The following is a 72,089-nucleotide window of genomic DNA, read 5'->3' on the forward strand; positions in this document are numbered from 1 at the left end:
CTTGTCCGCCCCCCACGTCCCCCCGATCGCTGCTGCTGTCGCTGCCTGAGGAGCCGCAGCAGCCGCCGCTTGTCCGCTCCCCCACGTCCCCCCGATCGCTGCTGCTGTCGCTGCCTGAGGAGCCGCAGCAGCCGCCGCTTGTCCGCCCAGCCCCGACTGCCCCCCCCCAATCGCCGCCGCTGCCGCCCCCGCCACCCCCCTTCTCCCGCCATCCCGGTGTCACAACGGGGACTTTGAGCGCGGCTGTGGAGGCAGCAGCTGTTCTGATAGCGAAGCCAAACCGGACCAGGAAACAGGACCGGGAACCAGGAACCGTGGGAGGGAAGTTTTCCCTTGGAGCAAACAAACCCCAGGTGTTCTTCAATGTTTATTGAGAAAGCAGAGTCAGGATGTACCAGTAGTCCGATTAGTGACCTTCTAAGACAAAGTGGGGTCCTGGGATGTCACAATGGGCCCCAGTGACAAAGAGGGTCCCCATGGTGCCACAATGGGCCCTGGGGACAAAGGGAGTCACCAGGATGTCACAATGGGCCCTGGGGACAAGGGGGGTCCCACCCTGTAACAATGGGCCCTGGGGACAAACTGGGGCCCTGGGATGTCACAATGGGCCCTCAGGACAAACGGGGTCCTGGGACGTCACAATGGGTCCTGGGGATAAAGGGGGTCCCCAGGATGTCACAATGGGCACTTGAGACAAAGGTGGGGTCCCCATTGTGTCACAATGCGTCCCCAGTGACAAGAGGGTTCCCCATGGTGTCACAATGGGCCCTGGGGACAATTGGGGGTCCTGGGATGTCACAATGGGCCCTGAGGACAACAGGGGGTCCCCACGGTGTCAAAATGGGCCCTGGTGACATACGGGGCAGCCCAGGATGTCACAATGGGCCCTGGGGACAAAGAGGGGTCCCCAGGATGTTCACAATGGGCCCTGGAGACAGTGGGGGGTCCAGAAATGTCACAATGGGCCCTGGGGACAAAGGGGGGTCCCCAGGATGTCAAAATGGGCTCTGGGGACAGAGGGGGTCCCCACAGTGTCACAATGCACCCTGGGGACAATGGGGGGTCCTGGGACGTCACAATGGGCCCTGGGGACACAGGGGTCCCAAGGATGTGATAATGGGCTCTGGGGACAAGTGGGGTCCCCAGGATGTCACAATGGGCACTGGGGAGAAAGGGGTGGTCCCCATGGTGTCACAATGGGCCCCAGTGACAAGGAGGGTCCCCACGGTTCCACGATGGGCCCTGGGGACAAGGGGGTCCACCAGATGTCACAATGGGCCCTGGGGAAAACAGGGGGTCCCCACGGTGTCACAATGGGCCCTGGGGACAAAGGGAGGTCCTAGGACGTCACAGTGGGCCCTGGGGACAAAGTGGGGTCCCCTGAATGTCACAATGGGACCTGCAGACAAAGGGGGGTCCTGGGATGTCACAATGGGCCCCAGTGACAAAGGGGCTCCCCAGGATGTCACAACAGGCCCTGGGGACAAAGAGGGATCTCCTGAATGTCAAAATGGGCCCTGGGGACAAGGGGGGACCCCAGGATGCAACAACGGGCCCTGGGGACAAAGAGGGGTCCCCTGAATGTCACAAAGGGCCCTGGGAAAAGGGGGTGTCCTGGGATGTCACAATGGACCCTGGGGACAAATAGCAGTTCCCTGAATATCACAATGGGCCCTGGAGACAAGGGGTGTCCTGGGATGTCACAATGGGCCCCAGTGACAAAGGGCGTCCCTATGGTGCCAAAATGGGCCCTGGGGACAAAGGGGGTCCCCAGGAAGTCACAATGGCCCCTGGGGACAAAGGGGGGTCCTGGGATATCACAATGGGCCCTGGGGACAAAGTGGACCCCTGGGATGTCACAATGAGCCCTGGGGACAAGCAGGGTACCCACGGTGTCACAATGGGCCCTGGGGACAAAGGGGGGTCCCGAGGATGTCACAATGGGCCCTGGGAACAATTGGGGGATCCTGGGATGTCACAATGGGCCCTGGGGACAAAGAGGAGTCCCCTAAATGTCACAATGGGCCCTGGAGACAGAGGGGCTCCCCATGGTGCCACAATGAGCCCTGAGGAAAAAGCGGGGTCGCCAGGATGTCACAATGGGCTCTTGGAAAAATGGAGGGTCCTGGGACGTCACAATGGGCCCTGGGGACAAAGGAGGTCCCCAGGATGTCACAATGACCCCTTGGGACAACGGGGCCATTGTGGACATCACAATGGGTCCTGGGAACAAAGTGGGGTCCCCAGGATGGCACAATGGGCCCTGGAGACAAAGGGGTTCCCCACCCTATCACAATGGGCCTTGGGGACAAAGGGGGGTCCCCAGGATGTCACAATAGGCCCTGGGGACAAAGAGGGGTCCCCTGAATGTCACAATGGGCCCTGGGGACAAAGGGGGGTCCCCAGGATGTCACAATAAGCCCTGGAAACAATTGGGGGGTCCTGAGATGTCACAATGGGCCCTGGGGACAAAGGGGGTCCCCAGGATTTCACAATGGGCCCTGGGGACAAAGGGAGTCCCCACCCTATCACAATAGGCCCTGGGGACAAAGGGGGTGCCCAGGATGTCACAATGGGTCCTGGGGACAAAGGGGGTCCTGTGATGTCACAATGGGCCCTGGGGACAAAGGGGGTCCCCATGGTGCCACAATGGACCCTGGGGACAAACGAGGTCCCCAGGATGTCACAATGGGCTCTAGGGACAAAGGGAGTCCCCACCCTGTCACAATAGGCCCTGGGGACAAAGGGGGTGCCCAGGATGTCACAATGGGTCCTGGGGACAAAGGGCATCCCCATGGTGCCACAATGGACCCTAGTGACAAACGAGGTCCCCAGGATGTCACAATGGGCCCTGGGGACAAGGGGGTCCCCAGGATCTCACAATGGACCCTGGGGACAAAGGGGGGGCCTGGGACGTCACAATGGGCCCTGGTGACAATGGGGGTCCCCCGGAAGACACAATGGGCCCTGGGGACAAAGTGAGGTCCTGGGAAGTCACAATGGGCCCCAGTGACAAAGGGGGTCCCAATGGTGCCACAATGGGTCCTGGGGAAAAAGGGCGTCCCCAGGATGTCACAATGGGCTCTGGGGACAAGGGGGGGTCCTGGGACATCACAGTGGGCCCTGGGGAACAAGGGGGTCCCCAGGATGTCACAATGGGCTCTGGGGACAAGGGGGGTCCCCACGGTGTCACAATGGGCCTTGGGTACAAAGTGGGGTCCTGGGATGTCACATTGGGCCACAGTGACAAAAGGGGTCCCCATGGTGTCACAATGGGCCCTGGGGACAAAGGAGGTCCCCACGGTGCCACAACGGGCCAGAGGGACAAGGCGGTCCCCATGATGTCACAATGGGCCCTGGGGACAAGTGGGGTCCTGAGATGTCACAATGAGCCCTGGGGACAAAGGGCGTCCCTATGGTGCCAAAATGGGCCCTGGGGACAAAGGGGGGTCCTGGGATGTCACAATGGGACCTGGGACAACGGGGGGTCCCCAGGATGTTCACAATGGGCCCTGGGGACAATGGGGGTCCCCAGGATGTTCACAATGGGCCCTGGAAACAGTGGGGGGTCCAGAAATGTCACAATGAGCCCTGGGGACAAGCAGGGTACCCACGGTGTCACAATGGGCCCTGGGGACAAAGGGGGTCCTGGGACTTCACAATGGGCCCTGCGGACAAGGGCGGGTCCCCAGGATGTCACAATGGGCCCTGGGGACAATTGGGGGGTCCTGGGATGTGACAATGGGCCCTGGAGTCAAAGGGATGTCCCCATGGTTTCACAATGGGCCCTGGGGACATAGGGGGGTCCTGGGATGTCACAATGGGCACTGGGAATAAAGAGGGGGTCCCCAGGGTGCAACTATGGGCCCTGGGGACAAGAGGGTCCCCAGGATGTCACAATGGGCCCTGAGGACAAGGGCAGGTCCCCATGGTGTCACAATGGGTCCGCAGTGACGAGGAGGGTCCCCATGGTGTCACAATTGGCCCTGGGGACAACGGTGGTCCCTATGGTGTCACAATGGGCCCTTGGCAAAAAGGCTGTCCCCTGAATGTCACAATGGGCCCTGGGGACAATGGGGGTCCCCAGGATGTCACCATGGGCCTTCAGTATAAAGTGGGGTCCTGGGATGTCACAATGGGCCCTGGGGACAAAGGGGGGTCCTGGGACGTGACAATGGGCCCTGCGGATCAAGGATGGTGCCCTGGATATCACAATGGGCTCTGGGGACAATGGGGGGTCCTGGAATGTCACAATGGTCCTTAGGGACAAAGGGGGGGCCCTTGGATGTCACAATGGGGCTGGGGACAAAGGGGGTCCTCAGGATGTCACAATGGGCCCTGGGGACAAGGGGGATACCCACGGTTTCAAAATGGGCCCTGGGAACAAGGGGGTCCCCAGGATCTCAGAGTGGGCCGTGGGGACAAAGAGGGGTCCCCAGGATTTCACAATGGACCCTGGGGACAAAGGGGGGTCCTGGGACGTCACAATGGGCCCTGGGGACAAAGGGTTCCCCAGGATGTCACAATGGGCTCTGGGGACAAAGGAGGTCCCCAGGATGACACAATGGGCCCTGGGGATGACGGGGGGTCCTGGGACGTCACAATGGGCCCTGGGGACAATGGGACGTCCTGATATGTTACAATGAACCCTGGGCACAATTGGGGGGTCCTTAGATGCCACAATGGGCCCTGGGGACAAAGGTGGTCCCCACGGTGTCACAATGGGCTCTGGGGACAAAGGGGAGTCCCCAGTATGTCACAATGGGCCCTGGAGACAATGGGGGGTCCTGGGATGTCACAATGGGCCCTGGGGACAACGGGGGTCCCGACGGTGTCACAATGGGCCCTAGGGACAAAGGCTGTCCCCTGAATGTCACAATGGGCCCTGTGGACAATGGGGGTCCCCAGGATGTCACAATGGGCTCTGGGGACAATGGGGGATCCGGGGACGTCACAATGGGCCCTGGGGACAAAGGGGGTCCCCAGGACGTCACAATGCGCCCCAGTGACAAAGGGGGTCGCAATGGTGCCACAATGGGTCCTGGGGAAAAAGGGGGTCCCCAGGATGTCACAATGGGCTCTGTGGACAAGGGGGGGTCCCCATAGTGTTACAATGGGTCCCCAGTGACAAGGGGGGTCCCCAGGATGTCACAATGGGCCCTGGGGACAAAGGGGGTCCTGGGACTTCACTATGGGCCCTGGGGACAAGGGGGGGTCTCCAAGATGTCACAATGGGTCCTGGGGACAAGGGGGTCCCCTGGATGTCACAATGGGCCCTGGGGACAAAGGGGGTGTTGGGACTTCACTATGGGCCCTGGGGACAAGGGGGTCCCCAGGATGTCACAATGGGCCCTTAGGACAAGGGGGGTCCCCAAGGTGTCACAATGGGCCCTGGGGACAATGGGGAGTCCTGGGACATCACAACAGGCCTGGGGACAAGGGGGATCTCCACCCTGTCACAATGGGCCCTGGGGACAAAGGGGGGTCCTGGGATGTCACAATTGGCCCTGGGGACAAAGGGGGTCCCCATGGTGCCACAATGGGCTCTGGGGACAAAGGGGAGTCCCCAGGATGTCACAATGGGCCCTGAGGACAAGGGGAGGTCCCCATGGTGTCACAATGGGTCCTCAGTGAGAAGGGGGTCCCCCATGGTGTCACAATGGGCCCTGGGGACAAGGGGGATCCCCAGGGTGTCACAATGGACCCTGGGGAGAAGGGTTTAGGGGGTTGTGTTAGGGGGTTGGAGGATTAGGTGGTGCAGGACTTGGGGGTGCAAGGATTTTGTGGGGCCTGATTTGTGGCTGCAGAGTCTGGGGTTGCAGGTTCCAGGGGTGCAGGATTTGAGGGTTCAGGGTTTAGGGCAGTAGGATATTTGGGTGCAGGAGTTTGGGGTGCCGGGTTTGGGGGCCAGGATTTGGGGTTGCAGGATTTAGGGGTGCAGTGGTTTGGAGTGCAGTGTTTTGGGGTGCAGGGTTTGGGGAAGGAGGATATAGGGGTGCAGGGTTTAGGGTGCAGGATCTTGGGGTGCAGGGGTTTGGGGTGGAGGGCTTGGTAGGGCAGGGTTTGCGGGTGGAAATTTTATTGGGTAGGGCTGGGGATGCAGGATTTGGGGGTGAAGGGGTTGTGGGGTGCAGGGTTGTGGGGTGCAGGGTTTGGGAGATCGGTACGTGGGGCTGGAGGATTTGGGGGTGCAGGGTTTGGAGCAGCAGGATCTGGGGGTGCAAGATTGGGGGTAGCAGGGTTTTGGGGAGCAGGGTTTAGGGGTCAGGCTTTAGGGGGACAGGGTTTGGGGGGCAGGGTTGGGAGGGATGATTTTGGGGTGCAGGGTTTAGGGCAGCAGGATCTTGGGGTGAAGGGGTTTGGTGTGAAGGGTTGGGTAGGACAGGATTTGGGGGTGCAGGTTTTTAGGGTGCAACTTGTGGGGGTCAGGATTTGGGGTAGAGGGTTTGGGGGTGCAGGGTTTAGTGGTGCAGGGTTTGGGGGTGCAGGTCTTGGGGAGGCAGAATTAGGGTGCAAGACTTGAGGGTGCAGGGTTTGGGGGTTTGGGACATGGGGCTGGAGGATTTAGGGGTGCAGGATTTGGGGTGCAGTGTGTGGGGGTGCAAGATTTGGGGTGTACGAGCTTTGGGTGTGGGATTTGAAGGACAATGATTTGGGGGTGCAGGGATTGGGGGTGTAGGGTTTTGGGGTTGCTGCGTTTGGAGATTCGGGATGTGGAGGTCAAGGATTTAGGGGTACAAGGGCTGGTTGCAGGATTTGGGGGTACAGGGTTGGTTGCAGGATTTGGGGTGCAGGGTTTGAAGTGCAGGGCTAAAGGGGGCAGGATTTGGAGGTGCAAGATTTGGTGGTCTGGGGTACTGGGGTGCAGGGTTTTGGGGTGCGGGATTTGGGGGTGCAGGTTCCATGTCTTTAGGAACTGGGGGGGGAGGGTTTTTTGGTGCGGACTTTTGAGTGCAAGTTTGAGGGGCCTTGATTTTGGGGTGCATGGTTTGGGGGGCAGGATTCCGGGTGTAAGGTTTTGAGGTGCAGGACTTGGGGGCGCAGGTTTCACACGTTAAGGAACTGGGGCTGCAGAGGTTGGGGGTGCAGCGTTGTGGGCTGCAGGGTTGAAGGGTGCAGGATTTAGGGGTACAGGTTTTGGGGGTGCAGGAGCTGGGGGTGCAGGCTGTAGGGATCAGAATATGGGGGTGCAGGGTTCTGGGGTGCAGGATCTGGGTGAGCAGGCTGTTAGGGTACAGAACCTTGTAGTTCAGCGTTTAGAGGCAGGATTTGGGGGTGCAGGGCTTTGGGGTAGGGGTCTGGGGTGAGGGGTTCAGGTGTTCAGCACCTGGGGGTGCAGGACTTGGGGGTTGGAGGATTTGGGTGTGCAGGAATTTGGGGGTGCAGGGATATGGGGTGCAACTTGTGGGGTGCAGAGTTTTGGGTATAGGATTTTGGGGTGCAGAGTTTTGGGGGGGGGATTGGGGGAGCAGGGTCTCAGGGTGCAAGGTTCAGTGGTGCAGGGTTCTGGGGGTGCAGGGTTTAGCGCCAGAATTGGGGGTGCAGGGTTTGGGATTGCAGGGTGTTGGGGGAAGGATCTGGGGGTACAAGATTGGGGGTAGCAGGGTTTTGGGTAGCAGGGTTTCGGGGTCAGGCTTTAGGGGGACAGGGTTTGGGGGACAGGGCTGGGAGGGATGATTTTGGGGTGCAGGGTTTAGGGCAGCAGGATCTTGGGGTGAAGGGGTTTGGGGTGAAGGGTGGGTAGGACAGGATTTGGGGGTGCAGGATTTTAGGGTGCAACTTGTGGGGGCAGGATTTGGGGTACAGGAGGTTGGGGGTGCAGGGTTTGGGGGTGTAGGATTTAGTGGAGCAGGGACTGGGGGTGAAGGTCTTGTGGAGGCAGAATTGGGGGTGCAGGTCTTGGGGAGGCAGAATTGGGGGTGCAGATTTTGGGTGTTCAGGACCTGGGGGTGCAGGATTTGGGGATGTAGGTTTTGGGGGGTAGATTTTGGGGTGCTGGGTTCGGCACATGGGTCTGGAGGATTTGGGGGTGCAGGGTTAAGGGGTTTAGGATTTTGGGGTGCACAGTTTAGGGTGCACGTTCTGGACATGTATGATTTGAGAGTGCAGGGCTTTGGGGTACAGGATTTGGGGGGCAGGGTTTTGGGGTCAGGATCTGGGGGTGCAGGGTGTTGGGGAGAAGGATTTGGGGGTGCAGCATTTTGAAGGGCAGGGTTTGGAGGAGGGAAGTTTTGGGGGTGAAAGATTTGGTGGTTCAGGTTTTGGGGGTGCAGTGTTAAGAGGGTGGAGGATTAGGGGTGCAGGATTTGGGGGTGCACTGTTTGGGGGTGCAGGGTTTAGAAGTCAGGTCTAAGAGTGCAGGGTTTGGGGTGCAGGGGCTTGGGGGAAAATTTAAGGTTGCAGAGTGTGGGGTGCACAGGACTGGGGCTCAGGATCTGGGGGTGCGGGGTTTCAGGGTTCAAGATTTGGAGGTGTGGAGTTTTGGGGTGCAGGGGATGGGGGTGAAGGATTTGAGGCTGCAGGGTGGTGGGGGGAGGATTTGGGGTGAGAGATTTGGGGTGCAGGATGTGGGGGTGCAGAGTTTTGGGAGGCAAGGATCTGGGGCTGCAGGATTTGGGGGTTCAGTGTTTAGGGCAGCACAACCTCGGGGTGCAGGGGTTTGCAGTGAAAGGTTTGGTAGGGCAGGATTTGGGGTGCAGGATTCTGGGGTGCTGGGTTTGGGGTACAGGATTTGGTGTTGCAGGGATGGGGTTGAAGGGTTTGGGTTTCCAGGCCTTTGAGGTGCAGGATTTGGAGGTGCAAGGTTTGGGAGGGAATTCTTTGGGGTGCAGGGTTTAGGGTTCCAGGAGGTGGGGGAAGGACCTTGGGGTGTAGGGTTTGGGGGGGCAGGGTTTTGGGGGAAGGATTTAGGGGTGCAGGGTTTTGAAGTGCAGCGTTTCAGGGGGGCATGATTTTGGGGGTGCACATGTGGGGGTCCAGGTTTGGGGGATGCAGAGTTTGTGAATGGAGGATTTTGGGGTGCTGGGTTTGGGGCTGCCTAATTTGGGGGTGCAGTGTTTGGGTGTTCAGGACCTGGGGGTGCTGCGTTTGGGAATGCAGGCTTTGGGGGTGCAGGGCTCAGGATTTGGGAGGGCAGGATCAGGGGGTGTAAGATTTCAGGGTTTAGGGGTGCAAAGTATGGTAGGGCTGAATTATAGGGGTGCAAAGTATGGTAGGGCAGGATTTAGGGTGCAGGATTTGGTATTACAGGTTTTGGGGAATCATGGCGTGGGAGGAAGGATTTAGGGGTGCAGGGTTTCAAGATGCAGGATTTGGGGTGCAGTATCTGGGGTTGCAGGTTTGGGGGGTGCAAGTTGTGGGGCGGCAGGATATCGGGTATAGGGTTCTGGGCTGCAGGGTTTGGGGGTGCAGGATTTCAACGTGCAGGGTTCTGGGGTGCAGTATCTGGAGATCCAGGGTTTGGCAGTGCATTGGCTTTGGGGGTTGAAGGATTTGGGGGTGTAGGGTTTAGGGATGCAGGATTTGGGGGTGCAGGATTTGGGGGTGCAGAGTTAGGGGGCAGGATTTTCAGTGCAGGGTTTCAGGGTACAGAACTTGGTGGTGCAGGATCTGGGGGTGCAGATTTTCGATGGGGAATTTGGGGGTGCAGGGTGTTGAGGAAGGATCTGAGGGTACAATATTTGGGCTTTAAGGGTTTAGGGGGGCAGGATCTGGCAGTGCAGAGTGTGGGGACAGGACCTGGGGGTGCAGCGATCGGGGTTACAGGTTTGGGGGTGCAGGGTCGAGGGAATTGTTTGAGGTGCAGGGTTATGAGAGTGCAGGATTTCTGGGTGCAGAGTTTGGGGTGCTGGGTATGGGGCAGCAGCATCTGGGGGTGTAGGTTTTGGGGGTTCATTCATTTGGGGGGAGGATCTGGGGGTGCAGGGTTTAAGGGTTCAGGATTTGGAGGTGTAGGGTTTTGGGGTACAGTGTTCTGGGTTGAGGTTTTGGGGTGAAAGATTTGGGGATGCAGTGTTAAGGGGTGGAGGCTTAGAGGTGCAAGATTTGGGGGTGCAGAGTTTTCGTGTGTCTGATTTGGGGGTGCAGGGTCTGGGGGTGCAAGATCCTGGAATTCAGGATCTCAGGGTTCAGGATTTGGGGGTGCAGGGTATGGGAGGGAAGGATCTGGGGCTTCAGGATTTGGGGGTGCACTGTTTGGGGGTGCAGGGTTTAGAAGTCAGGTCTAAGAGTGCAGGGTTTGGGGTGCAGGGGCTTGGGGGGAAATTTAAGGTTGCAGTGTGGGGTGCACAGGACTGGGGCTCAGGATCTGGGGGTGCGAAGTTTCAGGGTTCAGGATTTGGAGGTGTGGAGTTTTGGGGTGCAGGGGTTGGGAGTGCAGGGTGGTGGGGGTGAGAGATTTGGGGTGCAGGATTTGGGGGTGCAGAGTTTTGGGAGGCAAGGATCCGGGGCTGCAGGATTTGGGGGTTCATTGTTTAGGGCAGCACAATCTTGGGGTGCAGGGTTTTGCAGTGAAAGGTTTGGTAGGCAGGATTTGGGGTACAGGATTCTGGGGTGCTGGGTTTGGGGTACAGGATTTGGTGTTGCAGGGATGGGGTTGAAGGGCTTGGGTTTCCAGGCCTTTGAGGTGCAGGATTTGGAGGTGCAGGGTTTGGGGGCAGGGTTTAGGGGTGGAGGGTATAGGACGGAAGGATTTGGGAATGCAGGGTTTGGGGTGCAGGTTTCGGGGTTCAGGAAGGTAGGGAGGGCAGGATTAGGGGGTGCAAGGTTTCAGTTGTAGGGTTAAGGGGTGCAGACTTTGGTAGGGCCGAATTTGGGGGTGCAGGATTTGGGGTGCAGGGTTTGGGAAGACAGGATCGGGGGTGGGGGATTTGGGGGTGCAGGATTGAGGGGCAGGGTTTTGGTGCAGGGCTTGGGGTCAGGATCTGGGGTGCAGGTTTGGGAAGAGTATTTTGGGGTGCAGGATTTTGGGTGCCGTGTCTGCGGGGCAGGTTTGGGGTGATCACTGCTGATCCGCACACACTCGCTCTCTCTGGTATTCACCTCCACTCCTGCTCCTCCACCTCCCCACTGTTCTCTCCATCTCCTCTCTTCTCGTTCCCACCACACTCTGCACACAGACCCAACCACTGAGAATGTTCCAGAACACGCTGATCCAAACCCCGCTGGGACCTCCGGGCTCCATGGCAATGTGAAAATGGAGTGTGCCACAGAATCCCTTTGGGTGTCAAACACCTTGAAGGTGCTGGAGTCCAAGCACAACCCCCTGGCACTGCCCACGGCCCTCAGGAGCTCCTGTGGAAACCCCTCCAGGGATGGCGGCTCCAGCCCTGCCCTGGGCAGCCCGTTCAGTGCCCGACAGCCCTCGCTGGGAGGAACAGCTCCCAGGCTCCAGCCAGAAGCTCACCCGGTACCGCTGGGGCCGTCTCCTCTCCTCCTGCCGCTCGTTCCCGGGCAGAGTCCCCGAAGCCCGCTCTCCGGGCGCTCTGCGGGCGGCTCCTGGCCCGGCCGCCCCCCGCACTCCCGCTCTGGCTCCGCCCCAAGGCTCAGGCGGGAACGGCCGCTGCGGCCCGGCCGGCCAATCGCAGCTCGCCGCCTCAGCCCCGCCCCCTCAAACCAGCCCTTGGCCCCGCCCCCTCCCCCAGCCCCTCAGGAGGAGCCGCACCCGCTGGTGCTGAGTGCGGAGCTCAGCGCACAAAGAGCTGCACAGGGTGGGAGGGGCAGGGGGATTCGAGCTGGGATGGGCGCTGTTTGCAGACGGAACCAAGTGAGGCACGGGCTCTGCACCTGGAGAAAGGAAAAGGTGCAGTGATCACCCCAAACCTGCCCCGCAAACACGGCACCCAAAATCCTGCACCCCAAAATACTCTTCCCAAACCCGCACCCCAGATCCTGACCCCAAGCCCTGCACCAAAACCCTGCCCCTCAATCCTGCACCCCCAAATCCTCCACCCCGATCCTGTCTTCCCAAACCCTGCACCCCAGATCCTGCACCCCCAAATTCGGCCCTACCAAACTCTGCACCCCTAAACCCTACAACTGAAACCTTGCACCCCCTAATCCTGCCCTCCCTACCTTCCTGAACCCCGAAACCTGCACCCCAAACCCTGCATTCCCAAATCCTTCCGTCCTATACCCTCCACCCCTAAACCCTGCCCCCAAACCCTGCACCCCAAAGAATTCCCTCCCAAACCCTGCACCTCCAAATCCTGCACCTCAAAGGCCTGGAAACCCAAGCCCTTCAACCCCATCCCTGCAACACCAATCCTGTACCCCAAACCCAGCACCCCAGAATCCTGCACCCCAAATCCTGCCTACCAAACCTTTCACTGCAAACCCCTGCAAACAAGATTGTGCTGCCCTAAACACTGAACCCCCAAATCCTGCAGCCCCAGATCCTTGCCTCCCAAAACTCTGCACCCCTAAATCCTGCACCCCAAATCTCTCACCCCCAAATCCTTCCCCCACCACCCTACACCCTCAGATCCTTCACCCCCATCCTCTGCACCCCAAAACTCCACACCTCCAAATTCTGATCCCTGAAACCCCGCACCCCCAAATCCTGTGCCCCAGTCCTATGCACCCCACAGTCTGCACCCCAAACTCTGCACTCTTAGACCTGACTTCTAAACCCTGCACCCCCTAACAGTGCACCCCCAAATCCTGAAGCCCCAGATCCTTCCCTCCCATACCCTGCACCCCCACATCCTGAACCCCCAAATCCTGCACCCCTAAACCTCCACCCTCTTAACACTGCACCCCCAAAACCTGAACCACCAAATCCTTCACCCCCAAAACCTCCCTCCTCCAAACCCTGCCCTTCAAAATGCTGCACCCCCAAATCCTTCTCCCCAACACCCTGCACCCCCAGATCCTGACCCCAAAACCCTGCCCCCCAAATCCTGTACCCCAAAGCCCTGCACTCTCAAATCATACATGCCCAGAACGTGCACCCTAAACTGTGCACCCCAAAATCCTAAACCCCTTAACCCTGCACCCCCAAATCCTCCAGACCCATGTGCCGAACCCAGCACCCCAAAATCTACCCCCCAAAACCTACATCCCCAAATCCTGCACCCCCAGGTCCTGAACACCCAAAATCTGCACCCCCAATTCTGCCTCCCCAAGACCTGCACCCCCAATTCTGCCTCCACAAGACCTTCACCCCCAGTCCCTGCTCCACTAAATCCTACACCCCCAAACCCTGCACCCCCAACCTCCTGTACCCCAAATCCTGCCCCCACAAGTTGCACCCTAAAATCCTGCACCCCCAAATCCTGTCCTACCCACCCTTCACCCCAAACCCCTTCACCCCAAGATCCTGCTGCCCTAAACCCTGCACCCCAAAATCATCCCTCCCAGCCCTGTCCCCCAAACCCTGTCCCCCTAAAGCCTGACCCCGAAACCCTGCTACCCAAAACCCTGCTACCCCCAATCTTGTACCCCCAGATCCTTCCCCCAACACCCTGCAATCCCAAACCCTGCACCCCCAATTCTGGTGCTAAACCCTGCACCCCCAGAACCCTGCACCACTGAACCTTGCACCCCGAAACCCTGCTCCCCCAATCCTCCCCCTCAAAACTCTGCACCCCAAAACCCTATACCCAAAACCTTGCACCCCACAAGTTGCACCCTGAAATCCCTGCACCCCCAAATCCTCCAGCCCCCAAGTCCTGCACCCCTAGGTGCTGAACACCTGAACCCCTCACCCCAGACCCCTCACCCCAAAGCCCTGCACCCCCAAATCCCTGCACCCCCAAATCCTGCCTCTAAACACTGAACTACAAGGTTCTGTACCCCAACAGCCTGCTCACCCAGATCCTGCACCCCAGAACCCTGCACCCCCATATTCTGATCCCTACAGCCTGCACCCCCAGCTCCTGCACCCCCAAAACCTGTACCCCTAAATCCTGCAGCCCACAACGCTGCACCCCCAACCTCTGCAGCCCCAGTTCCTTAACGTGTGAAACCTGCGCCCCCAAGTCCTGCACCTCAAAACCTTACACCCGGAATCCTGCCCCCCAAACCATGCACCCCAAAATCAAGGCCCCTCAAACTTGCACTCAAAAGTCCGCACCAAAAAACCCTCCCCCCCCAGTTCCTAAAGACATGGAACCTGCACCCCCAAATCCCGCACCCCAAAACCCTGCACCCCAGTACCCCAGACCACCAAATCTTGCAACTCCAAATCCTGCCCCCTTTAGCCCTGCACTTCAAACCCTGCACCCCAAATCCTGCAACCAAACCCTGTACCCCAAATCCTGCAGCCAGCCCTTGTACCCCTAAATCCTTGGCCTCCACATCCCGAATCTCCAAACGCAGCAACCCCAAAACCCTACACCCCCAATCCCTGCACCCCCAAATCATTGTCCTTCAAATCCCACACCCAAAGCTCATACACCCCAAATCTTGCACCCCCACACACTGCACCCCAAATCCTGCACCCCTAAATCCTCCAGCCCCATGTCCCAAACCCCCAAACCCTGCACCCTCAAGTCTTGCACCCCCAAACCATTCTCCCCCAAATCCTGCAACCCCAAACCCCACACCTCCTGCACCCCAAAATTCGACACCTCCAAATTCTAAACCCTTAAACCCTGCATCTCGCAAATCCTTCCCCCCAAAACAGTGCCCCCCAAACCCTGCACCCCAGATCCTGCAGCCCCTAACTCTGCACCCCAAACGCTGCACCCTCAGATCCTGCGTCCCCCAACCCTGCACCCCAAATCCTTTACCGCAAAATTCCCCAAACCTGCAAACCCGAATCCTGCACCCCCAGTTCCTAAACATGCGAACCCTGCACCCCCAAACATTCAGCCCAAAGCCCTGCACCCCCAAATCCTGCCGTACACAACCCTTCACCCCAAACCTCTTCAACCCAAGATACTGAAACCCTAAGCCCTGCACCCCAAACCTACATCCCCAAATCCTGCACCCCCAGGTCCTGAACACCCAAAATCTGCACCCCCAAATCCCTGAACTCCAAAAACCTGCACCCCCAATTCTGCCTCCCCAAGACCTGCACCCCCAAACCCTGCACCACTAAACCCTGCACCCCCAAACCCTGTACCCCAAATCATGACCCCCACAAGTTGCACCCTAAAAACCTGCACCCCAAATCCTGTCCTACCCAACCCTTCACGCCAAACCCTTTCACCCCAAGATCCTGCTGACCTAAACCCTGCACCCCAAAATCATCCCTCCCAACCCTGCCCCCCAAACCCTGTCCCCCTAAAGCCTGACCCCTAAACCCTGCTCCCCCAAAACCCTGCTATCCCCAATCTTGCACCCCCAGATCCTGCTGCTCCAAACCCTGCACCCCCAAATCCTCCAGCCCCATGTACCGATCTCCCAAACCCTGCAGCCCAGAACCCTGCACCCCACAACCCCTTCACCCCCAAATCCTGCACCCCCAGCCCTACCCCTAAACTTTCCACCCCCAATCCTGCCCTACCAAGCCCTCCACCCCAAACCCCTGCACCCCAAGATCCTGCACCCTAAACCCTGCACCCCTATATCCTCCTTCCCCAAACCCTGCACCCCAAAACACTGCACTCCAAACCACTGCACCCCTAAACCCTGAACCCCCAAATCCTGCACCCCTGGAACCTGCAACCACAGACTTTGTAGCCCCAAATCAGGCCCCGCAAAATCCTGCTCCCCTGGCCTTGCACCCCCAAATCCTGCACCACCTAATCCTCCAACCCCCTAACACAACCTCCTAACCCCTTGTCCCCAGGGCCCATTGTGACATCCCAGGACCCCCCATTGTCCCCAGGGCTCATTGTGACACCATGGGGGACCCCCTTGTCGCTGGGGACCCATTGTAACACCATGGGGACCTCCCCTTGTCCTCAGGCCCCATTGTGATATCCTGGGGAGCCCCCTTTGTCCCCAGGGCCCATTGTGACATCCCAGGACCCCACATTGTCCCCAGGGCCCATTGTGAGATCCTGGGGACCCCCTCTGTTCCCCGGGCTCATTGTGACTTTCAGGGGACCCCACCTTTGTCCCCAGGGCCGATTGTGAGGTCCTAGGGCCCCTCTGTGTCCCCAGGACCCATTGTGACACTGTAGGGACCCCTCTTTGTCCCCAGGGCCCCTTGTGACATCCTAGCGACGCCCCCTTGTCCCCAGGGCCCATTGTGATGTCCCAGGACCCCCCATAGTCCCCACGGCCCATTGTGACATCCTGGAGATCCCTCCTTGTCCCCAAGACCCATTGTGACGCCCCAGGACCCCCCATTCTCCCCAGGGCCTATCGTTACGTTCCAGGACCCCCCATTTTCCCCAGGGCCCATTGTGACACCTTGGGGATCCCCCTTGTCACTGGGGACCCATTGTGACACCATGGGGACCACCCCTTGTCCTCAGGGCCTATTGTGAACATCCTGGGGAACCTCCATTGTCCCCAGAGCCCACTGTGAGATCCTGGGGACCCCCTTGTCCCCAGGTCCCATTGTGACATCCTGGGGAGCCTCTTTGTCCCCAGGGCCGATTGTGACATCCTGGGGACCCCCTTTGTCCCCAGGGCCCATTGTGATGTCCCAGGACCCCACATTGTCCCCAGGGCCCATTGTGACATCCTGGGGAGCCTCTTTGTCCCCAGGGCCCATTGTGACATCCTGGGGACCCCCTTTGTCCCCAGGGCCCATTGTGATGTCCCAGGACCCCCCATTGTCCCCAGGGCCCATTGTGACATTCTGGGGACCTCCCATTGTCTTCAGTGCCCATTGAGACATCCTGGGGACCCCCTTTGTCACTGGGGACCCATTGTGACATCCCAGGAACCCCATTGTCCCAAGGGCCCATTGTGACATCCAGGGGACCCCCCTTTGTCTCCAGGACGCATTGTGACACCGTGGGGACCTCATTAGTCCCCGGGGACCATTGTGACATCCTAGGGACCTCCCTTTGTCCCCAGGGCCCATTGTGACATTCAGGGGACCCCCCCTTGTCCCCAGGGCCCATTGTAACGTCCCAGGACTCCTCCTTGTCCCCAGGGCCCATTGTGACATCATGGGGACCCCCATTTGTCACTGGGTCTCATTGAGACATCGTGGGGACCAATTTTGTCCCCAGGGCCCATTGTGACGTCCCAGGTCCTCCCGTTGTCCCCAGGGCCCATTGTGACATTCAGGGGACCCCCCTTTGTCACTGGGGCCCATTGTGACATCCCAGGACCGCCCATTGTCCCCAGGGCCCATTGTGACATCCTGGGGACCCCTCTTCGTCCCCAGGACCAATTGTGACGTCCCAGGACCCCCCATTGTCCCCAGAGCCCATTGTGACATCCTGGAGACCCCCTTTGTCTCCAGGGCCCATTGTGATGTCCCAGGACCCCCCATTGTCCCCAGGGTCCATTGTTACATCCTGGGGACCCCCTTGTCCCCAGGACCCATCGTGACACCATGGGGAGCCTCCTTTGTCCTCAGGGCCCATTGTGACATCCTGGGCACCCCCCTTTGTCCCCCGAGACCATTGTAACACCGTGGGGACCCCCCTTGTCCCCATGGCCTATTGTTACGTCCCAGGACCCCCATTGTCCCCAGGGCCCATTGTGACACTTGAGGACCCCCCTTGTCACTGGGGAACCATTGTGACACCATGGGGACCACCCCTTGTCCTCAGGGCCTATTGTGAACATCCTGGGGAACCTCCATTGTCCCCAGAGCCCATTGTGAGATCCTGTGGAGCCCCTTGTCCCCAGGGCCCATTGTGACATCCTGGGGACCCCCTGTATCCCCAGGGCCCATTGTGACGTCTCAGGACCCCACATTGTCCCCAGGGCCCATTGTGGCATCCTGGGGAACCCCTTGTCCACAGGACCCATCGTGGCACCGTGGGGACCTCCCTTGTCACTGGGGACCCATTGTGACACCATGGGGACCTCCCATTGTCCTCAGGGCCCATTGAGACATCCTGGGGACCCCCTTTGTCACTGGGGACCCATTGTGACATCCCAGGAACCCCATTGTGCCAAGGGCCCATTGTGACATCCTGGGGACCCCCCTTTGTCTCCAGGGCGCATTGTGACACCGTGGGGACCTCATTAGTCCCCAGGGCCCATGTGACATTCTAGGACCCCACTTTCTCCGCAGGGCCTATTGTGACAACATGGGGACCCCTCCTTGTCACTGGGGACCCATTGTGACACCATGGGGACCCCCCCTTGTCCTCAGGGTCCATTGTGACATCCCGGGCACCCCCCATTGTCCCCAGGACCCATTGTGACATCCTGGTCACCCCCTTGCTCCCAGGGCCCATCGTGGCACAAAGGGGACCGCGTTTGACCCCAGGGCCCATTGTGGCACCATGGCAACCACTTTTGTCCCCAGGGCCTATTGTGACACCATGGGGACCCCTCCTTGTCACTGGGGACCCATTGTGACACCATGGGGACCCCCCCTTGTCCTCAGGACTCATTTTCACATCCTGGGCACCCCCCATTGTCCCCAGGGCCCATTGTGACATCCTGGGGACCCTCATTGTCCCCAGGGCCCATTGTGACATCGCAGAACCTCCTATTGTCCCCAAGGCCCATTGTGACATCCTGGGGACCCCCATAGTCCCCAGGGCCCATTGTGACATTCCAGGACCCCCCATTGTCCCCAGGGCCCATTGTGACATCCTCAGCACCCCCTTGTCCCCAGGGCCCATTGTGACATTCAGGGGACCCCTCTTTGTCCCCAGGGCCCATTGTGACATCCTGGGGACCCCCCCTTGTCACTGGGGCCCATTGTGACGTCCCAGAACCCCCCATTGTCCCCAGGGCCCATTGTGAACATCCTGGGGACCCCACTTGTCCCCAGTACCCATTGTAACACTATGGGGACCCCCCCTTGTTCCCAGGGCCCATTGTCACACCGTGGGTACCACCCTTGTCCGCAGGGCTCATTGTGACATCCCAGGACCCCCCATTGTCCCCAGGGCCCATTGTGACATTCAGGGGACCCCTCTTTGTCCCCAGGGCCCATTGTGACATCCTGGGGACCCCCTCTTGTCCCCAGGGCCCATTGTGACGTCCCAGGACCCCCCATTGTCCCCAGGACCCATTGTGACATCCTGGGGATCCCTCCTTGTCCCCAGGGCCCATTGTGACGTCCCAGGACCCCCCCATTGTCCCCAGGGCCCATTGTGACATTCAGGGGACCCCCTTTGTCACTGGGGCCCATTGTGACATCCCAGGACCCCACATTGTCCCCAGGGCCCATTGTGACATCCTGGGGACCCCTCTTTGTCCTAAGGACCCAGTGTGACGTCCCAGGACCCCGCATTGTCCCCAGAGCCCATTGTGACATCCTGGAGACCCCCTTTGTCCCCAGGACCCATTGTGACGTCCCAGGACCCCCCATTGTCCCCAGGGTTCATTGTTACATCCTGGGGACCCCCTTGTCCCCAGGACCCATCGTGACACCATGGGGACCCTCCTTGTCACTGGGGACCCATTGTGACACCATGGGGACCCCTCCTTGTCCTCAGGGCCATTTGTGACATCCTGGGCATCTTCCTTTGTCCCCCGGGACCATTGTAACACCGTGGGGACCCCCTTTGTCCCCAGGGCCTATTGTTATGTCCCAGGACCCCCCATTGTCCCCAGGGCCCATTGTGACACCTTGGGGACCCCCTTGTCACTGGGAACCCATTGTGACACCAAGGGGACCACCCCTTGTCCTCAGGGCCTATTGTGAACATCCTGGAGAACCTCCATTGTCCCCAGAGCCCATTGTGAGTTCCTGGGGACCCCCTTGTCCCCAGGTCCCATTATGACATCCTGGGGAGCCTCTTTGTCCCTAGGGCCCATTGTGACATTCTGGGGACCCTCATTGTCCCCAGGGACCATTGTGACATCCTGGGGACCTCCTTGTCCCCAGGACCCATCCTGGCACCGTGGAGACCTCCCTTGTCACTGGGGACCCATTGTGACACCATGGGGACCTCCCATTGTCCTCAGGGCCCATTGAGACATCCTGGGGACCCCCTTTGTCACTGGGGACCCATTGTGACATCCCAGGAACCCCATTGTCCCAAGGGCCCATTGTAACATCCTGGGGACCCCCCTTTGTCTCCAGGACATATTGTGACACCGTGGGGACCTCATTAGTCCCCAGGGCCCATTGTGATATACTAGGGATTCCCTCTTGTCCCCAGGGCCTATTGTGACACCATGTGGACCCCTCCTTGTCACTGGGGACCCATTGTGACACCATGGGCACCCCCCACTGTCCCCAGGGCCCATTGTGACATCCTGGGGACCCTCATTGTCCCCAGGGCCCATTGTGACTTCCCAGAACCTCCTATTGTCCCCAGGGCCCATTGTGACATCCTGGGGACCCCCATTGTCCCCAGGGCCCATTGTGACATTCCAGGACCCCCCATTGTCCCCAGGGCCCATTGTGACATCCACTGCACCCCCTTGTCACCAGGGCCCATTGTGACATTCAGGGGACCCCTCTTTGTCCCCAGGGACCATTGTGACATCCTGGGGATGCCCCCTTGTCACTGGGGCCCATTGTGACGTCCCAGGACCCCGCATTGTCCCCAGAGCCCATTGTGACATCCTGGAGACCCCCTTTGTCTCCAGGGCCCATTGTGACGTCCCAGGACCCCCCATTGTCCCCAGGGTCCATTGTGACATCCTGGGCAACCCCATTGTCCCCAGGGCCCATTGTGACATCTGGGGGACGCCCTTGTCCCCAGGACCCATCGTGGCACCGTGGGGACCCTCCTTGTCACTTGGGCCCATTGTGACACCATGGGGACCCCCCCTTTGTCTCCAGTACCCATTGTGACATCCTGGGCATCCCTCCTTGTCCCCAGGACCTATTGTGACATCCTGGGCAACCCCATTGTCCCCAGGACCCATTGTGACATTCAGGGGACCCCCTTTGTCACTGGGGCCCATAGTGAAATTCCAGGACCCCACATTGTCCCCAGGGCCCATTGTGATACTATGGGGACCCCGCCTTGTGCCCAGAGCCCACTGTGACACTGTGGGTACCACCCTTGTCCGCAGGACTCATTGTGACATCCCAGGACTCCCCATTGTCCCCAGGGCCCATTGTGACATTCTAGGACCCCACTTTGTCCCCAGGGCCTATTGTGACACCATGGGGATCCCTCCTTGTCACTGGGGACGCATTGTGAACACCATGGGGACCCCCCCTTGTCCTCAGGACTCATTCTCACATCCTGGGCACCCCCCATTGTCCCCAGGGCCCATTGTGACATCCTGGGGACCGCCCTTTGTCCCCAGGGCCCATTGTGACATTCCAGGAACCCCCATTGTCCCCAGGGCCCATTGTGACATCCTCGGCACCCCCTTGTCCCCAGGGCCCATTGTGACATCCTGGGGACCCCCCCTTGTCCCCAGGGCCCATTGTGACACCGTGGGGATCCCCTTTGTCCCCAGAGCCCATTGTGACATCCAGGGGACCCCCTTTGTCGCAGGGCCCATTGTGACATCGCAGGACCCCCCTGGTCCCCAGGGACCATTGTGACATCCTGGGGATGCCCCCTTGTCACTGGGGCCCATTGTGACGTCCCAGGACCCCCCATTGTCCCCAGGGCCCATTGTGACATCCTGGGGATCCCTGCTTGGCCCCAGGGCCCATTGTGACTTCTTAGGACCCCCTATTGTCCCCAGGGCCCATTGTGACATTCAGGGGACGCCTCTTTGTACCCAGGGCACATTGTGACATCCTGGGGACCCCCTCTTGTTCCCAGGGCCCATTGTGACATCCTGGGGATCCCTCCTTGTCCCCAGGGCCCATTGTGACGTCCCAGGACCCCCCATTGTCCTCAGGACCCATTGTGACATTCAGGGGACCCGCTTTGTCACTGGGGCCCATTATGACATCCCAGGACCCCACATTGTCCCCAGGGCCCATTGTGACATTCAGGGGTCCCCCCCTTGTCCCCAGGACCCATTGTGATGTCCCAGGACCCCTCATTGTCCCCACGGCCCATTGTGACATCCTGGGTACCCCCCTTTCTCACTGGGGCTCATTGAGACATCGTGGGGACCAACTTTGTCCCCAGGGCCCATTGTGACGTCCCAGGACCTCCCGTTGTCCCCACTGTCCATTGTGACATCCGAGGAGCCCACTTTGTCCCCAGGACCCATTTTGATATTGAGGGGAGCCACGTTTGTCCCCAGGACCCATTGTGATACTATGGGGACCCCACCTTGTGCCCACAGCCCACTGTGACACTGTGGGTACCACCCTTGTCCGAAGGGCTCATTGTGACATCCCAGGACTCCCCATTGTCCCCAGGGCCCATTGTGACATTCTAGGACCCCACTTTGTCCCCAGGGCCTATTGTGACACCATGGGGAACCCTCCTTGTCACTGGGGACGCATTGTGACACCATGGGGACCCCCCCTTGTCCTCAGGACTCATTCTCATATCCTGGGCACCCCCCATTGTCCCCAGGGCCCATTGTGACATCCTGGGGACCGCCCTTTGTCCCCAGGGCCCATTGTGACATTCCAGGACCCCCCAGTTGTCCCCAGGGCCCATTGTGACATCCTCGGCACCCCCTTGTCCCCAGGGCCCATTGTGACATCCTGGGGACCCCCCCTTGTCCCCAGGGCCCATTGTGACGTCCCAGGACCCCCCCTTGTCTCCAAGGCCCATTGTGACATTCAGGGGACCCCTCTTTGTCCCCAGGGCCCATTGTGACATCCTGGGGACCCCCCCTTGTCCCCAGGGCCCATTGTGACACCGTGGGTACCACCCTTGTCCGCAGGGCTCATTGTGACATCCCAGGACTCCCCTTTGTCCCCAGGGCCCATTCTGATACCGTGGGGATCCCCTTTGTCCCCAGAGCCCATTGTGACATCCAGGGGACCCCCTTTGTCGCAGGGCCCATTGTGACATCGCAGGACCCCCCTGGTCCCCAGGGACCATTGTGACATCCTGGGGATGCCCCCTTGTCACTGGGGCCCATTGTGACGTCCCAGGACCCCCCATTGTCCCCAGGGCCCATTGTGACATCCTGGGGATCCCTGCTTGGCCCCAGGGCCCATTGTGACGTCTTAGGACCCCCTATTGTCCCCAGGGCCCATTGTGACATTCAGGGGTCCCCCCCTTGTCCCCAGGACCCATTGTGATGTCCCAGGACCCCTCATTGTCCCCACGGCCCATTGTGACATCCTGGGTACCCCCCTTTCTCACTGGGGCTCATTGAGACATCGTGGGGACCAACTTTGTCCCCAGGGCCCATTGTGACGTCCCAGGACCTCCCGTTGTCCCCACTGTCCATTGTGACATCCGAGGAGCCCACTTTGTCCCCAGGACCCATTTTGATATTGAGGGGAGCCACGTTTGTCCCCAGGACCCATTGTGATACTATGGGGACCCCACCTTGTGCCCACAGCCCACTGTGACACTGTGGGTACCACCCTTGTCCGAAGGGCTCATTGTGACATCCCAGGACTCCCCATTGTCCCCAGGGCCCATTGTGACATTCTAGGACCCCACTTTGTCCCCAGGGCCCATTGTGACATTCAGGGGACGCCTCTTTGTACCCAGGGCACATTGTGACATCCTGGGGACCCCCCCTTGTCCCCAGGGCCCATTGTGACATCCTGGGGATCCCCTCTTGTCCCCAGGGCCCATTGTGACGTCCCAGGACCCCCCATTGTCCTCAGGACCCATTGTGATATTCAGGGGACCCCCTTTGTCACTGGGGCCCATTGTGAGATCCCAGGACCCCCCCTTGTCCCCAGGGCCCATTGTGACGTCCCAGGACCCCCCATTGTTCCCAGGGCCCATTGTGACGTCCTGGGGAGCCCCCTCTGTTCCCAGGGCTCATTGTGACTTTCAGGGTACCCCCTCTTGTCCCCAGGGCTGATTGTGACGTCCTAGGGCCCCTCTGTGTCCCCAGGGCCCATTGTGACACTTTAGAGACCCCTCTTTGTCCCAGGGCCCATTGTGACATCCTGGGGACCCCACCTTGTCCCCAGGGCCCATTGTGACGTCCCAGGACCCCCCATTGTTCCCAGGGCCCATTGTGACGTCCTGGGGAGCCCCCTCTGTTCCCAGGGCTCATTGTTACTTTCGCGGTACCCCCCCTTGTCCCCAGGGCTGATTGTGATGTCCTAGGGCCCCTCTGTGTCCCCAGGGCCCATTGTGACACTTTAGAGACCCCTCTTTCTCCCAGGGCCCATTGTGACATCCTGGGGACCCCCCTTTGTCCCCAGGGCCCATTCTGATACCGTGGGGATCCCCTTTGTCCCCAGAGCCCATTGTGACATCCAGGGGACCCCCTTTGTCCCCAGGGCCCATTGTGACATCGCAGGACCCCCCTGGTCCCCAGGGAACATTGTGACATCCTGGGGATGCCCCCTTGTCATTGGGGCCCATTGTGACGTCCCAGGACCCCCATTGTCCCCAGGGCCCATTGTGACATCCTGGGGATCCCTCCTTTTCCCCAGGGCCCATTGTGACGTCCCAGGACCCCCCATTGTCCCCAGGGCCCATTGTGACATTCAGGGGACCCCCTTCGTCACTGGGGCCCATTGTGACGTCCCAGGATCCCCCATTGTCCCCAGGGCCCATTGTGACATTCAGGGGACCCCCTTTGTCACTGGGGCCCATTGTGACATCCCAGGACCCCACATTGTCCCCAGGGCCCATTGTGACATCCTGGGGACCCCCTTTGTCACTGGGGCCCATTGTGACGTCCCAGGACCCCGCATTGTCCCCAGAGCCCATTGTGACATCCTGGAGACCCCCTTTGTCTCCAGGGCCCATTGTGACGTCCCAGGACCCCCCATTGTCCCCAGGGTCCATTGTTACATCCTGGGGACCCCCTTGTCCCCAGGACCCATCGTGACACCATGGGGACCCTCCTTGTCGCTGGGGACCCATTGTGACACCATGGGGACCCCCCCCTTGTCCTCAGGGCCCATTGTGACACTGTGGGGTACCCCCTTGTCCCCAGGGCCTATTGTCACGTCCCAGGACCCCCCATTGTCCCCAGGGCCCATTGTGACGTCCCAGGACCCCCCATTGTCCTCAGGGCCCATTGTGACCTCCTTGGCACCCCCTTGTCCCTAGGGCCCATTGTGACATTCACGGGACCCCCCTTTGTCCCCAGGGCCCATTCTGAGATGGTGGGGACCCCCTTTGTCTCCAGGGCCCATTGTGACATCCTGGGGACGCCCTTTGTCCCCAGGGCCCATTTTGACACCATCGACACCCCCCTTTGTCCCCAGGGCCCATTGTGACATCCTGGGGACCCTCCTTGTCCCCAGGGCCCATTGTGACATCCAGAAGACCCCCTTTGTCCCCAGGGCCCATTGTGGCACCATGGGGAACCCCTTTGTCACTGGGGGCCATTGTGACATTCCAGGATTCCACTTTGTCCCCAGGGCTCGTTCTGACACCTTGGGGACTCCCATTGTCCCCAGGACCCATTGTGACATCCTGGGCAACCCCATTGTCCCCAGGGCCCATTGTGACATCTGGGGAACGCCCTTGTCCCCAGGACCCATCCTGGCACCGTGGGGACCCTCCTTGCCACTTGGGCCCATTGTGACACCATGGGGACCCCCCCTTTGTCCCCAGTGCCCATTGTGACATCCTGGGGATCCCTCCTTGTCCCCAGGGACCATTGTGACGTCCCAGGACCCCCCATTGTCCCCAGGGCCCATTGTGACATCCTGGGGATCCCTCCTTGTCCCCAGGGCCCATTGTGACGTCCCAGGACCCCCCATTGTCCCCAGGGCCCATTGTGACATTCAGGGGACCCCCTTCGTCACTGGGGCCCATTGTGACGTCCCAGGACCCCCCATTGTCCCCAGGGCCCATTGTGACATTCAGGGGACCCCCTTTGTCACTGGGGCCCATTGTGACGTCCCAGGACCCCGCATTGTCCCCAGAGCCCATTGTGACATCCTGGAGACTCCCTTTGTCTCCAGGGCCCATTGTGACGTCCCAGGACCCCCCATTGTCCCCAGGGTCCATTGTTACATCCTGGGGACCCCTTTGTCCCCAGGACCCATCGTGACACCATGGGGACCCTCCTTGTCGCTGGGGACCCATTGTGACACCATGGGGACCCCCCCTTGTCCTCAGGGCCCATTGTGACACTGTGGGGAACCCCCTTGTCCCCAGGGCCTATTGTCACGTCCCAGGACCCCCCATTGTCCCCAGGGCCCATTGTGACACCTTGAGGACCCCCTTGTCACTGGAGACCCATTGTGACAGCATGGGGACCACCCCTTGTCCTCAGGGCCTATTGTGAACATCCTGGGGAACCTCCATTGTCCCCAGAGCCCATTGTGAGTTCCTGGAGACCCCCTTGTCCCCAGGTCCCATTGTGACATCCTGGGGAGCCTCTTTGTCCCCAGGACCCATCCTGGCACCGTGGAGACCTCCCTTGTCACTGGGGACCTATTGTGACACCATGGGGACCTCCCATTGTCCTCAGGGCCCATTGAGACATCCTGGGGACCCCCCTTTGTCTCCAGGACATATTGTGACACCGTGGGGACCTCATTAGTCCCCAGGGCCCATTGGGACATCCTAGGGATCCCCTCTTGTCCCCAGGGCCCATTGTGACGTCCCAGGACCCCCCATTGTCCCCAGGGCCCATTGTGACGTCCCAGGACCCCCCATTGTCCCCAGGGCCCATTGTGACCTCCTCGGCACCCCCTTGTCCCTAGGGCCCATTGTGGCATTCACGGGACCCCCCTTTGTCCCCAGGGCCCATTCTGATATGGTGGGGACCCCCTTTGTCCCCAGGGCCCATTGTGACATCCTGGGGATGCCCTTTGTCCCCAGGGCCCATTTTGACACCATGGACACCCCCCTTTGTCCCCAGGGCCCATTGTGACGTCCCAGGACCCCCCATTGTCCCCAGGGCCCATTGTGACGTCCTGGGGAGCCCCCTCTGTTCCCAGGGCTCATTGTGACTTTCAGGGTACCCCCCCTTATCCCCAGGGCTGATTGTGACGTCCTAGGTCTCCTCTGTGTCCCCAGGGCCCATTTTGACACTTTAGAGACCCCTCTTTGTCCCCAGGGCCCATTGTGACATCCTGGGGACCCCCCCTTGTCCCCACGGCCCATTGTGACATCCTGGGGACCCCCCCTTGTCCCCAGGACCCATTGTGAAGTCCCAGGACCCCCCATTGTTCCCAGGGCCCATTCTGACGTCCTGGGGAGCCCCCTCTGTTCCCAGGGCTCATTGTGACTTTCAGGGTACCCCCCCTTATCCCCAGGGCTGATTGTGACGTCCTAGGGCCCCTCTGTGTCCCCAGGGCCCATTGTGACACTTTAGAGACCCCTCTTTGTCCCCAGGGCCCATTGTGACATCCTGGGGACCCCCCCTTGTCCCCACGGCCCATTGTGACATCCTGGGGACCCCCCCTTGTCCCCAGGGCCCATTGTGACGTCCCAGGACCCCTCATTGTCCCCAGGGCCCATTGTGACATCCTCGGCACCCCCTTGTCCCCAGGGCCCATTGTGACACCATGGGGACCCCTCTTTGTCCCCAGGGCCCATTGTGACATCCTGGGGACCCCCTTTGTCACTGGGGCCCATTGTGACGTCGCAGGACCCCCCATTGTCCCCAGGGTCCATTGTTACATCCTGGGGACCCCCTTGTCCTCAGGACCCATCGTGACACCATGGGGACCCTCCTTGTCGCTGGGGACCCATTGTGACACCATGGGGACCCCCCCTTGTCCTCAGGGCCCATTGTGACACTGTGGGGAACCCCCTTGTCCCCAGGGCCTATTGTCACGTCCCAGGACCCCCCTTTGTCCCCAGGGCCCATTGTGACACGTTGGGGACCCCCTTGTCACTGGAGACCCATTGTGACAGCATGGGGACCACCCCTTGTCCTCAGGGCCTATTGTGAACATCCTGGGGAACCTCCATTGTCCCCAGAGCCCATTGTGAGTTCCAGGAGACCCCCTTGTCCCCAGGTCCCATTGTGACATCCTGGGGAGCCTCTTTGTCCCCAGGACCCATCCTGGCACCGTGGAGACCTCCCTTGTCACTGGGGACCCATTGTGACACCATGGGGACCTCCCATTGTCCTCAGGGCCCATTGAGACATCCTGGGGATCCCCTTTGTCACTGGGGACCCATTGTGACATCCCAGGAACCCCATTGTCCCAAGGGCCCATTGTGACATCCTGGGGACCCCCCTTTGTCTCCAGGACATATTGTGACACCGTGGGGACCTCATTAGTCCCCAGGGCCCATTGTGACGTCTCAGGACCCCCCATTGTCCCCAGGGCCCATTGTGACGTCCCAGGACCCCCCATTGTCCCCAGGGCCCATTGTGACCTCCTTGGCACCCCCTTGTCCCTAGGGCCCATTGTGACATTCACGGGACCCCCCTTTGTCCCCAGGGCCCATTCTGATATGGTGGGGACCCCCTTTGTCCCCAGGGCCCATTGTGACATCCTGGGGACGCCCTTTGTCCCCAGGGCCCATTTTGACACCATCGACACCCCCCTTTGTCCCCAGGGCCCATTGTGACATCCTGGGGACCCTCCTTGTCCCCAGGGCCCATTGTGACATCCAGAAGACCCCCTTTGTCCCCAGAGCCCATTGTGGCACCATGGGGACCCCCTTTGTCACTGGGGCCCATTGTGACATCCCATGACCCCCCTTTATCCCCAGTGCTATTGTGAAATCCTGGGGACCCCTTTTGTCCCCAGGGCCCATTGTGGCACCATGGGGAACCCCTTGGTCACTGGGGGCCATTGTGACATTCCAGGATTCCACTTTGTCCCCAGGGCTCGTTCTGACACCTTGGGGACTCCCATTGTCCCCAGGACCCATTGTGACATCCTGGGCAACCCCATTGTCCCCAGGGCCCATTGTGACATCTGGGGAACGCCCTTGTCCCCAGGACCCATCCTGGCACCGTGGGGACCCTCCTTGTCACTTGGGCCCATTGTGACACCATGGGGACCCCCCCTTGTCCTCAGGGCCCATTGTGACATCCTGGGCATCCCCCTTTGTCCCCCGGGACCATTGTAATACCGTGCGGACCCCCTTTGTCCCCAGGGCCCATTGTAACACTGTGGGGAATCCCCTTGTCCCCAGGTCCTATTGTCACGTCCCAGGACCCCCCATTGTCCCCAGGGTCCATTGTGACACCTTGGGGACCCCCTTGTCACTGGAGACCCATTGTGACAGCATGGGGACCACCCCTTGTCCTCAGGGCCTATTGTGAACATACTGGGGAACCTCCATTGTCCCCAAAGCCCATTGTGAGTTCCTGGAGACCCCCTTGTCCCCAGGTCCCATTGTGACATCCTGGGGAGCCTCTTTGTCCCCAGGGCCCATTGTGACATCCTGGGGACCTCCTTGTCCCCAGGACCCATCCTGGCACCGTGGAGACCTCCCTTGTCACTGGGGACACATTGTGACACCATGGGGACCTCCCATTGTCCTCAGGGCCCATTGAGACATCCTGGGGACCCCCTTTGTCACTGGGGACCCATTGTGACATCCCAGGAACCCCATTGTCCCAAGGGCCCATTGTGACATCCTGGGGACCCCCCTTGGTCTCCAGGACATATTGTGACACCGTGGGGACCTCATTAGTCCCCAGGGCCCATTGTGACATCCTAGGGATCCCCTCTTGTCCCCAGGGCCCATTGTGATGTCCCAGGACCCCCCATTGTCCCCAGGGCCCATTCTGACCTCCTTGGCACCCCCTTGTCCCTAGGGCCCATTGTGACATTCACGGGACCCCCCTTTGTCCCCAGGGCCCATTCTGATATGGTGGGGACCCCCTTTGTCCCCAGGGCCCATTGTGACATCCTGGGGATGCCCTTTGTCCCCAGGGCCCATTGTGACATCCTGGGCATCCCCCCTTGTCCCCAGGGCCCATTGTGACGTCCCAGGACCCCCCCTTGTCCCCAGGGCCCATTGTGACATTCAGGGGACCCCTCTTTGTCCCCAGGGCCCATTGTGACATCCTGGGGACCCCCCCATGTCCCCAGGGCCCATTGTGACGTCCCAGGACCCGCCATTGTCCCCAGGGCACATTGTGACATCCTGGGGTGCCCTCCTTGTCCCCAGGGCCCATTGTGACGTCCCAGGACCCCCCATTGTCCCCGGGGCCCATTGTGACATTCAGGGGACCCCCTTTGTCACTGGGGCCCTTTGTGACATCCCAGGACCCCACATTGTCCCCAGGACAGATTGTGACATCCTGGGGACCCCACTTGTCCCCAGGACCCATTGTGACATTATGGGGACCCCCCCTTGTGCCCAGTGCCCATTGTGACACTGTGGGTACCACCCTTGTCCGCAGGGCTCATTGTGACATCCCAGGACCCCCTATTGTCCCCAGGGCCCATTCTGACATCCTGGGGACGCCCTTTGTCCCCAGGGCCCATTTTGACACCGTCGACACCCCCCTTTGTCCCCAGAGCCCATTGTGACATCCAGGGGACCCCCTTTGTCCCCAGAGCCCAATGTGGCACCATGAGGACCCTCTTTGTCACTGGGGCCCATTGTGACATCCCAGGACCCCCCCTGGTCCCCAGGGCCCATTGTGACATCCCGGGGACCCCGCTTGTCCTCGTGGTCCATTGTGGCAGCCCAGGACCTTACTTTGTCCCCAGGGCCCATTGCGATATCTGGGGGACCCCCTTGTCCCCAGGGCCCATTGTGACACCATGGAAACCCCCCTTTTCCCCAGTGCCCATCGTGACATCCTCGGGACCCCCTTTGTCCCCAGGGCCCTTTGTGACATCCCAGGACCCCCCATTGTCCCCAGGGCCCATTGTGACATCCTGCGGACCCCCCTTTGTCCCCAGGGCCCATTGTGACATCCTGGGATCCCCCCTTTGTCCCCAGGGCCCATTGAAATGTCCCAGGACCACACTTTGTCCCCAGGGTTCATTGTGACATCCTGGGGACCCCATTTGTCCCCACAGCCCATTGTGGCACCATGGGGACCACGTTTGCACTGGGGCCCATTGTGACATCCCAGGACCCCACTTTGTCCCCAGGGCTTATTGTGACACCATGGGGATCTCCCTTGTCCCCAGGGCCCATTGTGACATCCCATGACGCCCCTTTGTCCCCAGTACTTATTGTGACACCATGGGGATCTCCCTTGTCCCCGGGCCCATTGTGACATCCCATGACCCCCCTTTGTCCCCAGTGCTATTGTGAAATCCTGGGGACCCCTTTTGTCCCCAGGGCCCATTGTGGCACCATGGGGAACCCCTTTGTCACTGGGGGCCATTGTGACATTCCAGGATTCCACTTTGTCCCCAGGACTCGTTCTGACACCTTGGGGACTCCCATTGTCCCCAGGACCCATTGTGACATCCTGGGCAACCCCATTGTCCCCAGGGCCCATTGTGACATCTGGGGGATGCCCTTGTCCCCAGGACCCATCCTGGCACCGTGGGGACCCTCCTTGTCACTTGGGTTCATTGTGACACCATGGGGACCCCCCCTTTGTCCCCAGTGCCCATTGTGACATCCTGCGGACCCCCCTTTGTCCCCAGGGCCCATTGTGACATTCAGGGGACCCACAATTGTCCTCAGGGCCCATTGTGACGTCCCAGGACCCCCCATTGTCCCCAGAGCCCATTGTGACGTCCCAGGACCCACCATTGTCCCCAGGGCCCATTGTGACATCCTGGGGATCCCTCCTTGTCCCCAGGGCCCATTGTGACGTCCCAGGACCCCCCATTGTCCCCAGGGCCCATTGTGACATTCAGGGGCCCCCGTTTGTCACGGGGGCCCATTGTGACATCCCAGGACCCCACATTGTCCCCAGGGCCCATTGTGACTTTCAGGGGACCCCACTTGTCCCCAGGACCCATTGTGACACTATAGGGACCCCCCTTGTGCCCAGTGACCATTGTGACACCGTGGGTACCACCCTTGTCCGCAGGGCCCATTGTGACATCCTGGGGACACCCCCTTGTGCCCAGGGCCCATTGTGACACTGTGGGTACCACCCTTGTCTGCAGGGCTCATTGTGACATCCCAGGACCCCCCATTGTCCCCAGGGCCCATTGTGACATTCAGGGGACCCCCCTTTGTCCCCAGGGCCCATTCTGATACCGTGGGGACCCCCTTTGTCCTCAGGGCCCATTGTGACATGCTGGGGACGCTCTTTGTCCCCAGGGCCCATTGTAACATCCTGGGGACCCTCCTTGTCCCCAGAGCCCATTGTGACATCCAGGGGACCCCCTTTGTCCCCAGGGCCCATTGTGGCACCATAGGGACCCCCTTTGTCACTAGGGCCCATTGTGACATCCCAGGACCCCCCCTAGTCCCCAGGGCCCATTGTGACATCCTGGGGACGCTCTTTGTCCCAAGACTTCATTGTGACATCCTGGGGACCCCCTTTGTCCTCAGGGTCCATTGTGACAGCCCAGGACCTTACATTGTCCCGAGGGCCTATTGTGATATCTGGGGGACCCCCTTGTTCCCAAGGCCCATTGTGACATCCTGGGGACCCACCCTAGTCCCCAGGGCCCATTGTGACATCCCAGGATCCCCCATTGTCCCCAGGGCCCATTGTGACATCCTCGGCACCCCCTTGTCCCCAGGGCCCATTATGACATCCTGCGGACCCCCCCTTGTCCCCAGGGCCCATTGTGACGTCCCAGGACCCGCCATTGTCCCCAGGGCCCATTGTGACATCCTGGGGATCTCTCCTTGTCCCCAGGGCCCATTGTGACGTCCCAGGACCCCCCATTGTCCCCAGGGCCCATTGTGACATTCAGGGGCCCCCGTTTGTCACGGGGGCCCATTGTGACATCCCAGGACCCCACATTGTCCCCAGGGCCCATTGTGACTTTCAGGGGACCCCACTTGTCCCCAGGACCCATTGTGACACTATAGGGACCCCCCTTGTGCCCAGTGACCATTGTGACACCGTGGGTACCACCCTTGTCCGCAGGGCCCATTGTGACATCCTGGGGACACCCCCTTGTGCCCAGGGCCCATTGTGACACTGTGGGTACCACCCTTGTCTGCAGGGCTCATTGTGACATCCCAGGACCCCCCATTGTCCCCAGGGCCCATTGTGACATTCAGGGGACCCCCCTTTGTCCCCAGGGCCCATTCTGATACCGTGGGGACCCCCTTTGTCCTCAGGGCCCATTGTGACATGCTGGGGACGCTCTTTGTCCCCAGGGCCCATTGTAACATCCTGGGGACCCTCCTTGTCCCCAGAGCCCATTGTGACATCCAGGGGACCCCCTTTGTCCCCAGGGCCCATTGTGGCACCATAGGGACCCCCTTTGTCACTAGGGCCCATTGTGACATCCCAGGACCCCCCCTAGTCCCCAGGGCCCATTGTGACATCCTGGGGACGCTCTTTGTCCCAAGACTTCATTGTGACATCCTGGGGACCCCCTTTGTCCTCAGGGTCCATTGTGACAGCCCAGGACCTTACATTGTCCCGAGGGCCTATTGTGATATCTGGGGGACCCCCTTGTTCCCAAGGCCCATTGTGACATCCTGGGGACCCACCCTAGTCCCCAGGGCCCATTGTGACATCCCAGGATCCCCCATTGTCCCCAGGGCCCATTGTGACATCCTCGGCACCCCCTTGTCCCCAGGGCCCATTATGACATCCTGCGGACCCCCCCTTGTCCCCAGGGCCCATTGTGACGTCCCAGGACCCGCCATTGTCCCCAGGGCCCATTGTGACATCCTGGGGATCTCTCCTTGTCCCCAGGGCCCATTGTGACGTCCCAGGACCCCCCATTGTCCCCAGGGCCCATTGTGACATTCAGGGGCCCCCGTTTGTCACGGGGGCCCATTGTGACATCCCAGGACCCCACATTGTCCCCAGGGCCCATTGTGACTTTCAGGGGACCCCACTTGTCCCCAGGACCCATTGTGACACTATAGGGACCCCCCTTATGCCCAGTGACCATTGTGACACCGTGGGTACCACCCTTGTCCGCAGGGCCCATTGTGACATCCTGGAGACACCCCCTTGTGCCCAGGGCCCATTGTGACACCGTGGGTAGCACCCTTGTCTGCAGGGCTCATTGTGACATCCTGGGGATCTCTCCTTGTCCCCAGGGCCCATTGTGACGTCCCAGGACCCCCCATTGTCCCCAGGGCCCATTGTGACATTCAGGGGACCCCCTTTGTCACTGGGGCCCATTGTGACGTCCCAGGACCCCCCATTGTCCCCAGGGTCCATTGTTACATCCTGGGGACCCCCTTGTCCTCAGGACCCATCGTGACACCATGGGGACCCTCCTTGTCGCTGGGGACCCATTGTGACACCATGGGGACCCCCCCTTGTCCTCAGGGCCCATTGTGACACTGTGGGGAACCCCCTTGTCCCCAGGGCCTATTGTCACGTCCCAGGACCCCCCTTTGTCCCCAGGGCCCATTGTGACACGTTGGGGACCCCCTTGTCACTGGAGACCCATTGTGACAGCATGGGGACCACCCCTTGTCCTCAGGGCCTATTGTGAACATCCTGGGGAACCTCCATTGTCCCCAGAGCCCATTGTGAGTTCCAGGAGACCCCCTTGTCCCCAGGTCCCATTGTGACATCCTGGGGAGCCTCTTTGTCCCCAGGACCCATCCTGGCACCGTGGAGACCTCCCTTGTCACTGGGGTCCCATTGTGACACCATGGGGACCTCCCATTGTCCTCAGGGCCTATTGAGACATCCTGGGGATCCCCTTTGTCACTGGGGACCCATTGTGACATCCCAGGAACCCCATTGTCCCAAGGGCCCATTGTGACATCCTGGGGACCCCCCTTTGTCTCCAGGACATATTGTGACACCGTGGGGACCTCATTAGTCCCAGGGCCCATTGTGACGTCTCAGGACCCCCCATTGTCCCCAGGGCCCATTGTGACGTCCCAGGACCCCCCATTGTCCCCAGGGCCCATTGTGACCTCCTTGGCACCCCCTTGTCCCTAGGGCCCATTGTGACATTCACGGGACCCCCCTTTGTCCCCAGGGCCCATTCTGATATGGTGGGGACCCCCTTTGTCCCCAGGGCCCATTGTGACATCCTGGGGACGCCCTTTGTCCCCAGGGCCCATTTTGACACCATCGACACCCCCCTTTGTCCCCAGGGCCCATTGTGACATCCTGGGGACCCTCCTTGTCCCCAGGGCCCATTGTGACATCCAGAAGACCCCCTTTGTCCCCAGAGCCCATTGTGGCACCATGGGGACCCCCTTTGTCACTGGGGCCCATTGTGACATCCCATGACCCCCCTTTATCCCCAGTGCTATTGTGAAATCCTGGGGACCCCTTTTGTCCCCAGGGCCCATTGTGGCACCATGGGGAACCCCTTGGTCACTGGGGGCCATTGTGACATTCCAGGATTCCACTTTGTCCCCAGGGCTCGTTCTGACACCTTGGGGACCCCCATTGTCCCCAGGACCCATTGTGACATCCTGGGCAACCCCATTGTCCCCAGGGCCCATTGTGACATCTGGGGAACGCCCTTGTCCCCAGGACCCATCCTGGCACCGTGGGGACCCTCCTTGCCACTTGGGCCCATTGTGACACCATGGGGACCCCCCCTTGTCCTCAGGGCCCATTGTGACATCCTGGGCATCCCCCTTTGTCCCCCGGGACCATTGTAATACCGTGCGGACCCCCTTTGTCCCCAGGGCCCATTGTAACACTGTGGGGAATCCCCTTGTCCCCAGGTCCTATTGTCACGTCCCAGGACCCCCCATTGTCCCCAGGGTCCATTGTGACACCTTGGGGACCCCCTTGTCACTGGAGACCCATTGTGACAGCATGGGGACCACCCCTTGTCCTCAGGGCCTATTGTGAACATACTGGGGAACCTCCATTGTCCCCAAAGCCCATTGTGAGTTCCTGGAGACCCCCTTGTCCCCAGGTCCCATTGTGACATCCTGGGGAGCCTCTTTGTCCCCAGGGCCCATTGTGACATCCTGGGGACCTCCTTGTCCCCAGGACCCATCCTGGCACCGTGGAGACCTCCCTTGTCACTGGGGACACATTGTGACACCATGGGGACCTCCCATTGTCCTCAGGGCCCATTGAGACATCCTGGGGACCCCCTTTGTCACTGGGGACCCATTGTGACATCCCAGGAACCCCATTGTCCCAAGGGCCCATTGTGACATCCTGGGGACCCCCCTTGGTCTCCAGGACATATTGTGACACCGTGGGGACCTCATTAGTCCCCAGGGCCCATTGTGACATCCTAGGGATCCCCTCTTGTCCCCAGGGCCCATTGTGATGTCCCAGGACCCCCCATTGTCCCCAGGGCCCATTCTGACCTCCTTGGCACCCCCTTGTCCCTAGGGCCCATTGTGACATTCACGGGACCCCCCTTTGTCCCCAGGGCCCATTCTGATATGGTGGGGACCCCTTTTGTCCCCAGGGCCCATTGTGACATCCTGGGGATGCCCTTTGTCCCCAGGGCCCATTGTGACATCCTGGGCATCCCCCCTTGTCCCCAGGGCCCATTGTGACGTCCCAGGACCCCCCCTTGTCCCCAGGGCCCATTGTGACATTCAGGGGACCCCTCTTTGTCCCCAGGGCCCATTGTGACATCCTGGGGACCCCCCCATGTCCCCAGGGCCCATTGTGACGTCCCAGGACCCGCCATTGTCCCCAGGGCACATTGTGACATCCTGGGGTGCCCTCCTTGTCCCCAGGGCCCATTGTGACGTCCCAGGACCCCCCATTGTCCCCGGGGCCCATTGTGACATTCAGGGGACCCCCTTTGTCACTGGGGCCCTTTGTGACATCCCAGGACCCCACATTGTCCCCAGGACAGATTGTGACATCCTGGGGACCCCACTTGTCCCCAGGACCCATTGTGACATTATGGGGACCCCCCCTTGTGCCCAGTGCCCATTGTGACACTGTGGGTACCACCCTTGTCCGCAGGGCTCATTGTGACATCCCAGGACCCCCTATTGTCCCCAGGGCCCATTCTGACATCCTGGGGACGCCCTTTGTCCCCAGGGCCCATTTTGACACCGTCGACACCCCCCTTTGTCCCCAGAGCCCATTGTGACATCCAGGGGACCCCCTTTGTCCCCAGAGCCCAATGTGGCACCATGAGGACCCTCTTTGTCACTGGGGCCCATTGTGACATCCCAGGACCCCCCCTGGTCCCCAGGGCCCATTGTGACATCCCGGGGACCCCGCTTGTCCTCGTGGTCCATTGTGGCAGCCCAGGACCTTACTTTGTCCCCAGGGCCCATTGCGATATCTGGGGGACCCCCTTGTCCCCAGGGCCCATTGTGACACCATGGAAACCCCCCTTTTCCCCAGTGCCCATCGTGACATCCTCGGGACCCCCTTTGTCCCCAGGGCCCTTTGTGACATCCCAGGACCCCCCATTGTCCCCAGGGCCCATTGTGACATCCTGCGGACCCCCCTTTGTCCCCAGGGCCCATTGTGACATCCTGGGATCCCCCCTTTGTCCCCAGGGCCCATTGAAATGTCCCAGGACCACACTTTGTCCCCAGGGTTCATTGTGACATCCTGGGGACCCCATTTGTCCCCACAGCCCATTGTGGCACCATGGGGACCACGTTTGCACTGGGGCCCATTGTGACATCCCAGGACCCCACTTTGTCCCCAGGGCTTATTGTGACACCATGGGGATCTCCCTTGTCCCCAGGGCCCATTGTGACATCCCATGACGCCCCTTTGTCCCCAGTACTTATTGTGACACCATGGGGATCTCCCTTGTCCCCGGGCCCATTGTGACATCCCATGACCCCCCTTTGTCCCCAGTGCTATTGTGAAATCCTGGGGACCCCTTTTGTCCCCAGGGCCCATTGTGGCACCATGGGGAACCCCTTTGTCACTGGGGGCCATTGTGACATTCCAGGATTCCACTTTGTCCCCAGGACTCGTTCTGACACCTTGGGGACTCCCATTGTCCCCAGGGCCCATTGTGACATCCTGGGCAACCCCATTGTCCCCAGGGCCCATTGTGACATCTGGGGGATGCCCTTGTCCCCAGGACCCATCCTGGCACCGTGGGGACCCTCCTTGTCACTTGGGTTCATTGTGACACCATGGGGACCCCCTCTTTGTCCCCAGTGCCCATTGTGACATCCTGCGGACCCCCCTTTGTCCCCAGGGCCCATTGTGACATTCAGGGGACCCACAATTGTCCTCAGGGCCCATTGTGACGTCCCAGGACCCCCCATTGTCCCCAGAGCCCATTGTGACGTCCCAGGACCCACCATTGTCCCCAGGGCCCATTGTGACATCCTGGGGATCCCTCCTTGTCCCCAGGGCCCATTGTGACGTCCCAGGACCCCCCATTGTCCCCAGGGCCCATTGTGACATTCAGGGGCCCCCGTTTGTCACTGGGGCCCATTGTGACATCCCAGGACCCCACATTGTCCCCAGGGCCCATTGTGACTTTCAGGGGACCCCACTTGTCCCCAGGACCCATTGTGACACTATAGGGACCCCCCTTGTGCCCAGTGACCATTGTGACACCGTGGGTACCACCCTTGTCCGCAGGGCCCATTGTGACATCCTGGGGACACCCCCTTGTGCCCAGGGCCCATTGTGACACTGTGGGTACCACCCTTGTCTGCAGGGCTCATTGTGACATCCCAGGACCCCCCATTGTCCCCAGGGCCCATTGTGACATTCAGGGGACCCCCCTTTGTCCCCAGGGCCCATTCTGATACCGTGGGGACCCCCTTTGTCCTCAGGGCCCATTGTGACATGCTGGGGACGCTCTTTGTCCCCAGGGCCCATTGTAACATCCTGGGGACCCTCCTTGTCCCCAGAGCCCATTGTGACATCCAGGGGACCCCCTTTGTCCCCAGGGCCCATTGTGGCACCATAGGGACCCCCTTTGTCACTAGGGCCCATTGTGACATCCCAGGACCCCCCCTAGTCCCCAGGGCCCATTGTGACATCCTGGGGACGCTCTTTGTCCCAAGACTTCATTGTGACATCCTGGGGACCCCCTTTGTCCTCAGGGTCCATTGTGACAGCCCAGGACCTTACATTGTCCCGAGGGCCTATTGTGATATCTGGGGGACCCCCTTGTTCCCAAGGCCCATTGTGACATCCTGGGGACCCACCCTAGTCCCCAGGGCCCATTGTGACATCCCAGGATCCCCCATTGTCCCCAGGGCCCATTGTGACATCCTCGGCACCCCCTTGTCCCCAGGGCCCATTATGACATCCTGCGGACCCCCCCTTGTCCCCAGGGCCCATTGTGACGTCCCAGGACCCGCCATTGTCCCCAGGGCCCATTGTGACATCCTGGGGATCTCTCCTTGTCCCCAGGGCCCATTGTGACGTCCCAGGACCCCCCATTGTCCCCAGGGCCCATTGTGACATTCAGGGGCCCCCGTTTGTCACGGGGGCCCATTGTGACATCCCAGGACCCCACATTGTCCCCAGGGCCCATTGTGACTTTCAGGGGACCCCACTTGTCCCCAGGACCCATTGTGACACTATAGGGACCCCCCTTGTGCCCAGTGACCATTGTGACACCGTGGGTACCACCCTTGTCCGCAGGGCCCATTGTGACATCCTGGGGACACCCCCTTGTGCCCAGGGCCCATTGTGACACTGTGGGTACCACCCTTGTCTGCAGGGCTCATTGTGACATCCCAGGACCCCCCATTGTCCCCAGGGCCCATTGTGACATTCAGGGGACCCCCCTTTGTCCCCAGGGCCCATTCTGATACCGTGGGGACCCCCTTTGTCCTCAGGGCCCATTGTGACATGCTGGGGACGCTCTTTGTCCCCAGGGCCCATTGTAACATCCTGGGGACCCTCCTTGTCCCCAGAGCCCATTGTGACATCCAGGGGACCCCCTTTGTCCCCAGGGCCCATTGTGGCACCATAGGGACCCCCTTTGTCACTAGGGCCCATTGTGACATCCCAGGACCCCCCCTAGTCCCCAGGGCCCATTGTGACATCCTGGGGACGCTCTTTGTCCCAAGACTTCATTGTGACATCCTGGGGACCCCCTTTGTCCTCAGGGTCCATTGTGACAGCCCAGGACCTTACATTGTCCCGAGGGCCTATTGTGATATCTGGGGGACCCCCTTGTTCCCAAGGCCCATTGTGACATCCTGGGGACCCACCCTAGTCCCCAGGGCCCATTGTGACATCCCAGGATCCCCCATTGTCCCCAGGGCCCATTGTGACATCCTCGGCACCCCCTTGTCCCCAGGGCCCATTATGACATCCTGCGGACCCCCCCTTGTCCCCAGGGCCCATTGTGACGTCCCAGGACCCGCCATTGTCCCCAGGGCCCATTGTGACATCCTGGGGATCTCTCCTTGTCCCCAGGGCCCATTGTGACGTCCCAGGACCCCCCATTGTCCCCAGGGCCCATTGTGACATTCAGGGGCCCCCGTTTGTCACGGGGGCCCATTGTGACATCCCAGGACCCCACATTGTCCCCAGGGCCCATTGTGACTTTCAGGGGACCCCACTTGTCCCCAGGACCCATTGTGACACTATAGGGACCCCCCTTATGCCCAGTGACCATTGTGACACCGTGGGTACCACCCTTGTCCGCAGGGCCCATTGTGACATCCTGGAGACACCCCCTTGTGCCCAGGGCCCATTGTGACACCGTGGGTAGCACCCTTGTCTGCAGGGCTCATTGTGACATCCTGGGGATCTCTCCTTGTCCCCAGGGCCCATTGTGACGTCCCAGGACCCCCCATTGTCCCCAGGGCCCATTGTGACATTCAGGGGACCCCCTTTGTCACTGGGGCCCATTGTGACGTCCCAGGACCCCCCATTGTCCCCAGGGTCCATTGTTACATCCTGGGGACCCCCTTGTCCTCAGGACCCATCGTGACACCATGGGGACCCTCCTTGTCGCTGGGGACCCATTGTGACACCATGGGGACCCCCCCTTGTCCTCAGGGCCCATTGTGACACTGTGGGGAACCCCCTTGTCCCCAGGGCCTATTGTCACGTCCCAGGACCCCCCTTTGTCCCCAGGGCCCATTGTGACACGTTGGGGACCCCCTTGTCACTGGAGACCCATTGTGACAGCATGGGGACCACCCCTTGTCCTCAGGGCCTATTGTGAACATCCTGGGGAACCTCCATTGTCCCCAGAGCCCATTGTGAGTTCCAGGAGACCCCCTTGTCCCCAGGTCCCATTGTGACATCCTGGGGAGCCTCTTTGTCCCCAGGACCCATCCTGGCACCGTGGAGACCTCCCTTGTCACTGGGGACCCATTGTGACACCATGGGGACCTCCCATTGTCCTCAGGGCCTATTGAGACATCCTGGGGATCCCCTTTGTCACTGGGGACCCATTGTGACATCCCAGGAACCCCATTGTCCCAAGGGCCCATTGTGACATCCTGGGGACCCCCCTTTGTCTCCAGGACATATTGTGACACCGTGGGGACCTCATTAGTCCCCAGGGCCCATTGTGACGTCTCAGGACCCCCCATTGTCCCCAGGGCCCATTGTGACGTCCCAGGACCCCCCATTGTCCCCAGGGCCCATTGTGACCTCCTTGGCACCCCCTTGTCCCTAGGGCCCATTGTGACATTCACGGGACCCCCCTTTGTCCCCAGGGCCCATTCTGATATGGTGGGGACCCCCTTTGTCCCCAGGGCCCATTGTGACATCCTGGGGACGCCCTTTGTCCCCAGGGCCCATTTTGACACCATCGACACCCCCCTTTGTCCCCAGGGCCCATTGTGACATCCTGGGGACCCTCCTTGTCCCCAGGGCCCATTGTGACATCCAGAAGACCCCCTTTGTCCCCAGAGCCCATTGTGGCACCATGGGGACCCCCTTTGTCACTGGGGCCCATTGTGACATCCCATGACCCCCCTTTATCCCCAGTGCTATTGTGAAATCCTGGGGACCCCTTTTGTCCCCAGGGCCCATTGTGGCACCATGGGGAACCCCTTGGTCACTGGGGGCCATTGTGACATTCCAGGATTCCACTTTGTCCCCAGGGCTCGTTCTGACACCTTGGGGACCCCCATTGTCCCCAGGACCCATTGTGACATCCTGGGCAACCCCATTGTCCCCAGGGCCCATTGTGACATCTGGGGAACGCCCTTGTCCCCAGGATCCATCCTGGCACCGTGGGGACCCTCCTTGTCACTTGGGCCCATTGTGACACCATGGGGACCCCCCCTTGTCCTCAGGGCCCATTGTGACATCCTGGGCATCCCCCTTTGTCCCCCGGGACCATTGTAATACCGTGCGGACCCCCTTTGTCCCCAGGGCCCATTGTAACACTGTGGGGAATCCCCTTGTCCCCAGGTCCTATTGTCACGTCCCAGGACCCCCCATTGTCCCCAGGGTCCATTGTGACACCTTGGGGACCCCCTTGTCACTGGAGACCCATTGTGACAGCATGGGGACCACCCCTTGTCCTCAGGGCCTATTGTGAACATACTGGGGAACCTCCATTGTCCCCAAAGCCCATTGTGAGTTCCTGGAGACCCCCTTGTCCCCAGGTCCCATTGTGACATCCTGGGGAGCCTCTTTGTCCCCAGGGCCCATTGTGACATCCTGGGGACCTCCTTGTCCCCAGGACCCATCCTGGCACCGTGGAGACCTCCCTTGTCACTGGGGACACATTGTGACACCATGGGGACCTCCCATTGTCCTCAGGGCCCATTGAGACATCCTGGGGACCCCCTTTGTCACTGGGGACCCATTGTGACATCCCAGGAACCCCATTGTCCCAAGGGCCCATTGTGACATCCTGGGGACCCCCCTTGGTCTCCAGGACATATTGTGACACCGTGGGGACCTCATTAGTCCCCAGGGCCCATTGTGACATCCTAGGGATCCCCTCTTGTCCCCAGGGCCCATTGTGATGTCCCAGGACCCCCCATTGTCCCCAGGGCCCATTCTGACCTCCTTGGCACCCCCTTGTCCCTAGGGCCCATTGTGACATTCACGGGACCCCCCTTTGTCCCCAGGGCCCATTCTGATATGGTGGGGACCCCCTTTGTCCCCAGGGCCCATTGTGACATCCTGGGGATCCCCTCTTGTCCCCAGGGCCCATTGTGATGTCCCAGGACCCCCCATTGTCCCCAGGGCCCATTCTGACCTCCTTGGCACCCCCTTGTCCCTAGGGCCCATTGTGACATTCACGGGACCCCCCTTGGTCTCCAGGACATATTGTGACACCGTGGGGACCTCATTAGTCCCCAGGGCCCATTGTGACATCCTAGGGATCCCCTCTTGTCCCCAGGGCCCATTGTGATGTCCCAGGACCCCCCATTGTCCCCAGGGCCCATTCTGACCTCCTTGGCACCCCCTTGTCCCTAGGGCCCATTGTGACATTCACGGGACCCCCCTTTGTCCCCAGGGCCCATTCTGATATGGTGGGGACCCCCTTTGTCCCCAGGGCCCATTGTGACATCCTGGGGACCCCCTTTGTCGCAGGGCCCATTGTGACATCCTGGGCATCCCCCCTTGTCCCCAGGGCCCATTGTGACGTCCCAGGACCCCCCCTTGTCCCCAGGGCCCACTGTGACATTCAGGGGACCCCTCTTTGTCCCCAGGGCCCATTGTGACATCCTGGGGACCCCCCCATGTCCCCAGGGCCCATTGTGACGTCCCAGGACCCGCCATTGTCCCCAGGGCACATTGTGACATCCTGGGGTGCCCTCCTTGTCCCCAGGGCCCATTGTGACGTCCCAGGACCCCCCATTGTCCCCGGGGCCCATTGTGACATTCAGGGGACCCCCTTTGTCACTGGGGCCCTTTGTGACATCCCAGGACCCCACATTGTCCCCAGGACAGATTGTGACATCCTGGGGACCCCACTTGTCCCCAGGACCCATTGTGACATTATGGGGACCCCCCTTGTGCCCAGTGCCCATTGTGACACTGTGGGTACCACCCTTGTCCGCAGGGCTCATTGTGACATCCCAGGACCCCCTATTGTCCCCAGGGCCCATTCTGACATCCTGGGGATGCCCTTTGTCCCCAGGGCCCATTTTGACACCGTCGACACCCCCCTTTGTCCCCAGAGCCCATTGTGACATCCAGGGGACCCCCTTTGTCCCCAGAGCCCAATGTGGCACCATGAGGACCCTCTTTGTCACTGGGGCCCATTGTGACATCCCAGGACCCCCCCTGGTCCCCAGGGCCCATTGTGACATCCCGGGGACCCCGCTTGTCCTCGTGGTCCATTGTGGCAGCCCAGGACCTTACTTTGTCCCCAGGGCCCATTGCGATATCTGGGGGACCCCCTTGTCCCCAGGGCCCATTGTGACACCATGGAAACCCCCCTTTTCCCCAGTGCCCATCGTGACATCCTCGGGACCCCCTTTGTCCCCAGGGCCCTTTGTGACATCCCAGGACCCCCCATTGTCCCCAGGGCCCATTGTGACATCCTGCGGACCCCCCTTTGTCCCCAGGGCCCATTGTGACATCCTGGGATCCCCCCTTTGTCCCCAGGGCCCATTGAAATGTCCCAGGACCACACTTTGTCCCCAGGGTTCATTGTGACATCCTGGGGACCCCATTTGTCCCCACAGCCCATTGTGGCACCATGGGGACCACGTTTGCACTGGGGCCCATTGTGACATCCCAGGACCCCACTTTGTCCCCAGGGCTTATTGTGACACCATGGGGATCTCCCTTGTCCCCAGGGCCCATTGTGACATCCCATGACGCCCCTTTGTCCCCAGTACTTATTGTGACACCATGGGGATCTCCCTTGTCCCCGGGCCCATTGTGACATCCCATGACCCCCCTTTGTCCCCAGTGCTATTGTGAAATCCTGGGGACCCCTTTTGTCCCCAGGGCCCATTGTGGCACCATGGGGAACCCCTTTGTCACTGGGGGCCATTGTGACATTCCAGGATTCCACTTTGTCCCCAGGACTCGTTCTGACACCTTGGGGACTCCCATTGTCCCCAGGGCCCATTGTGACATCCTGGGCAACCCCATTGTCCCCAGGGCCCATTGTGACATCTGGGGGATGCCCTTGTCCCCAGGACCCATCCTGGCACCGTGGGGACCCTCCTTGTCACTTGGGTTCATTGTGACACCATGGGGACCCCCTCTTTGTCCCCAGTGCCCATTGTGACATCCTGCGGACCCCCCTTTGTCCCCAGGGCCCATTGTGACATTCAGGGGACCCACAATTGTCCTCAGGGCCCATTGTGACGTCCCAGGACCCCCCATTGTCCCCAGAGCCCATTGTGACGTCCCAGGACCCACCATTGTCCCCAGGGCCCATTGTGACATCCTGGGGATCCCTCCTTGTCCCCAGGGCCCATTGTGACGTCCCAGGACCCCCCATTGTCCCCAGGGCCCATTGTGACATTCAGGGGCCCCCGTTTGTCACTGGGGCCCATTGTGACATCCCAGGACCCCACATTGTCCCCAGGGCCCATTGTGACTTTCAGGGGACCCCACTTGTCCCCAGGACCCATTGTGACACTATAGGGACCCCCCTTGTGCCCAGTGACCATTGTGACACCGTGGGTACCACCCTTGTCCGCAGGGCCCATTGTGACATCCTGGGGACACCCCCTTGTGCCCAGGGCCCATTGTGACACTGTGGGTACCACCCTTGTCTGCAGGGCTCATTGTGACATCCCAGGACCCCCCATTGTCCCCAGGGCCCATTGTGACATTCAGGGGACCCCCCTTTGTCCCCAGGGCCCATTCTGATACCGTGGGGACCCCCTTTGTCCTCAGGGCCCATTGTGACATGCTGGGGACGCTCTTTGTCCCCAGGGCCCATTGTAACATCCTGGGGACCCTCCTTGTCCCCAGAGCCCATTGTGACATCCAGGGGACCCCCTTTGTCCCCAGGGCCCATTGTGGCACCATAGGGACCCCCTTTGTCACTAGGGCCCATTGTGACATCCCAGGACCCCCCCTAGTCCCCAGGGCCCATTGTGACATCCTGGGGACGCTCTTTGTCCCAAGACTTCATTGTGACATCCTGGGGACCCCCTTTGTCCTCAGGGTCCATTGTGACAGCCCAGGACCTTACATTGTCCCGAGGGCCTATTGTGATATCTGGGGGACCCCCTTGTTCCCAAGGCCCATTGTGACATCCTGGGGACCCACCCTAGTCCCCAGGGCCCATTGTGACATCCCAGGATCCCCCATTGTCCCCAGGGCCCATTGTGACATCCTCGGCACCCCCTTGTCCCCAGGGCCCATTATGACATCCTGCGGACCCCCCCTTGTCCCCAGGGCCCATTGTGACGTCCCAGGACCCGCCATTGTCCCCAGGGCCCATTGTGACATCCTGGGGATCTCTCCTTGTCCCCAGGGCCCATTGTGACGTCCCAGGACCCCACATTGTCCCCAGGGCCCATTGTGACTTTCAGGGGACCCCACTTGTCCCCAGGACCCATTGTGACACTATAGGGACCCCCCTTATGCCCAGTGACCATTGTGACACCGTGGGTACCACCCTTGTCCGCAGGGCCCATTGTGACATCCTGGAGACACCCCCTTGTGCCCAGGGCCCATTGTGACACCGTGGGTAGCACCCTTGTCTGCAGGGCTCATTGTGACATCCCAGGACCCCCCATTGTCCCCAGGGCCCATTGTGACATTCAGGGGACCCCCCCTTTGTCCCCAGGGCCCATTCTGATACCGTGGGGACCCCCTTTGTCCCCAGGGCCCGTTGTGACATGCTGGGGACGCTCTTTGTCCCCAGGGCCCATTGTGACATCCTGGGGACCCTCCTTGTCCCTAGAGCCCATTGTGACATCCAGGGGACCCCCTTTGTCCCCAGGGCCCATTGTGGCACCATAGGGACCCCCTTTGTCACTAGGGCCCATTGTGACATCCCAGGACCCCCCCTAGTCCCCAGGGCCCATTGTGACATCCTGGGGACGCTCTTTGTCCCCAGGGCCCATTGTGACATCCTGGGGAACCTCCTTGTCCCCAGAGCCCATTGTGACATCCAGGGGACCCCCTTTGTCCCCAGGGCCCATTGTGGCACCATAGGGACCCCCTTTGTCACTGGGGCCCATTGTGACATACCAGGACCCCCCCTGGTCCCCAGGCCCCATTGTGACATCCTGGGGACCCCCTTTGTCCCAAGACTTCATTGTGACATCCTGGGGACCCCCTTTGTCCTCAGGGTCCATTGTGACAGCCCAGGACCTTACATTTTCCCCAGGGCCTATTGTGATATCTGGGGGACCCCCTTGTTCCCAAGGCCCATTGTGACATTCTGGGGACCCACCCTTGTCCCCAGGGCCCATTGTGACATCCCAGGACCCCCCATTGTCCCCAGGGCCCATTGTGACATCCTCGGCACCCCCTTGTCCCCAGGGCCCATTGTGACATCCTGCGGACCCCCCCTTGTCCCCAGAGCCCATTGTGACGTCCCAGGACCCCCCATTGTCCCCAGGGCCCATTGTGACATCCTGGGGATCCCTCCTTGTCCCCAGGGCCCATTGTGACGTCCCAGGACCCCCCATTGTCCCCAGGGCCCATTGTGACATCCTCTGCACCCCCTTGTCCCCAGGGCCCATTGTGACATTCAGGGGACCCTTCTTTGTCCCCAGGGCCCATTGTGACATCCTGGGGACCCCCCCTTTTCCCCAGGGCCCATTGTGACGTCCCAGGACCCCCCATTGTCCCCAGGGCCCATTGTGACATCCTGGGGATCCCTCCTTGTCCCCAGGGCCCATTGTGGCGTCCCAGGACCCCCTATTGTCCCCAAGACCTATTGTGTCATTCAGGGGACCCCCTTTGTCACTGGGGCCCATTGGGACACCATGGAGACCCCCGCTTGTCCTCAGGGTCCATTGTGACATCCTGGGCACCCCCCATTTTCCCCAGGAACCATTGTGACATCCTGGCCACCCCCTTGCTCCCAGGGCCCGTTGTGGCACCATGGGAACACCCCCTTTGTCCCCAGGGCCCATTGTGACATCCCAGGACCCCCCTTTGTCCCCAGGGCCCATTGTAGCACCATGGGGACCCCCTTTGACCCCAGGGTCCATTGTGGCACCATGGCAACCCCTTTTGTCCCCAGGACCCATTGTGACATTCTTGGACCCCACTTTGTCCCCAGGGCCTATTGTGACACCATGGGGACCCCTCCTTGTCACTGGGGACCCATTGTGACACCATGGGGACCCCGCCTTGTCCTCAGGACTCATTCTGACATCCTGGACACCCCCCATTGTCCCCAGGGCCCATTGTGACATCCACTGCACCCCCTTCTCCCCAGGGCCCATTGTGACATTCAGGGGACCCCTCTTTGTCCCCAGGGCCCATTGTGACATCTTGGGGACCCCCCCTTGTCCCCAGGGCTTATTGTGACGTCCCAGGACCCCCCATTGTCCCCAGGGCCCATTGTGACATCCTGTGGATCCCTCCTTGTCCCCAGGGCCCATTGTGACGTCCCAGGACCCCCCATTGTCCCCAGGGCCCATTGTGATATGCTGGGGAGCCCTCTTTGTCCCCAGGACCCATTGTGAAATTCAGGGGACCCCAACTTGTCCCCAGGGCCCATTCTGACATCCTGGGGACACTCTTTGTCCCCAGGGCCCATTGTGACATCCGAGGACCCTCTTTGTCCCTGTCGAGGTTTAAGATTGCGGGGTGACAATCAAACCCTGCCAGATGTGTTGTCAACCTCCTCTCCACCCCCAATTCCCCCTTTTTCCCCTCCCTCTCCCCCTTCCCACTCAGCACAGGCGATTGGGAGGGGAAGAAGCACAGAGGGAAGAGAGTTGGAAAAGTTAAAGATGTTTTACTGATGCTACTGATAAGAATAGAGAAAATAATACAAATATACAAAACCAATCTTGTAAGTCTGAGCAACTGCAGAGCCAGCACCCAAAGTCCTGGATTGGACTCTGTAGCCAACCGGAGCTGGATTCAGTCTCTCACTGGCCTCAGTTCGCAGGGACGACCAGCAAGGTCCTCTCCTAATGTCGGCCATGAGGAAAAAAGGGCCGAGATCCTCGTGATCTCCCGCTTTTATATGAAGTATTCACGTGAACGGAATGTTATACACAGTTGGTCACCGGTTTCTCGTTGCCCCTCTCGCGAGATGTGCATCCGTGCTTATCAATAAGTTTTCATTCCATTGCTGGGTTTGCCAAAACATGTGTCCGGTTCTCCAGGAAAATGCAGCTGATATGAAGCTTGAGCTGACAGGCAAATTCACTAAAAGAGAAACTTGTTTTTTAAGAAAACCAGGACATTCCACCCCTTATAATATGACATTCACTGAATACTTAAACCTTATCAATACAATCTATCAATACAACCTAATTAATCACTACTATGTATATATATATATATATATACATATGTACATATATACACAGGAGTAATTAATCAGTGGACCATCCTTTGAAAAGTTCATTAAGTTCATTTTGTCACCACAGTCTCCCAGGGCAGGAAAAATGGTCCAAGTGCATCTCATGACCCCTGTTGGTGGGTTAAGGACACCAACTTCCAAGAAGGTGTCGGGCGCCACTCGAAGAAGCCAGCGCTGGTTTCATCACCATTGTCTTGATCTGAAAGACACTTATTAAACATTGTTAGTGCGGCAATTCACATCGTACAGTTCAGCATTGCATATTTTCACCTAAAATCAAATCCCCTTGAGGTACACACCGAACTTCTCCATCCTTAAGCATCACCCACCAGGTGCTGCCAGGTCCCTGGGCAAAAACAATCCCACGAATAGGTTTGCCTGTGCCTGAGGCAGGAGGAACCCAGACTGCCTATCCTAACATATTTTCCATGTGTACTACAGGGACTTTATCTCCTTCCACAGTCCGTAGAATTTCTGATTGGGCAGGCCCGGCTCGATTGGTTGATCCCCTAGTGTTGCCCAACCAAGTGGCTTTTGCTAAATGTGAATCCCAGTTTTTAAAGGTTCCACCACCCAGTGCCTTTAGTGTAGTTTTTAACAAACCATTGCACCTTTCAGTTTTCCCAGAGGCTGGTGCATTATATGGAATATGATATACCCACTCAATACCATGTTCTTTGGCCCAATTGTCTATAATACTGGTTTTGAAATGAGTACCATAGTCTGATTCAATTCTTTCTGGCGTACCGTGCCGCCAAAGGACTTGCTTCTCAAGGCCCAAGATGGTATTTCGGGCTGTAGCATGAGGTACAGCAGATGTTTCCAACCATCCGGTGGTTGCTTCCACCATTGTAAGTACATAACGCTTACCTTGACGTGTTTGTGGAAGTGTAATATAATCAATCTGCCAAGCTTCTCCATACTTATACTTTAACCATCGCCCCCCATACCATACAGGCTTTAACCGTTTTGCTTGTTTGATTTCGGCGCAAGTTTCACATTGATGAATAACCTGTGAAATAGTGTCCATAGTTAAATCCACCCCTCGATCACGAGCCCATTTGTATGTTGCATCTCTACCTTGATGCCCTGAAGCGTCATGGGCCCACCGAGCTAGGAAAAGTTCACCTTTATGTTGCCAGTCCAAGTCCACCTCAGCTACTTTAATCTTAGCAGCTTGATCCGCTTGTTGGTTGTTCAGATGTTCCTCGGTGGCTCGACTTTTAGGCACATGAGCATCTACATGACGAACTTTCACAGGCAGGCTCTCTAGCCGAGCAGCAATGTCTTGCCACAGTGTGGCAGCCCAAATGGTTTCACCTCTGCGCTGCCAGTTGCTTTTCTTCCATTGCTGTAGCCACCCCCACAAGGCATTTGCTACCATCCATGAGTCAGTATAGAGATAAAGTATTGGCCACTTCTCTCGTTCGGCAATGTCCAAAGCCAGCTGGATGGCTTTCACTTCTGCAAACTGACTGGATTCACCTTGTCCTTCAGTGGCTTCTGTAACTTGTCGTGTGGGACTCCACACAGCAGCTTTCACCTTCGATGTTTTCCTACAAGACGACAGGATCCACCTGTGAACAGTGCACACTGCTTATCAGTCTCTGAAAGCGTATTATATGGTGGTGCTTCTTCAGCACGTTTTACTTCCTCCTCATCTGGAGACATCCCAAAGTCTTTGCTTTCTGGCCAGTCTGTAATAACTTCTAATATCCCTGGACGGTTGGGACTTCCAATTCGAGCTCGTTGTGTGATCAGTGCAATCCATTTACTCCATGTAACTTCGGTTGCATGATGTGGAGAGGGAACCGTCCCTTTGAACATCCAGTTCAGCACTGGCAGTCGAGGTGCGGGAGGAGCTGTGCTTCAGTGCCCATCACTTCTGAAGCAGCTCGAACTCCTTCATATGCCGCTAGTATCTCCTTTTCAGTTGGAGTACAGTTGGCCTCAGATCCTTTGTATCCTCGACTCCAAAAACCTAGGGGTCGACCTCGGGTTTCTCCTGGTGCTTTCTGCCAGAGGCTCCAGGTAAGTCCATTATCTCCGGCTGCGGTGTAGAGCACATTTTTAACACCTAGTCCAGTTCGGACTGGTCCAAGGGCCACCGCATGAGTTATCTCACGCTTAATTTGTTCAAAGGCTTGGCGTTGTTCAGGGCCCCACTCAAATTGGTTCCTTTTACGAGTCACTCGATAGAGAGGCTCACAATGTGGCTGTAGTCAGGAATGTGCATTCTCCAAAAACCTACAACGCCCAAGAAAGTCTGTGTCTCCTTTTTATTAGTAGGTGGAGACATTGCTGCAATTTTGTTGATCACATCCATCGGGATCTGACGACGGCCATCTTGCCATTTTATTCCTAAAAACTGGATCTCTCGTGCAGGTCCCTTGACCTTGCTCCGTTTTATGGCAAAACCAGCATCCAAAAGAATATGAATTATTCTCTCACCTTTCTCGAAGACTTCTTTCGCTGTGTCGCCCCATACGATGATGTCATCAATATATTGCAAGTGTTCTGGAGCTTCACCTTGCTCCAGCGTGGTCTGGATCAGCCCATGGCAGATGGTAGGACTGTGTTTCCACCCCTGGGGCAAGCGATTCCATGTATACTGGATGCCCCTCCAGGTGAAAGCAAACTGCGGCCTGCACTCTGCTGCTACAGGAATAGAGAAAAATGCATGAGCAATGTCAATTGTAGCATCGCACTTCACTGCCTTTGACTCCAGTTCAAATTGCAGTTCTAGCATGTCAGGCACAGCAGCACTCAGTGTGCTGTAACTTCATTCAGGCCACGATAGCCTACAGTTAGTCTCCACTCGTCACTAGACTAACGCACTGGCCAGATTGGGCTGTTAAAAGGTGAGCGGGTCTTACTGATCACACCCTGGCTTTCCAATTGACGGATCAGCTTCTGGATAGGAATCAAAGAGTCTCGACTGGTGCGATATTGCCGGCGATGCACCGTCGTGGTAGCAATTGGCACCTGCTGATTGTCAACCATCAGCAGTCCTACAACAGAGGGGTCATCTGAAAGACCAGGCAAATCAGACAGCTGTTCAATTTTCTCAGTGTCCACAGCTGCTATACCAAATGCCCACCTATACCCTTTTGGGTCCTTAATATACCCTCTCCTGAGGTGGTCTATGCCAAGGATGCACGGAGCATCTGGACCAGTCACAATGGGATGCTTTTGCCAGTTTTTTCCAGTTAGGCTCATTTCAGACTCTACAACAGTCAGCTCCTGGGATCCCCCAGTCACTCCAACAATATTGATGGATTGCGTTCCTTTATAATTAGAAGGAATTATTGTGCACTGAGCACCAGTGTCCACTAAAGCTTTGTACTCCTGGGGTTGTGTTGTACCAGGCCATAGTATTTCTACAGTCCAATAAACTCTGTTATCCCTTTCCTCCACCTGGTTGGAGGCAGGGCACCTCTAATTCCTGTTTTGCACAGTCTCTGGGTGTGAATTAGAGGTTCCTTCAAGAGCATCAGAATCTCTTCTGCTCCTTTTGTAAACTGGAGCAGCCACCTTCCTAGGAGTTTTTCCTTTTATCTCACGTACTCGTTCTTGAAGTTCTGAGGTAGGCCTTCCATGCCACTTATTCATGTTTTCTCCCTGCTCATGTAGGAAGAACCACAGTGAACCTCTTCTTGTGGGCTGTCTCTGCCCTCTCTCTCGAGATTGGAAACGCCTTCTCCTAACAGCTGAAACATAGGTTTGTGCAGGTCGTGAACGGTACGAGTCTGCTCTGAGCTCTTGGATTTCTTGCAGCAGCTTTTCAAACCGGTCATCAGATTTTTCACACAGTTTCTCCACAGTGGAGACACAAGCCCGTAGAGAACCAGCAAGGCTGTCCTCAAAGTACCGGAGCTGCTCAATCACTTCATTAATTTCTTGTACACCTCTAGCTGACCAGACCATTCCTGCCAATGACTTAGCATATGCAGGTGGTGCACTTTGTACAAATCTGCGCCACATAGATTTTGTACAATTGATTCTATCTGGGTCTGTCCCCTCTTGGCTGTTTGGTCCTAGATAGATGATCTCTCGCACGGCTAATTCTCTCAGGAATTGGATACCTCTCTCCATAGTATTCCATTTCCCTAACGTGGATATACAATCTTCCTTGTAGGGAAATCTGACTTTCATAGCTGCAGGAGTCGGGTCCAGAGAGTAGCGGCATTAGACTCTCTTGAAATTACCCTATCAATGGCGGAATCTTTTGACAGAGATCCCAGCTGCCTGGCTTCACCACCTTCCAATTCAATTGTTTCTGCCCCATTGTCCCAACATCGCAGCAGCCAGGTTAAAATATTCTCGCCTTCACGACGACTGAAGTCTTTTCGCAGATCTCTCAGCTCACCTGGAGAAAAGGACCGAGTGGTGGTCACTTCATCTCCACCCTGTCCTGATGATGATGCCCCTTGGGTTGATGTTGGCCCTGTGCCATCACCTGCTGCACGGGTGGTCTTTCTAGTGACTTTCTTACAACCAGCAACTGATGCTGATATGGGTTCACCATCATCTGATTCATTTTCAGAGTCTGAATGACTGTCACAGTGATTGCCGTGGTTACAGCAGCAACAGTGCCCAGTGTGTGAAGACGGGGGGGCTGCCTTGTCAGCCTTTGAGGCTGGAGAGGTAACGTTATCTGCAGCGACCTTGGCAGAGGAGCTCTGCGGAGGAGCTGTAGCTTCAGCCTCTGAAGCCACGGTTGGGGGGGCAGTGGCTGCAGCAGCAGCTTTGGCTGTTTTGCCTTTTCTCGAGCGGCCAGGAGTGCTTTTTGCTAAAGCTTCCGAAGGCGCACCGCAAATCTCAGGACTAAAAAGAGACACAAACCTCCTATTGAACCTCATTTCTCTTAACAGTAACACAAACTGACACACATTCAGCAAACCAGATAACACCATCACAGTTCTATCAAAGCTCCAAGGGTATTCAAAGTTCTCTAAAACATTTGCAAACTGTCCTAGCGAAAACAAAAAAGTATTGTTAGTCAGCCTTTCTAAAGATTCGCTTGACCAATTAGCAAATATAGAGCCATTCTGCTCTTTAATCTCTCCTGGAGGTTTTTCAAGGTAAAGCAGAAGCGAGTAGAAATTCATTAGCGGCTGCAGTATAATGAAATAAACCAGTGCCATACCACACAGAATCATCATGACCGCTGTCCAGTTTCTTGTTGTTATATAATGAATACTTCGATTCAGAAAGAAACACCAACACAGATATGGGATCAGTAAGCACAATGTAGAAAATAACTGATACAACTTATGCCACAACATCTTTAAGTCAATGTAATTCACTTTGCCTTAATACCACTAAAAAATATCCGAAGCAAACAGACGCGCGGGTATCACAACTCTGAGTTGGCACCATGCCAAGAAAATTGAAAGGTACGTCAGAGCAGTAGAAAAGCCAAAAATCTCCAAATTTACCCCTTTCTCTTGCCCCACGTTGGGCGCCAATTATCTGTCGAGGGTTAAGTTTGCGGGGTGACAGTCAAACCCTGGCAGATGTATTGTCAACCTCCTCTCCCCCCCACTTCCCCCTTTTTCCCCTCCCTCTCCCCCCTTCCCACTCAGGACAGGCGATCGGGAGGGAAAGAAGGACAGAGAGAAGAGAGTTGGAAAAGTTAAAGATGTTTTGCTAATGCTACTAATAAGAATAGAGAAAATAATACAAAATATACAAAACCAATCTTGTAAGTCTCAGCAACTGCAGAGCCAGCACCCAAAGTCCTGGATTAGACTTTGTAGCCAACCGGAGCTGGATTCAGTCTCTCACTGGCCTCAGTTCGCAGGGACGACCAGCAAGGTCCTCTCCTAATGTCAGCCATGAGGAAAAAGGGAAAAAGGGCAAAGGGACGAGATCCTCGTGATCTCCCACTTTTATATGAAGTATTCACGTGAATGGAATGTTATACACCGTTGGTCAGTCTCTCGATCACCAGTTTCTCGTTGCCCCTCTCGCGAGATGTCCATCCGTGCTTATCAATAAGTTTGCATTCCCTTGCTAGGTTTAACCAAAACATGTGTCGGGTTCTCCAGGAAAATGCAGCTAATATGAAGACTTTAGCTGACAGGCAAAAATTCACTAAAAGAGAAACTTGTTTTTGACAAAACCAGGACAGAAGTACAGGGGAAGACCGATATTTCTTCTTCTACCCTTAGTACACTTCCCCATAATTCACTTTTTGACCTTTTATTTTTTTTAATTAATACGTTAAAAAGAACAAACCACACTCAAACCCACACAAACAAACAAACAAAAAACAATAACTAAACAAAAATCTCCAATCAAACAATCAAAGAAAGAAAACAGGGGAACAAATACCCCACAAAACCAAAGCAAAACCAACCAACCAACCAACCAAACCCAACAAAACAAAAACCAAAATCAAAAACAAAACAGCAGGAACAACAACAACAAAACAAAGCAGAAACAAAACAACAACGCAAAGGTGCACCTTTCCAAGCAGACATCAGTCATCAGCTGTCTCATCATTAACAGCCAGTGCCAGTTTAGGGGCCCCAGTGTACCTGAGGTGCTGGCCTGGGATTGGCATCTATCACACAGGACCTGGGGAGACCAGAGCACCTTGCAGTGCAGGTGGAGCCTGGGCAGGGGTTCCTGGGGCACCTACACTGGCACCAGGTGTTTGTGTCTCTGGAGCTGAAGACATCTGTGCCTTAAATCCATGCCCAGTTCTGGAAAACTCTTTCCTTTTCAAAGAAAAGAAAGCCCCCGTAAAGAAAAATAAAGAGAAGTATGTTGACACCTTCCTTTGCTTTGGATCTTTGCCTTCAGTTCTTCTTATTTTAATTTTCATTGACATTAACTGACATCTGATGGGCCTGCAGGCATGAAGCCAAGATCATTTTGTGTCTTACATAGCGCCCCATGCCCTCTCAACCTTCCCTGCCCAGGACTCCTCACCCTTTGCCCAGAGCGAGTCACACTGAGGTGTTGGCTGGTTCCCTGGCTGAGATGTTGGTTTAGATGGTCACCTACAGCACAGGTGGATCCTGCCCCAGAATCGTCTGCTCTGCTCCAGTTAGAAACAGAGCCCAACATCACCATGGGATCATAAGAGAACTGAGGTTGAAGGGACCTCAGGAGTCTGCAGTCCAACCTGTCAGAAACTGGGTCACACCAAGGTGTTCAAGCCTTGATTCAATTCGAGTTTTAGCAGGACTAGAGGAGTGATCATCCCTTTGTACTGGGCACTGGTGAGGCTGCACCTTGAATCCTGGGGTCAGTTTTAGGCCCCTCAGGACAAGGAAGACATTGAGGTGCTGGAGAGAGTTCAGAGGAGCGTGACAAGGGTGGTGAAGGGTCTGGAGCACCAGTGTTATGAGGAACGGTTTAGGGAGCTGAGGCTGTTCAGCCTTGAGAAAAGGAGGCTTATTGCTGTCTACAGCTACCTGAAAGGAGGTTTTATCATGGTGGGTGTCAAAGGCTTTACTGCAGTCTAAGGACACAACACCCACAGCCTTTGTGGCGGATTCACTCCCCACGACAGACTTTCCCTCATCTGCTCAGCCGGTCACCTTGTCATAGAAGGAGATCAGGCTGGTCAAGCAGGACCTGCCTTTCACAAAGCCATGCTGACTGGGCCCGATTGCTCGTCTCGTATGGGTGACCTCACAGTCCTTTCCCAGCCATGTTCCTGCTGTTGGCCTATCCCCTGCAGAGGCAGAAGTGACCTCACAGTGCCCTGCACAGCCATTGGCTTCCTACTGGACTACGAGCTCCTGAGACACAAGTGACCACATGGCATCGTACCCAGCCATCACCCTCCTTGTGGTCCAGTGTGTGAGCAGATCAAACTCAGCTGCTTTCATCAAATGTATCCAATAGATTTCCTATCAAGGGTTTGAGTGGAGAAACGTTCCTCAGAGGAGCTGCTGTATTTACACTGCTTCTGACTCTGTTTTTTTCTTCATCTTCCTTTGTCTCTTCTGACGTGAAAGAGCTCTCCAAGGAAAAGATTAATGGAATCCTACAATAGCGCAGGTTGGAAGAGACCCCTGAACACCATCTCTGTCCCACTGACCTTTATGGCACCCCAAGGAATAGCTGACAGCATCAGTGCTCCCTTGGGTTCATCTCACCACATGCACACATTGGACATGCACACGATGTGTATGGTTACATCTCATCTGTGCAATGAAAACATGGACTTTTGACCTATTATTTCATAGAATCACAGAATGTCCGGAGTTGGAAGGGACCCACAAAGATCATGGAGTCCAACTCCTGTCCCTGCACAGGACACCCCACAGGTCACCCCGTGTGTCTGAGGACGTTGTCCAGTCTCTTCTTGAACACTGTCAGGTTGGGGCCGTGACACCTCCCTGGGAGCCAGTTCAGTGTCCAGCACCTCTGGGTGAAGAACCTTTTCCTCATGTCCAACTGACCCTCCCCTGGCACGTCTTTCTTCCATTCCCTTGGGTTCTGTCAATGGTCACCACAGAGAAGAGATCAGTACGTTCCCTTCCTTCTCCCCTTGTGAGGAAGCTGTAGCCACCGTGAGGTCTCCTTTTAGTCTTCTCTTCAGCTCTGATGCTGAGAAACCCCTTGGTTTGCTTTCTGAAGCAGAAAGGAGAAGCCATGACCTGCAGGCAATGGGAAGGGGGATCCTGTCCCTCACACACGGCTCAGGGCTCTTCCTGGGACCATGGGATGTGGGTGTGCAAGGCCCAGGGAAGGACAACACTGGGACAACAACTTCCAGCTTCCCCATGGGGCTGCAAGGAGGCACCGAGGCCCCAGTGCCATGAGGACAACATGGCTTCTCCTGGGCCTCGGTGGCAGAGACAACTGCCATGGCCAAGGGGCAGAGACCTGGGTTCTGTGGGTCCCTTCCAGCCTTGCCAGTGCCCTTTGCCATCTCCACCACAGGCTGTTCTACACGGTCCTACCCCTGCCCCTCTTTCCCTGCAGGCTGCAGACACCCATCTCGCTTCCCCACCTGCTCTCACCCCAGCATTTCTGCACCTTCACTGCTGTGTCTGCACCCTCACTGGCTGCTCTTGGAACACAAACCATGGGCTGATCCAGCTCCCTCTGGGTGACCTCCAGCACCACAGCACTGCCCTTCCACTGACATTTCTTACTCCTCATATCCAGTCCTCACCTTCCAAGTTGCACATGTCCCTGCTGCTGTCCCATCATGTTCTCAGGCAGGATGGACATGACAACCCATCTCCAAGGCCTCTTCCTGGGTAGGGCCTGTGGGTACCTTGGTAGAGGTTCTTTCCCAGCCATGTCCCTGCTGCTGGGCTGTCACCTACAGAGACAGAACTGACCTCACTGTCCCATCACAGCCACACGATTGTGACTGGATTATGAGTGTCTGAGACCTCATAATACCACACCCATCCATCCCCTCCTGAGGACCCAGGACCTGACCAAGATTGAATCGTGCTCTACATCATCCTACACCTGCTCCTCTTTCCCTGCAGGCTGCAGACACCCATCTCACTCCCTCACCTTTGTCAAATTTGTCAAATATTTTTCCTACGAGCAATGTGAATGAAAAGCCTCCATCATCCTCAAAGGCACTGAAAGTGCACAGTGTTACATCCTGGAAGGGGAGAATAAAGATGTTCAACAGTGTTGGCCCAAGTGCTGGTCAGTGAGAGATGACACCAGTAACTGGCTGCACAGAGGACCTTGTACCACTGCTGATATTTGGGCTTGATGGTTCAGCCAACTTCCCACCCAGCATCCACTTCTTGAGCCCCATCAGCATCACTCTGGCCAGAAGGAGACCATGGCTGAGCCTTGCAAATGCCCTGTACACAACATGCCTTTCTTTTCCCTGTCCATTTGGGTTCAGCAGTCCCTTCCTTGTCCTTCACATTCCTGGAAACGGCTGCAGGAGGACGCGTCCCATCCCCTTCCCAGGGAGGGAGGTAGGGTGGCCAGCCTGTTATTCTCCCCGTTCCTATTCCTGCTCCTCTTGAAGATGGGTTTGAGATCTGCATTTCCTTAGGACCCCAGAACCATTCTGGTTTCTATGGCACTTATGAAAGCACAATGTGGAATCACAGGCAAGGGTGATGTAGCAGATTGGAGAACGATCCTGCAATGATCCTGTCCAGTGCAGCTGAGATGAATCTCACTGATCCAGTGGGATCTGTTCCTGGAGTCACACAGAGAAATATCAGGGTTCTGTCTGGCATCCATATCTGAGTTGATCTCAGGACTCCTTATGCACCCAGGGATGCTCACAGACAGAGTCTGTCCCTTTTACACACAGAGGCAGGAGTCACAGTGTCCTTCTGGTTTCCTGTGGCCACTCCCAAAGGATGGGAGACACCTCACCCCTCTGCTGTGTCACCTGCTCTGGACTCATCTGAGATGTCCCACGTCATGGGGAATGGACACGGGGACCTCAGTCAAAGGAAGCACAACCCAGTTCTGCATTCAGGTGATTTCCCATAGGTTGCTCCTCCCAATATGAAGTGAGCTCAAGACCTCGTGTGTTCCACAGACCTTCACAGAATGGAAAAGGAGTAGTTGATGGTGTTTGTGCTCACTCACGTTCATGTCACCTCACATACATGATGTGGATACTCACATCTCATCTGTCCAAAGCAAACATGGACTGCTGAACCACTCATTGAGTGTCTACCCTTGGAGGGAAGAACAGCCTCTTTGGGTGAGAGCGCAGGGCTGGAAATGGTGGTTGTGAGTGGCCAGTGCATGGTGATTGACCTGAGGCACCTTCTGAAGGGGTGCACAGGGGCACAACCCAGCCCCTGTTCTGCTGGTCCTGCAGGTCTCTGGCAGGAGGCCTGGCTGTGAGAGCACACTGCTGTGTGCCATCCCTGCACACACACACTGTTCAGCTGTACCCTGGTGTTGCATCTGTGGCCACTTTCTTGAAAATGTTATTGAGAAAAACATCGTAAGAAGATCTAAACCTTCATCCCTGCCCTGAGGAGATCACCTTTCTATCTGGAAAGGCTGTTCTGAGGCCAGCTCTGTCACAGCAGTGCCCATTGCATGTCCCTGCTTTATTTTCTGGACAGGGACCAAGCTGCCAGAGCACTCAGGCCTTGCACCAACACAAGGGATGAGAAGGAGAGTGTGGGAGTGGAACCAGAACAGCTCTGGAAGAACAAGCGCTGGTGCTCCCTGGCAGTGCTGCCAGGCTGGACTCTGTTCCCCTCCACCAATGCAAACAGAAACTCCCTGTGTCTCCAAAAAGGACTTCAAAGAAGATCTCAGGAGAAAAACAAACCTAGACAGAACACTGTAGTTCCCTTTATTTATTTTTTAAACACAGGCAAAATGGCTTCTCATTTACATAAAAATTGGTCAGAAAAAAAGGTAGACAGTGAATTAGGAAAGGGATGACAACATTATCACAAAACATGACAAGAACAACAAGAGAACAAGAATGGCTGAGCCTGCAGTGAGTTAAACTATAACTGCTATGGAGAAAATGAGAGTTTGTTGCTGTTTGTTATTGAAAACATCCAGTTATCAGTTTCCACATGGAACCCTGGAGTTCCTTGTTCCTCATGCTGTAGATGAGGGGGTTCACTGCTGGAGGTATCAGCGAGTACAGAACAGACACCACCAGGTCCAAGGATTGGGAAGAGATGGAGGGGGGCTTCAGATAGGCAAAAATGCCAGTGCTGGCAAACAGAGAGATGACAGCCAGGTGAGGGAGGCAGGTGGAAAAGGCTTTGTGCCGTCCCTGCTCAGAAGGGATCCTCAGCACGGCCCTGAAGATCTGCACATAGGACACCACAATGAACACAAAACATCCCACAAAAAAAGAAGCACAAAACATGAGAAGCCAAATTTTCCTGAGGTAGGAGTGTGAGCAGGAGAGCTTGAGGATCTGGGGGATTTCACAGAAGAACTGGCCCAGGGCATTGCCCTTGCACAGGGGCAGTGAAAATGTATTGGCCGTGTGCAGCAGAGCATTGAGAAACCCAGTGGCCCAGGCAGCTGCTGCCATGTGGACACAAGCTCTGCTGCCCAGGAGGGTCCCGTAGTGCAGGGGTTTGCAGATGGCAACGTAGCGGTCGTAGGACATGATGGTGAGCATAGAGTACTCTGCTATTATCAGGAACACAAATGAAAAGAGCTGTGCAGCACATCCTAAAAAGGATATGGTCCTGGTGTCCCAGAGGGAATTGGCCATGGATTTGGGGACAGTGGTGGAGATGAACCCCAGGTCGAGGAGGGCGAGGTTGAGCAGGAAGAAGTACATGGGGGTGTGGAGGTGCTGGTCCCAGGCTATGGTGGTGATGATGAGGCCGTTGCCCAGGAGGGCAGCCAGGTAGATGCCCAGGAAGAGCCAGAAGTGCAAGAGCTGCAGCTCCCGTGTGTCTGTGAACGCCAGGAGGAGGAACTGGGTGAAGGAGCTGCTGTTGGACATTTGCTGCCTGTGGGCATGAGGACCTGTGCAAGGAGGAAAAGCCAGTGACAAGTTAGGGGAGACTTCTCTGAGGAAAATGAACAGACTGTTTCTCATGGAAAACCCCCTCCCTGATGGAGGGACGTTTCCGTTCATTCTCTCTTTCTACCAAGTGAGAAAAACAGCTCATCACAGTTTAAAATGCAGCTTGGGAATGCAGTTTCCATGAACACAGCTCTGGGACAATATCCACTGAATAGGTGTCAGGACAAAAACTGACCCACACTCCCACCCCAACCCCAGAGAGCAAGAGCTCCAGGAACAGGTGGAGAAACAGGAAAGAACACTGCAGTGCTTCTGAGAAATAAAGCAAGGACAGAAAGGCAGACAGGCATGCTGTGGAACCTTCTCCTTACCCGACTGTGCTGCTGCCACTCATGAAATGACACTGTAGAGCAAGTACTTTTAGCACCTTTTTTGTGCACCACGTTCCAGGAACCCTTCCCCTGGAGGTCCAGCTGCTGAGGTGGAGACTCGTGACCTGGACCCCATTGCTTCGGGGCAGAGGCTCTGATGGAGAGGAGAGGAGACCAGGGGTTGCACTGGGAAATGTGTCTGCGCTGCAGGGGATGTGAGAGAGGTTCCTAAATCCTGTCCCCAGCATTTCTGGTAGCAGTTAACTCTTCCTGCCCATGTCTGTGCTCCTGCAGCTGTGTCTCTGTCCCTGGGTCTGCTCCCTGTCAGTGTCACAGACCCCGTCCCACCCGCTGTGTGCTCAGCTCTGTCCTGCTCACACCTCCTGGCACTGCCCAGGGGCAGCTCTGTGTCTGCAGGGGCTCAGGAGCAGCTCAGACAAGTCCTAACGAGAACTGGGGTCTCAGTGTCTTCTCCAAAGAGAGAAATAAATCCCCATCTCCCACTGCACACCCAGACAACCAAGAGTGGAAAACTGAAAGCACAGACTCCTTCCCTTGCAGCTGTTCCTGTCTTGATGTCGTTGTTCAGAAGGACCCTCTGCCATGTCTGTGGAGTTGATCTGGAGCTCTGAGCAGCCCTGACCCACACAGCACCCTTCAACCCCACAAGCTCCCTGCCTGCCCTGCCGGGGGTCGCTCCTTCCACCCACAGCTGCTGCCATGGGATCTCCCCAGGCAGGCTGAGCGCTGACCCTGGCAGGCGGCAGAGTCCCTGCCCCGGCACAGCCCTGGGGTGCAGGGACCCTGCTCTGCAGGACAGCACTGGGCACCCCTGGGGGCTCACCCGGCTTCACAGCTGTTCAAAATTGAGGTGCAAGATCCCCCACCTTACAGATCCCACCAGCTGTGCCTGTGCCAGTTTTAGGAGATGCCTCCAGGAGCTACAGCTGCATTGCCCTGCACCCAGAGACTTACCATGGCAAGGGCTGCAAAGGTTTCTCCTCCAGTGAGCTCTCAGTCATCCTCCCAGTCCTGACCACCTTTAATCTCTCTCTGCCTTGCTCGTCTCCCTGAGATCCCCAGGCAGAGCCCTCAGCCCTGCTGCGTGTGCAGAGGAGCTGCTCCTGGGCAGAGCTGTCTCTCTGCAGCGCTGCCGCTTGCCAGGAGCTCCCTCTGTCCCAGGAGCCCAACCCAGCTCAGCAGCACAGGAGCAGCCCAAGGCAGTTTAATGACCCCTCTGGTGGCTTTGGTGTAGAGTCCATGAACATCAGACCTTGAGGGGAAGAAGAAGAAACTTCTCAAGAAATCAAAGTCAGATTCAAACTCCATAGTTTCTGGTATTGTTAATGGGTCTCACTGAGGGACACTACTGAGCAACGGTCTCCAGGATCTGGTTAGAGTAGAAAACCGGAGGCAGTGATGACAGTTCAGGAAAAGCAAAGTAAAGGTCTCTCTGATGCTGAGTAAACCTGGATGTCTTTCATTAACCAAAGGTCAAGCCCTGACCCCCAGCCCTGGGAAGGCAGATCCTGTCCCTCACACGTTGCCCAGGGCCCTTCCTGGACAGTGTGATGTGGGGCTGTGCAAGGCCAAGGGCAGGACGATGGTCCCACACCTCCCAGGTTCCTGGCTGGGGACAAGGAGGGTTTTGGAGCTCATTGACAACGTCTTCCTGACATGGGTGACTCAGGAGTCAGTGAGGTGAGGTGCCCAGCCACTCTCACTCCCAGTTCCAAGACTTAGCCATGTACATCCAGTTGGATGTTACAAATTACTTGACCGTGGAGAAGAAATGGAAAACATCTTCTGTCAGCAACCTTAGGATGTCTCCAGTCAATGAGCAGGTTCCTATGGAGAACTGTAATTACCCTGACACTCACTGGCCAGGAGGTGATCTTGGGCCAACTTCTTAACATGTCTGCCTGGTGGGCCAATAGGGGTGATGTTCACCTGGATCTATTCCTGATCAAGAAGGAAGAGCTGGTGAGGGATGTGAACGTCAGTGTCCACCTTGGTTGTTGTGACCAGGAAACAGTGGGGTCCCAGGCACCAGAGGGGAGGGAGGAAGGCCAGCAGCAGAGCACAGGCTGGTGGGCTGCAGAGAAGACTTTGACGTACTGGAGGATGGCAGATGAGGTGGTTACGTGGAAGCAGGCCTGAAAGGTGAAGAAGCTTAGGAAACCAGAGCAGCCTTACAGGACAGGCTGCTCCAAGCACAAGAATGATCCCGCTGAGCACCCATGAAAAGAAGCATTTATCTTGTGAGGCTGCTCATCTAAACTGATGGAGCTCCAGGACAAAAAGGCAGCACACAGGAGGTGGAAGCAGGGGAAGCTGCAGAGGAGGAATTCAGAAACCTTGTCCATCGATGTAAAGATGATGCCAAAGCTGATCTGAACTTCATAGCTGCAGGGGAGAATGAAGGCAGCAAGACGAGCTTACACAGTTTCCTTAAAATAAGAAACCAGGCATATGTGGGCCTCCTGCTGAACTTTGCAAGAGTAGAATCAGACAGGACTGAGGTTCTTCATGGCTTCTTTGCCCCCATCTTCACCAGCAAGGTCTCCTGGGAGTTCATTCCTAAACTCAGGAGTCTGGAGAAAACCCAGCAATGGATGGGGCTCAAGTCAGGGTGACCTGAGGCAACTCAGATACTCAGACACCATTACAGAAAATGAAAACTGAGCATGGAAGGAAATAGAAGAAATTTAGCTTTATTGCTATTTATTATGGAAATGCTCTCTGTTTGACTATTTCTGAAATCTCCCTAATCATCAACAACAGACTTGAAGCCTTTAGGAAAAAGATGCACAGAGCCTTGCCTTGTAAGAGCATTTCAGATGTTAATGAGCCCTCTGCTGCCATGATCCTGAACTGCAGATGCTGAAACAATGAACAAACCTCTAATGAAGTGAAAGGCAGAAGCAAACCCCAAGTTTCTGAGGGTGTGTGGGACCCCATGAAGGGCCATCACTGACACAGCTGTGAAGGAAACAACCAGTGCAGGTCCCTGTCCGTGAGGGCCGGTGAAGGAAAGACTTGGAGACACTGGTTAAAGGTGGTGAGGGCCATGGGGAAGTGGCTCTGATGCCATGTGAGCCCTTGATGCTTGTTCATCATCACAATGGGTGAGCCCTGACCCCTGGGACCTGGTAGATTTTTCTCAAATGTTTTACAAGGCTTCTCCTGTGGTCACTGTGAGTGTTTCATGCTTTGGGGGTGGGTTTTATGTCAAGTGCTGTCGCTTTAACTGCAAGGCTCTGGTTTTCTGTGGAGCTGCAAACGCCTGTGAGTTCTTCACAACTCACCCAGCTTCTTTCATACACCTGGCAATGGTCACCAATCACCTCAATGTCCCAGTCCCAAACTTGCTTGAATCCTCTATTTGGATCCATACCCATCACTCCAGGAGGTTCATGCATCCACCAGGCTCATGGATGATTCCTGAGGACCATCCAAGTGTGGGCAGTGTAAGAGAGGAGCAGAGCAGGGTCAGCTCATGGGCCATGACTGAGCACAAACACCCCAGCAGCAGCCATTCCCCATCTCCCAGACACAGCCATGCCCACAGGATGGAAATGACACTGCCATACATGATTAGCCCAAGAGAGGGCTTTCTTCCTTCCATATTCCCAGGAAAATCTTCCTCCTGTTCCTCCTCCACCTGCAGACATCAACTGCTTTCCATTTCTGGGCTCAGACATGGCTGGAAGGGTTCACAAAAGCCAACAGCCATCTCATTGCTTCTCCCTGACATGCCCTGACCCTCTCCCACACCTACACATGGCCAATCACGGCTGCTCAGGGCCTCCCGCTCTTCAGAAGAGGCCTTGAGCTTCTTGGTTCTTCCTGGTGCTTATTATAAACTTCCTCGCTCTCTCCAGAGTTCATGGTGAGCTTTCTTGTACACAACAGCCCCTTTATGACGATGTCTTACTAAATGGTTGTCTCTTTATGATCATTTGTGCAGAAATGGCAGTCACAGGACAGCACTCAATGTGTCAAAACTGATGCCGAGGGAAATGCTGTAAAGAATTGATGAGTTACCCCTGTGTCTGTGTCTCTCCTGGAAGGAGTCTGTCCCGAGAAGGGGATCCAGCCTCTGCCACTCTCTGCAGAGGCACATGAGCAGTGTCCGTGCACCTGGGGACACAAAGGGTGACGTTTGCCAGACCACCCCTCATCTGAACCACTTAGATGTGTGCTTGTGGATGAGGTTTGAAGCCTTATAGTGCCAATACCTATTTAATTGTTATTGCCAGAGGGGTTTCCACAGATGCAGGGTACAATTTTACAGATATTTAAATATAAGCGTATTAAACTCTTTTTTTTTTTCTTTAAAAACTGACATTCCTAGACAAATACACAAACACTTGAAGGATTATCGATGCCTTTTAACATGATTATCCACAGAAGACCACCAGCTTTGCATCTCAGGAAAAGGAATCCCAGAGTTCAAGGGCAGGATGGTTTGGGCTCTGTCCTGGGATCTGGAAACTGAAACGTGCTCCCATCTCCCAACCCCCTGCCCTCCTCAGTGAGGGTGTGAGACATTCTGCCAGCGAGGGCTGAACTCACAGTCATGACCAGTATCTTATGTCCAACTGCAGCCAATGGTGTCCTGCCAGCTCAGGAGTGGAGATTCCATTGCTGGAGGTATTTAAAAGACATGGAGATGTGGCACTTAGGGATATGGTTTCGTGGTGGAGTTGCCAGTGTTTGATTTACAGTTGGACTGCATGTTCTTAAGGGTCTTTTCCAACCTAAATGATTCTATGATTCTATGATTTGGGTTGAAACCATTTCAATTCCATCACCTCCAGCTTCCCTCAGAGGCTGCTGTTGTGTGGCACAACTGTCCTGGCTCTCCAGGCAGGTTGGGCACCGGTTTGGTGCCTGCATTGGCAGTTTTCCCCTTCCTGGGGTAAAAGGCTGTTGAGGAGAGACAGCTGTAGAGATTTGGGTCACAGGGGTTTGGAGCAATCCTTTCAAAATCTGACCAGGCTGAGCTTTGGTACAAAGGCACAAAGGACGCCAGTATCTTTATGTGGTGTGCACTGACACACACTGTCACCTGCATTTCCAGTCTGCAGTCCCAACTGTGCAGCAGAGTCTGGAGTTCTGAGCTCCCTTCATCTGCCCTGTGTGACACGTGTAAAATGGAACTACCCCAGTCAAATGGCTGGTTTTGATTCTCCTCACAGCCTAAAGCACCACGTGGGTCAGGAGACAAGTCACCCATCGAGGACTCATATGCTCTGCCCTTACAGTTCAGGTGTTCCCTGGAATCTCGGCAGACATGTCACGCTGATATCTGAGTTCAAGGAGCTGGTCAAGAGCCTCGTGTCCATTTCTGTAATGGTGGCTTTGCTGTCTGGCTGATGTGCAGACTCTGTACATGGATGCTGACAACTCCTGAACAACCTGCCCTGAAAGGGTTAGCAATATGGGCAGTTCTTTCTGCAAGGGAATTAGGACAGCAAAAAAGACCCTGGTTTGGGGCAAAGGAAAAGTGATGCAAAAGTTGTGGTCAGGGCTGTTTAAGGAACTTGTAAAGCAGCCCTGCATCTCATGTGAATTATTCCTCTGGTCAGGGAGCACCTGAAAGCTTTATCTAAACTGAAAACATGAAGGGGATGAAAGGACAGCGTCATTCAGGCTCAATGTGATGACAGGAAATGTCTTGAACAACCTCCCGCTCAAAGCAGGGTCAGACCAGATTACTCAGGGCTTGATCCAAACACATCTTGGTCACTTTCTGGGACAGAGTGAGTGCCCACTCCTGGGAAACAGCTTCCAGTGCTTGACTGTCCTCAGGACTGGAAAGTTTCTCCCTTTCTACAGCACCTTTCCAAGCCCAACCATCCAGATTGCTTTTTACCCATCTACTTGCACACTGACACAGACCATAATATCCTACCTTGAACACAGTAATGTTGTGGGGGATGACACCGAATGCCTTGCTGACTTCCAAGTATCAGACCACCACTGCTCTGCCCACATCCAAACCCTGTCCTTTCCTCACAGAAAACAAAGAGGATGGACAGGCACAACCTGCCCTGGGTAAACCCCGTCACCTTCTCTTCCAGACACCCAGAAATGGGGTCCCAGTGGACATGTTCTGGGGCACAGCCCTTAGTTCCCCTGCTCACCCATTGGCCATTTTGAAAAGTGCACACACTGTGTGAGAGCTGTCAGTGGTCAGGGAGTCCCCCCAGTCTCCATGAGCTTTCCAAGATGGTGGAGAGTGGCCTCCCTGTGACATCGTCCTGCTGTCTCAGCTCCTGGGATGCTGCCCCTGCTGTCCCATAGACTGGAGAGGGTTGTGTTAGTTCCAGTGACCCCTGACTTGATCCTCATCCACTGCTGGTTGTTCTCCACATTCCTGTCTCCAGTCACAGAGGCTTGGGAGGCAGAAATTTTTCAGAAGAAAGATTCTTCCTATGAGAGTGCTGCTAGGAAATGTATTTTGCTGAGTAACTGGACACGATTATGTATTTTCCTATATATTTGCCAACACATATATATATATTTGTTTTTCCTTATGATCACATACAAACACAGATAACATGGATCTGTTGAGATCACTGTCAACATGGCCATCTAAACAGAGAACAGTTCAATTAACCTTTTTATCCTTCTTTCCTCCATCAGGCAAGAGTGGCCAACAGCTTCCAGCATGACTCACTCTGTGCCAAGGGTAAAAAGTGGCACTGACAGTCCATGGCAGTGGATTGTTTGGTGCCTTCGACTCTGTGCAAGACACAAGGATTATTTTTCTTTACGCTGGAAGCTTTGGTAGGAGAGAAATCTAGAGAACATTTTTTTTAAAAATGAAGGGAAAAAGAAACCAATTGAAAGATGTAGATGAAGGAAATGTGTTTTGTAACTTTAAACATCAAAAGTTGTTGGTGTTGTAATTCTCCTCTCTTTGTTTTGAATACCTTAAATAGAAGTGTTTTCCCATGAGATCAAAATGAGACTTTTCAGTCTTCTGATGACTTTTCAGGCTTCTGATCCTCCACTAGTTTTGCCTTCTCAGCACTCTGTTATCTGTGCATCTGATCTCCCTCATCCTCCATGTATTTCCTCCTGCCCTAACTAAACTGACCATGTCTGAAATCCCATTTCCAGCAGCTGATCTGCACACAAGCACTTGCGATTGCTCTCTGGGTTTCCCTTCCTCTTACTGTTTGATCACTCAGACACTTGTCGACAATACAGTTGCTGCTTTCAGCTTCAAGGAGTTAAAGGCTTCCTTGTCATTCAGTAGTCTGTCTAATTCTGTCTTTAGCCAATTCTTTTATTGTGCTTATTTCATAATTTTCTTTCTGTCTACAACATTTCTTGCATGTTTCTGCCTTGGAGAAGGTGACCCTCAGTGGTGGCAGTTTGTCCCTGATGTACAGTTGAGGAATGTGGGTTTTTTTAACCATTACTCTTATCAGTGTTATTTCGATTGTTCAAAGGTAAAGCAAAGTCCCTGTTTGCTGTGTGCAGCCAGCTCTTCTCCACACTGAAAAGTAATAAAATACACCCTATACAATAGAAAGACATTTTTATCAGAAGCTTTTTGAACTCTTTCTCCATAATTACAACAGGAGTACTCTTTAATTCACTCTACAAGAGTAGAAGACAATTACAGGTAGAGACATGACTTGTTAGAGCTTTCTTCATTGTAATGAGCCCCATGGTGCATTTGGTGCTGAGTCCTGGAACATTACTCAGGTGCTGAGAGGACATTGCACAAACCTTTCCAGAAGTCAAAGCCAGAAGAAAACAGTACTAAGTACCTTGAAGTATTAATGAGTTCCACTGAGGGCAAGTACCAGCAAAGCCTCCCCAGGGACTCGTTAGAGCAGAGGATTGGAGGCCATGGTGGCAGATAAACAAAGGGAAATGTGCAGGCAGCTGAGGTGCTGAGATCACCCTGGTTTAGCTGGGTGAAGCAGAGAGGCCAAGGCCTGACCCCCAGCCCCTGGGAAGGCAGATCCTGTCCCTCACACAGTGCTCAGGGCTCTTCCTGGGCCAGGGGGAAGTCGGCTGTGTGATGCTGAGTGAAGGACAATAGTGTGACAGTTCCCAGCCTTACTGGGGGTGTGCAAGGAGGCCATGAGGTGCTCCAGTGCCTGAGGACAACATGTCTCCTCATAGGCCTTGGTGGCAGAGGCGATGGCCATAGCCAAGGGGACAAAGACTTGGGTTCTCTTGGTGACATCCAGCCTTGCCAGTGCCCTTTGCCATCTCCACCACAGGTTGTCCTACACTGTCCCACAGCTGCTTCTGTTTCCCTGCAGGCTGTAGACACCCATCTCGCTTCCTCCCCTTGCTCTCACCCTGGTATTTCCATACATTGACTGGCGTGCCTCCACTCTTATGCTCTGTTCCTTGAAACACAAGGAGATGGACTGATCTCGTGCTCCTTCTGGATGATTTCTTGTGCCACAGCACTGCCCTTTGAGGGACATTTCTTCTTCCTCATGTCCAGTCTCCACGTTCCAAGCTGTGCTGTGTGGCAGTGTTTCTCTGCTGTAGAAAGGAGGATCCTGAAAACTACTGACCTGTCAGCCTCTTACCTGTGCCTGGGAAGATCATGGCACAGATCCTCCTAGAAGCTGTGCTAAGGCACAAGGAGGACAGGGAGGTGATTTGAGATGGCCAGCAGGGCTCCACCAAGGGCAAGTCCTGCCTGACTAATCCAGTGGCCTTCTACAATAGAGTAACTACATCACTGGACAAAGGGCGGGCTATGGATGTCATCTATCTGGACTTTTGTAAAGCCTTTGACATGGTCCCTCACAACACCCTTCTCTCTGAATTGCAGAGATACAGATTCGATGACTGGACTGTTTAGTATGTGAGGAACTGGCTCAATGGTTGCACCCAGAGAGTGGTGGTCAATGGCACAATGTCTGGATGGACACTGGAGACAAGTGGTGTCCCTCAGGGGTCCATACTGGGATCAGTACTGTTTAATATCTTCATCAATGACATAGTGGGATCAGGTGCACCCTCAGCAAGTTTGTAGATGACACCAAACTGAGTGGTGTTGCTGACACACCTGAGGGACAGTAGGGCATTCAGAGGGACCTGGATAAGCTTAAGACCTGGATCCATGTGAATCTTCTGAGGTTGAACAGGACCAAACGCAAGGTCCTGCACCTGGGTTGGGGCAATCCCGGATATAAGTACAGGCTGGAGGATGAAGGGATTGAGAGCAGGCCTAACGAGAAGGACTTGGGAGAACTGGTGGGTGAAAGACTGGACAGGAATCAGCAATGTGCGCTTGCAGCCCAGAAAGTCAAACATATCTTGGGCTGCATCCAAAGGAGCATTACCAGCAGGTCAAGGGAGGGGATTCTGCCCCTCTGCCCCACTCTGGTGAGACCACACCTGGAGTCCTGCATCCAGCTCTGGAGCCCTCAGTACAGGAAAGACATAGACCTGTTAGAGAGGGTCCAGAGCAGGGTCACCTAGATGATCAGAGGGATGGAACAGCTCTGCTGAGAGGACAGGCTGGGAGAGTTGGGGTTGTTAAGCCTGGAAAAGCGAAGGCTCCAGGGAGACCTTATTGCCACATTTCTGTACTGAAAAGAAAAGATGGGGACAAACTTTTTAGCAGGGACTGGCCCCAATACTGAGCTCTGGGAACACCACTTCTGACTGGCCATCAACTGGATTTGGCTTCGTTCACCACAACTCTTTGAGCCTGGTCCTCCAGCCAGTTCTTTACCCATCGCAGATACACCATCCAGGCCATGAGCTGCAGCTTCTCCAGGAGATGCTGTGGGATACGGTGTCAAAGGCTTTACTGCAGTCTAAGGACACAACACCCACAGCCTGTGTGGCGGATTCACTCCCCACGACAGACTTTCCCTCATCTGCTCAGCTGGTCACCTTGTCACAGAAGGACATCAGGCTGGTCAAGCAGGACCTGCCTTTCACAAAGCCATGCTGATTGGGCCCGATTGCTCGTCTGGTATGTGTGACCTCACAGTCCTTTCCCAGCCATGTTCCTGCTGTTGGCCTATCC

This window comes from Patagioenas fasciata, chromosome 7 (assembly GCF_037038585.1).
Source record: "Patagioenas fasciata isolate bPatFas1 chromosome 7, bPatFas1.hap1, whole genome shotgun sequence".
NCBI lineage: Eukaryota > Metazoa > Chordata > Aves > Columbiformes > Columbidae > Patagioenas > Patagioenas fasciata.